Source organism: Furipterus horrens, unplaced genomic scaffold, assembly GCF_987537825.1.
Source record: "Furipterus horrens unplaced genomic scaffold, mFurHor1.1.pri manual_scaffold_1, whole genome shotgun sequence".
In the NCBI taxonomy this organism is placed as follows: domain Eukaryota; kingdom Metazoa; phylum Chordata; class Mammalia; order Chiroptera; family Furipteridae; genus Furipterus; species Furipterus horrens.
In genome coordinates this window covers 60366024-60428902 of record NW_028327171.1, presented here as the reverse complement: position 1 = coordinate 60428902, position 62879 = coordinate 60366024, and the positions used below count along the sequence as shown (strand labels likewise).

At 36.8% G+C, this 62879-nt stretch overlaps 1 protein-coding gene across 1 annotated transcript; it reads right to left on the bottom strand.

Moving 5' to 3' along the window:
- Nucleotides 1-8451: 8451 nt before the first annotated feature.
- CPB1 (carboxypeptidase B1) lies at nt 8452-45952 on the bottom strand. The gene is made up of 11 exons (XM_090275673.1): nt 45855-45952; nt 45669-45744; nt 33135-33259; nt 27075-27174; nt 26887-26988; nt 25946-26047; nt 22738-22848; nt 22560-22650; nt 21698-21900; nt 10394-10478; nt 8452-8820 (listed from the first exon to the last, which is right to left on the bottom strand). The coding sequence occupies exons 1-11, from the start codon at nt 45923-45925 to the stop codon at nt 8633-8635; spliced, it is 1254 nt and encodes a 417-aa protein (XP_090131799.1). The 5' UTR covers nt 45926-45952; the 3' UTR covers nt 8452-8632.
- Between the last annotated feature and the right edge of the window lie 16927 nt (nt 45953-62879).

The window sequence follows — 62879 nt, the reverse complement described above, 5'->3', positions numbered from 1 at the left end:
CTCCCAGACACTGGCTATGTTACCTTGAGCAAGCTGCCTCGTCATTCTGGGCCTTGGTTTTCTCATCTGTAAAATGTGGGTGCAAATGCGACTCTAAAAAGTGGCTGTGAGGACTAAATGAGATAGCAGATGTAAGGAACTTGGTGGATGGCAGGTACTAAAAAACATGCTGTGACCTCTAGGTAGTTGATAAAATTGTCAGATTCTGTAAACCGACTTACAGTTGGCCACTGGCAGATTGCAGAACTGATGAGTGTCAGCATGTGTCACATGGTAACTAAAGTGGCTGCTGTGACCTTTAAGGGTGAAACATCTCTTTATATTTGTTTCACTGTGGACTACTTCAATAATTTTTTTATGTAATACGTTTGCTTTTTGAAATTTTATTTTCTGATTCTGAAAGTAATAAATGTCCATTGAAAATAATTTAGCAAAATGTAGAAAAGTTGGAAGAAGACAATAGAAAAATCCATTAATTCTAACATTCTGATATATTTCTTGAAGCCTTTTGTGTGCGTGTGTGTGTGTGTGTGTGACTAGTTTTAAAACTGTAGAAAAGGCTTCTATATCGTTTTTTTAGGTCAAGTAGGAAGGACACTTTTATTTTATTTTGGGATCTAGGTAAATGTTTTAAGGATTCTGATATCTCTCAGGATAAGACTCTGATGATCACTAAATCTTTGACTTCTTAATATCTGTTGCATATTGACAAGTTTCCTGTTTTTGGAATAGGACATAAATATATGATGCTTTTAAGACTTCTCACTTCTCCCAATATATTTAGCCTCTGAAGAATTGTACAATACATGGAGTTTGAGAATATACTGAAGCTTTTTTTTTTTTCAGAACAGGTATACATTTTCAGAAGTATAGTTCAGTATAACTTTATATTACTGTAGCAAGATTTATGGAAGGTCTTGGCATATGTATGGAGTAGGAAAGTTGTTGGACGCCATATTATTTCAGGATGGACTGTGTAAGATAATTTGTTTCATAAATTCAATTAATCTCTTTAAAAAGAGATTTAAAGTTGAAATTTCACATGGCAACAATTTTCCATCATTCTGGATCTTGTACTCCTAGGATTTTTCAGTAGTATATGTCTAACCGTGATTTATAATATCACTTTATATATATATATTTTAATGTATTTTATTGATTATATTGTTACAATAGTTTCAATTATCTCCCCTTTACTCCCCTCCACCAAGCATCTCCCTCCCCCAGCAATCCCCCCCCAAGTCCATACCCATGGTTTGTAAAAAATAACTATCCTTCCCTCTCAGATATTAAGACCTTTTGTAATCTTGTAAAGGACAATGGGCAAAGGTCTCTGGCTCCTCTAGCTGCTTCAAGCTGGACATGGTCGTCATCCTACCTATGCTTGGGCCCAGAAATCCCTAATAATAGTGGGGGTATGGAGGGGAGGGTGGCCTTCCCACATGGGGAAGGATCGTGCAGACTCCAGGTCAGTTGGCTGTCCCCAGACAATGGCGTGCTTGGTTTAACAGGCTGGCATCCTTGTTGTGTTCTGGGGGCAACAGATTTGGCGAAAAGGGTTAAAAGACATAATTCAATCCATAACTACTAGATGACAAAAGGAAGGGATTAATTTTTCAATGTTCCACATTAGGAGAAAAAGAAAAAAAGAAAAGAAAAAAAGGGCTTCTTTGGAGGAAGGTGTGCTAGGCACACCTCACCTGTCCAAAACCCTTTTGCCCATTATACTTAGTTTGGGCTGAGGGAAATAGTTTAGGTTTCCCCCCTCTCAGACCTCTGGTCCCTTTCTGTCCAAGCCATTAGGATAGAAAAGAGAAACCAGTTTTAAAGTGAAGCCCACAGACCACCCCATTCTTCACCAACCCAGCCGTTTAGTTCAGCCAAACCATTGAGTCTCAGGAGGCAGCGCTGCAGAGAGGATTAAGTGAGGCTTATGCGTACAGACAATCACTCAGGTAATGCGGTCATAGGCTTATGCCCTTTGAAAACAGAAAACACATGTTAATTTATGTAACATAACCCACAAACAAGTCTCTAAATCTGTAAGACTGTCTTATTGGGAAGACATCCAGTTGCAAGGCACTTGACATTCTACTTGCCCGCAACTTGAATATCTTTGATGATATCACAGACATGATTTAATTTTCAAGTGAAACCATATATTAAATGAGAAGAAATTTTTAAGATGGTTAGTTGCCCTACTTTACAGTCTACTATTGATCATTGTGATTTTCCTTGAATAATGATTTTTCTCCCTAAGATTACCCTCCTTGTCTTTAAAGGAACTACATTAAGTCATTTTTAATTTATCTTGTTCATTTGCATAAACATAACAAGAGCAGCAAATGATCACTTATGGTCTTTCGTTCTGCTTTGCTGGAACTTACCCAAGGAACATTTAGGGTGGCCCTCAGTCTGCTCTTCAGGGCACAGAAGCTGAGCCACATACCTGGCATTCATCTTTGCCTGTACACACCTGTCCTTTCCAAGTCTTTCTGGTTTTTCATTGTGCCTTAAGGTCCCTTCTAGCCATCTTCCAGGAAAACAACCTTCGTTCCTTCCCTGGAAAATTGCTGTGGACCGCACAACCAACCATGGTACCAGGCCTTTTATCTCGCGGGCTTTTATTACCTTTGAAAGTCATCCTCAGTTCCTCAGGGCTTATTGGTAACAACCTGAGCCCAAGTATGTCTCCTTTAGGCTTGACATTCCAGTCAAAGACTTGGTCAAAAAAAAAAAAAAAAAAAAAAAGGAATCTCTATTAACAACTGGTCTTATTAGTTCTATTCAAAGAAACTTATGTCATTACTTACTTGTTTAGAATGCCAAACTCTGGAGGGATCAAATAGGGAGAAAAATATACAACGTGAAGGAAAATGTTTGTCCTAATATTCACTGAATTGTCATTTCCATTCTTCATATTTTCATTTTTCCCCCACTAAAAAAAATTTTTTGTTTGTTTTTCCATTACAGTTGTCTCACTTTTTTCCCCCTCTTGCTCCCCTGCACTCTGTCCCTCCCTTCCCCCACATTCAGTCCCCACTCAGTTGTTCATGTCCGTGGGTCATCTGTACATGTTTTTTCACTTGACCCTTCCCCTTCTTACCCCCTTCTCTCTCCCCCCCCTCCCCCCTTGTTACTGTTAGTCTACTTCTTGTTTACATAGCTCTGGTTCAATTTTGCTCATTTGTTTGTGTTGTTCATTAGTTTCCTGTAATAGGTGACAGCATAAGGTATTTTTCTTTCATTGCCTGGCTTATTTCGCTAAGCATAATTCTCTCTAGTTCCATCCATGTTGTTGCAAATGGTAGAAGTTCCTTCTTTCTTTCTGCTACATAGTATTCCATTGTGTAAATGTACCACAGTTTTTTCATCCACTCATCTACAGATGGGCATTCAGGTTGTTTCCAGCACTTGGCTATTGTAAATAGTGCTGCTATGAACATTGTAGTGCACAGGTTCTTTTAACTTGGTGTTTCAGGAATTTTTGGATATAATCCTAGCAATGGAATTGCTGGTTCAAAAGGCAGTTCCATTTTTAGTTTTTTGAGGTAATTCCATACTGTTTTCCACAGTGGCTGCAGCAGTCTGCATTGCCATCAGCAGTGCACCAGGGTTCCCCTTTCTCCGCATCCTCTCCAGCACAAGTTGTTTGTTGATCTGTTGATGATGGCCGTTCTGACTGGTGTGAGGTGGTATCTCATTGTGGTTTTTATTTGCATCTCTCTGATGGCTAGTGATGTTGAGCATTCTTTCACATGTCTATGGATGCTCTGTATGGCCTCTTTGGAGAAGCGTTTGTTGAGGTCCTTTGCCCATTTTTTAATTGGGTTGTGTATCTTCTTGGTGTTGAGTCGTATGAGTTCTTTATATATATTGGAGATCAATCCCTTGTCTGAGATGTCATTGGCGAATATATTTTCCCTTATGGTTGGTTTCCTTTTCATCTTGCTGATGTTTTCTTTAGCTCAGCAGAAACTCTTTAGCTTGATGTAGTCCCATTTGTTTATTCTTTCCTTTATTTCCCTTGCCTTAGGAGATATATCAGTGAAAATGTTGCTACATGGGATATCTGAAATTTTCCTGCCTATTTTTTCCTCTAGGACTTTTATGGTATCACGGCTTACATTTAAGTCTTTGATCCATTTTGAGTTTATTCTGGTGTATGGTGTAAGTTGGTGGTCTAGTGTCATTTTTTTTCATGTCCCTGTCCAGTTCTCCCAACACCATTTGTTGAAGAGGCTCTTTTCACTCCATTTGATGTTCTTTCCCCCTTTGTCAAATGTTAGTTGACCATATGAACCTGCGTTTATTTCTGGGCTCTCTATTCTGTTCCATTGATCTATATGTCTGTTTTTATGCCAGTACCAGACTGTTTTGATTACTGTGGCCTTGTAGTATGGTTTGATATCAGGTATTGTGATTCCTCCTACTGTGTTCTTCCTCAAAATTGCTGTGGCTATTTGGGCTCTTTTTTGGTTCCATATAAATTTTTGAAGTAAGCAAAATACCATATGATATCACCCAATACAGGAAACTAAAGAGCAACAGAAACAAACGAACTAAATAGGCAAAGACTAGAATAGTTGTCAGTAGGGGGGAGGGGGGAGGGAGAGAAGGGGGATAAGTAAGGGAAGGGTCTAGTCAAGGAACATATATGAATGACTCATGGACATGGACAAAGGGGAGGCATATAATTGTGGGAGAAGGGATGGGCTGGGAGGGGGGAGCAATGGGGGAAAAATGGGACAACTGTAATTGAATAACCAAAAAATAAAAATTAAAAAAAAATAATAATAAAAAAAATTTTTTTGAAGTATTTGTTTTAGGTCTTTGAAATATGTTGCTGGTATTTTAATAGAGATTGCATTGAATCTATAAATTGCTTTGGGCAGTATGGACATTTTAATGATGTTGATTCTTCCCATCCATGAGCATGGTATATGCTTCCATTTATTTGTATCTTCTTTAATTTCTTTCTTCAGTGTTATGTAGTTTTCTGAGTACAGGTCTTTTACCTCCTTGGTTAAGTTTATTCCTAGGTATTTTATTTTTCTTGTTGCTATGGTAAATTGAATTTTTCTTTCAGTTTCTATCTCTGAGTGTTTATTGTTGGTGTATAAAAATGCCTTCGATTTCTTAATATTTGACTTTGTATCCTGCTATTTTGCCGAATTCACTTAATAGGTTGAGTAGTTTTTTTGTGGAGTCTATAGGGTTTTCTATGTACACTATCATGTCATCTGCAAATAATGACAGTTTTACTTCCTCTTTTCCAATTTGGATGCCTTTTATTCACTTTATATTTTTTAAACTATGCTTTTCTGCATATTTTCAGACCTTATTACTATAAGACAAATGTTCTAGAAAATAGAAGTCAAAATTCTTTTGTAATTTATTAAAATCTTTCAAATAATTCTGTCGTCAGGTCAAATCCAATAAATTTCTGAAATACTTTTAGATATTTCATAAAGGATATGGTGAAAGAAAAATGTGTTACATTTAATTGTGGATGTTGGAATCTTAACATCAAAGCAAAGCAGCGCTGCAAAATGTTGTGGAGTCTTCTCCTCATTTGCTGTAGCCAGGGTAACATCTCAGGACAAAGGCCTGGGTGTGTGATTCAGGCAGTGTCAGACCTGGCCAGGGGACAGTGGCTGCCTGCTCAAATAAGATGACCCAAGAGGATCATCAAGACCCCTTTTGGCCCAAAATAACCTCATTAACTGTCATGATTACTCCTTTTCTTCCTTCTAGGCCTGAAATTCTCTCTGACCAGTTTATATAGTTAGCTAGAAAAAGCAGATAGACACATGGAACATGATTCTAGGTGTTCAGAACTTCCATAATTTAGTCTGAAAAACCAGTCTTGCTATTTTGTAGCCAAACCATTGGAGAAAAGAGAGATTCAGAGGGTCATTCCTGTGTTGTTGGTTAATTGCTGCTCTGAGGCAGATGAGAACATAGAATTGAAGGAAGGGCTTAGAGCCTGTCCTGGGCTCTTGGGCTGGGAGTAAATTAAAGAAGGGAGGAGAAGAGGTGCCCTAACAGCCAGGGGTTCCAGGGTGGGCAAGCCTGAGCTGGTGCACTGGGCAGTCTGGTCAGATGGGTAGGAGGACATATGGCACTATTGCATTGGGAAGGATTGAAGCAGACTCTTCTGTTTTTTGTTTGTTTGTTTGTTTTTCAGTTTAGCTCAGGCATGTGACACTTTTAGCCATTTACCTGACATTCTTAACCATTTGGCAAGAGATATAGCAAAAATGTCTCCAGTAAATCTCAGATACATGGGATTGTAAGTGAGAGTATTTGTGTATTTGCTCTCCTAATCCTAATTTTTCTTCTTAAAAATTCCTTGTAATTTTAGAAAAGCTCATCTAAAATTTCTAACTTCTATTTCAAAACATTCAATTTAGGGACTTTGGAGAGTTCTTTATGATTTAGTCACATAACTTCTGAGCTTGGGGTCACAGCATCCCTTAGTTAGGGGCCAATGTTATCTGCTAAGGGCAGGTAAGGGAATGTGCTGTGGAACTATCTATGAATTGAATGATACATCTCCAGCAAGAAAACGTCACTCAGGTAACTACAGTTGAGTTAGCCTTCTAATTCACAGCATGGATATAACTTAAATTGGAATGGGGGGAAAGATAATTTAGCTAAGTTGCATCTATTTTTAAAATACCATCAGTAATGCTTAAGAATTTATGGGGATTTTTTTTTTCCCTTAAGATGTCTCTTTTTATCATCCTATTTAAATAACGTTACTAAATTATTTTGATGTTTGCTTGACAAATTGTAGCAGCTTCACTGCTACCATCTAGTGGAGAGTTAATGCAATTAATCATTCTTCAGCTTGACAACTAAACAAACCATTGTGATTTCAAAGGATTCTTTTTGTTTTGTTTTGTTTTCTGTCACATACTAACACTTTGTATTATGTTTTTTATTGAGGGGACATTGGTTAATAACATTATATAAATTTCAGGTGTACAACATTGTAAGTAGATATCTGTATATTCTGTTGCTTACTCTTTTTTTTTTTCTTTTAAAAAAAAATTCAGCCGAGGACATGCTTATTGTTTTAGAGAAAGGGAAAGAGAGAGAGAGGGAGAGATACATCAAAGCAAGAGAGAAACATCAATCGGTTGCTTCTAGCACACACCCTGACTGGAGATCGAAACCACAACCTAGGTATGTATGTGTCCTGAGCAGGAATAGAACCTGTGGCCTTTCAGTTTACAGGAAGATGCTCCAACCAACTGAGCCACACTGGCTGGGCTATTGTGTGCTCTTTAGATGATGAACACAAAGTAGAATTATTTTTTAAACTAGAATACTGTCATAGATATTTCAACATATTATGTTAGATGTGGAATTTTATTTTCCTTGAGTCTCCATAGGAAATAATGAGCTAATATTTTGTTGTATAAATTTGAAGTAAGAGATGTCCTCTAATTATAACTAAATGCATATTATTTTAAAATTTGAACTTTGCACAATACACTCCAACATTAGTATGCTCAGTTCTGATTCTGAAAAACTTCAAGTAATGGAATGATTTTTGGTGCAGCCAGGATTCCTGACACCTATTGTTTAACCTTCAATCTGCTTTCCACACCTTAGCCTGGTGGGTGTTTTAAAGACCGATCATGTCATTTACAACTTAATGTCTTTAAATGCTTTCCATTGTCTCTAGACCAATGTTTCAAATTATTAAGATGACCTGCTGACATGGTACCTATCTCCTTTCTCAGTCCACACACATGGTCTTCTTTCCTCAACTCTCTAAGCTTCACCCTCTTTGGCTTTCTTTTCTCAATTCTGAATAGCCACAGGGCCTGAAAGGGGTGCTCTCTTTGTCCAGCTAGTTGTGACTTATTCTTCAGGATTCAGCACTTTCTGAGAGAGCCTCCTCCTCGACATCAGGTAAGTAGATCTTGTAATGTTCTTTTTATTTATTTATTTGTTTATTTATTTATAGTTTGTCCAACACTTACTTGCTTAATGTAAATCAATGAATTATTATATATTAAGTTAAATATTTGTTTCAGGTGTGTCTTTCCCAATGGCCTATACATCCAACTTAGGGCAGAAATGCTATCTTTCTTTTTCATTCATTGCTCTGTCCTCAAGTGCTTAGCAAAGTGCTTGGCATGTGGTAGGCAGCTCATAAAATAGCTTGAATGAGCTGTGTGAGATGAAAGCCAAACCAAGATGGGATCCTTTCACCTATACTATGGTTTACAATTCTAAATTTCTCCTTCTATTTATTCTTCTGTGCAAGTCCCCATCATAACCTGTGCATCCCTGTACTCTGCCAGTGTTGGCCGACACCCCGAGGACTTGAACTCCTATGTGTGCTGACCCATGTCATTACTGGTGCACGACTTGCTTAGTCATTTGTCCTCATCATTTTTTTTCCTCCTAAAAAGCAGGCAATCTGTCAGGTTTTCCCAGTTATAATGATTCACTTTTATTATGGCAAATAATAAGAGATCCAAGTAATTTAATAGACCCAGACACTTAAAAGAAGGATTGGGAATCTGGAAACATTTAGGCAAACAGAAATTAGAATTCAAGACAGAAAAGAAAGGGTGAGCTTTTGAACTAAGGCGCTCAGCGTGTTCAACTAGTATAGATGCTCCAGGACGTAGCTGGCAATGTGCTTGATGGCGAGCATTGTCTCCTCACAGGTTGGCCGGATCTGGGATTCAGGAAGGATAAAGCCGTATCTGCCTTTATCCCGGAGTTCAAAGGTGAAGGAATATTTGATTCCTTGGTTATAAGCCCAGTCGTCAGAGCCTCCAGCAGCAGGGTCTAAAATGTGCAAACAGCAGAAAAGAAAATCTTTACATGTAGGAAGGGTATTTTAAAAAATGCCAGCTTCCTTTTATAATTATAAATGTTTCACTGTGCAGAATAAAATAGGTAGTCTAGTTGTCTAGTAGACTGGATCATAAAGGATATGGGGACTATTTTTTAAAAATTAGTTCAATGTTACCTCTTAAGTCTGCTTTGTAAGAATGATGTGTTTAATACCTTAGGAAGTATATAATAGTAATATATGAACTTCTCAGTATGCCCATAGGCTATGGTAACCTATGCTACATTGTCTGTAATTTGTTTACGAAACATAAAATTTCTGGGAAAAGAATGTGTATCTCCTAGGAAAATAAGAATGGCTGCATGATGATTGGTGAGAGGGGAGGACTCCAAACCCCATGGAAACTGTGCTGTGTGATGAAATCAGAGCCGCTAGAGGGCAGGGCTGTACCTTCATTTTTCTTTCCTCAGGGTCTAGCACATGTCCTGGCATAGATGAAGTACTCATTCAATAACAATTATGATGTCACTGCCACATAGGTTGTGTATTCATTCATTCATTCATTCATTCGTTCATCTATTTAATTCAGTCAATCATATACAGCCAGCACTGAGCAGCAAGCAGACCATTGGCTCAAGTCTGGAGATGTCAGTACAAAGGAAAGACCTCTGCCCTCCGGTCTTACAGCATAAAATATACAGGAAGTTCTCAATGTATGAATAGATGGGTTATTTCTGCTAAAACCCCTTAAGAAAATAGTATACCCCATTGGATTCAGAGCAGTTTGAAAAAGGACAAGTATACAGAAAACTGTTTTACATAAAGCTTAAAAAAAAGCCTTACGATTGGAGCCTCTCCAAGTGCATTGGAGACCCCTAGATGACAGGACTGGGTCTTTCCTTGTGTTTCTAGTCCTTTCAGATGTGGGGAAGAAAGAAATCATGCGAGGGCAAAGAAAAATATCGCTGGAAATTGCAAACAAAGCCTGCAGAATGTGCCTTCCCTGTGAAGTCCAAGGTTCTGGGGTCTAGCCCCGACCTCGTTCTCTTGCTGTATGTCTCTTGTTCACTTGTTTGCACAGCCCAGGTGACTGGTTAGCCAGGGAAATACTTTCCTTGGGCTATTGGCCTTCGAGATAAAGCTTTTGAGGCATGATCCAGGGTAGTCATCGCTGGCACCACGGGTTGGGATGGTTAGTCCTTGGGGTACTTTTTCCTTTCTGTCCCAGCACTTAGCTCACCTATGTTCACATTTCCTGCTTCCCTGCTGTGGGTTCTTTGAAGACTGTGCTCGTCCATTCCTTCCCTTTCTCCTTCCCTCTTCCCTTCTCTCCACCCTTCCTTTCTTCCCTAGCACCTAGTAAGAGGCTGGCACACAGTAGATGCTCACTAGGTATTTACAGAAAGCAAATGTTTCCTGAACAGAAAACTGATGACATATTTTATAAAAATGCCACTGTCCGGCAGGAGCCACATGCTTTAAATGATCAGAAAGAAAAGGCTCTGGGAACCATTTGTCGCCTTTTTAAGCATGGGGTCTCTATACAGTTCTAAAGCCAACACTCACAGATTGTGGTAGCTCCTGGGCCATATGTGTACTTGGTGCCATACAATGTGGCCAGTTCTTTCACGGTAGCTTTAGCCAGGGCATTCTGCAAAAAGACCAGCAGTTAGTAAGTAAATAAAATCACACATTGACAAACAAGCAAGCAAGCAAACAAATATCTACCCACACATTATTTTTAAGACATTGAAGAGGTGTAAGTCACAGTTCCAGGTAACATTTTATACTTATTTAGCACCCATTCCAATTTTTCCATATGACTTAGTCATGTGATCCTAGGGATTGCCCCTAAAGGATGCCTTTCCCTAACCCCCCAAGCAATCACTCTGAGCTTCCCTCTGTCACACACACAATGTGTCCTCTTGCATCAACACTACTTGCTGGCCTCTGAGTATTCAATGACTTTTCCTGTCTTTTATCTCAGTGTCCCCAGGATCTAGTTCAGGACTTGCCACTTAGTGGTTTTCAATAACTATTTGTTGGAACTCTGAGGATTATTAACACTCTTTTAACCCCATTATTTGAGAATTAGTTTATTTATTTTTAAATCATTGTTACAGTAAAGTATGAGTTCTGGGAATAAGTTCTGTTTTAGTCAGAGGACAATCTTTTGCTTTTTTTTCTTTTTTCTTTACACAGAACTTAGTTGGTTTTTTTTTTTTTTTTTTTTTTTTTTTTTTTGTTTTTGTTTTTTTTTGGTGGAATTCTTATTTAGGATTGTTAAACAATTTTTTAAACCTTAGTTCAGGCTAGAGAAATGAAGCCCTAGCAATCTATAACTGTCTGAGATATCACATTTATCAGCATAATAAAATGTCACTTTTTGTTAAAAGTTAGATCATGTCACAGGATTAGTTTGGCAAATTTATCTTGTCTCTGGAGCTAAGAGAAAAGCAAGAGGCAAGGAGATCTTTATGGTTGTGCAAAGAGGTTGTGTGCCTATTACAGGCAAACAAACAAAAATCAAATACACACAAAAAAACCCCAAACAAAAACACAAACCACCCGGAAATGTGACAAGTTATAAATCCATGATAAAGTCATGATAGGTAATGAGAGTTGGAGCAGGGGCATTAGAAACTACACGTATGAATGACTGATTAGTCAATGCAATGCTCAGTCCAGCAGAGAAATGCTTAGGAATTGGTGGTTGCAAAGATGTGGGGTAGTTCCAGCTTGGAGAAAAATTAGAGAACATTCATTCTATTTCAAAATGCAAAACATGTGAATTCTAGAATAAATAGCAAATATTAACTTATTTTTTTTCTTAGAAGAAGCATCACCCTCTCAAAAGACCCATTGCCTGCCTGCCCCCTGCACTGAGTTCCTCAAAGAGAAGGAGGGCTCTGTACCCAGCTCCTCCATCCACTGACACATTGCCTATTGAAATGAATCATTAGAAAAACAAGGCCTGCATAGGCTGTCTGGGGAATACAGATTTGAAAATCTGATTTTTCACTGTAAGAGAATAAGCCACAATTCATTCTGGGTAAGAAAAACTGGCTATATTTCATACTTTGGCATCATAATTATGTCTTGTACATATGCCTGGAAAACTGTGAGGCTGGCGATGAAAGCAGAATAATTCTATTTACAATGTAGCAACTGCCCTTAGTTCTTTCTCTAATATTAAAACCAGTTTGGTAGAGTCTTCTGTAAAATTGATGAGGGCATGTGCTAAGACTGCAAGGATCCCAGCTCCCAAAGAGTTAACATTTCATCAACCAAGTGGTAAATAAGGAAACTTAAAAAGAATGATAAAATTTAAATCATGATTTTCTGGGTTGATCAATTCAAATGACACAATCATTTTTTTATAACTAACTTATTATTCTTAGAATAATGGACAGTAAATTGAAAATTTTAGGGTTTCACTTTCCTTTTTTCCACACTGGTAAACTAACACTTGGTTTCTCTCACTCTGCATGGAATCTTTACTGATGTGATCTAAGCGTCTAGTTCCTGTTCAATCTTATTCTGACCCATGCACAGGAGTTAGGTCTTCTTACCACTCATTACGGTCTGTTGCCAAATAGAATAGGAATAATCTACAAACATTGTATAATACTCAGAATAGATTTACAACCATCTTTTAGTGATGTGAAACATGGTGAGGTACTAATTCTTTTGGTAGGTAAACAGCGTGATTTTACTGTTCTATAATTTATTTGACTTGCCATTTACCCAAGGACACTTCTAGTTAGCTATTTTTCTGTAAGGCAGAATCTGATAATAAAAAATTGTTTTCCTCCCCTAATTACCTTCTTCAGGCTTTTTATCTGTTCATGATCCCCCCCTTAAGCCTTGAATTACTACTTTTATTTAGTAGAAATATGATTCAAATAAGTCCCCGTGGCCTCAGGTACAGCGCTGTGACCATAGTTGACAATACTGTATTAAACACTTGAAGGTTGCTATGAGTGTAGAGCCTTAACGTTCTCACCATAACTACAGCAGCAAAATGATAATTATGTGAGGTAGAGGATGTGTTGACTACTATGGTAAACATTTCTTAATATATACATTAATCAAATAATCATATTATATCACAATGTTATATGTCAGTTATGTCTCAAAAGAGCTGGGAAAAAAAGATATATGATTCTTCATATGAAAAGCTAAAAAGACTAGAGAGGATTTAAGACAAGAAGATCATTGTCATAATCTACAGAACTCCTGTATGTTGGTTGACTGTCAAGTATCTCAATGTATTTATTGGTGTAACATAATATTTGAGTTATCCAACGAAACCTATGGGGCCTATTCATGACCTGTTACCTTTTTTGACTTAATCAACTTATCAATCTAGCCATAACTACTGTTAGAATCACACAGAAAAGTTTTGTTTGCCTTTTCTCAAAATGATAACCAAGTGTTTTGTAAGCCTTGTAGGTATCTTTTGGAAACAGCTGCTTTGCCTTTGATGTTGAAGCAATATCTAAGACTGACGTTATTTCAAAACCGCTGTCATCTTGCTTCTGTCACTGGTGCATGTTGCAAGAACACTTAGTTTATGCCTCAGCCTTTGCTCTCCTTGTCCTCAGGGGCTCTCTCATCTGGGTCTCAACCTCCTCACTCATCTTATGAGCATCACCTCATCACATCTTTCAGTGACTCTCACCTTCTAATGCAGGCGAGTCTCCGTTCTTTGCCTGAGAGTGTGGGCTAGTCCCTCCCTTCTCTCTCAGGCCTGTTCTGCCCAACCCCGGCCATGTTCCTTCTGAGCTAGGTTTCCCTGAACTCATTCCTGTATACCCAACCCTACCTCACCTTACCTCCGTGACCTTGGGTATCCTTCCCTCTTTGTTAGACTCCCCTTTCTCTCCTTGTTCACATGGAAAATTGCTATTCTTCAAGGTTCAGTTTGTAGTGTCACCTCTATTTGCTAAGGTCTTAGGGAGCACTGATACGGCTTACGCATCTATCAGTTCCTATCACTCTGTGGTGTAACCATTTTTTTTTTTTCATTTATTTGCCCCCTCTCTCCACCCCCACAGGTGAGTTTGTTGTGAGAAGGGATTCTTGGCTATTCATTTTGTATCCTCAGCATTTTGCATAGCACCTAGCACATGGTTGATTGATTGAGTCTTATTCTAAGACTTAGGGGCATTACAGATTCAGAGCCTGATTTGGATGCAGGTGCAGAGTACTGATCTCTGCAGAGGCTGAACTGTGACCCACCTGAGTGGAAATTGGGGTGCTTGTGGGGAGGGTGGTCATTACACGTAGTGATGGCTGATGGGTTGCCGCATTTAGACATTGACCTCTGCTATGGATTTACTTATTTCCATTAATGAAAAAAAAAAAAAAAAAGAAATCTGTGAACCCTTTCTCTCAGCCCCTCAAAGCCAAGAGTCAAAAAATTCAGAACAGACACTAAGCAACCAAAATATCATATTTTAAATTCCAACCATCTTAACAAAAATCCCTGGAATCAGTGTGGGTCTTTTCTTTTGAAGAATTCAAATACTTTCACAAATGTTAGTCATTTATCTTCTTAACATTATCTGTCCACATTTCATCAATGCAGAATTTTCCAGCAGATTGGAATGCCATGGGGGGCAGCATGCCTGGTGGGAATATTTCAGCCAAGCTGGGTGACTGACCCCTGCCAGGAATGGAAAAGAGGGAGGCAATGCCTGCATTTTCTAAAATGTTAGAGTGGTAACTCCTTCCCCTTGTATGGCTCTGTAAAAAGGGACAAAGACAGCTGACGAAAGACCCACAGAAGCAACTGCACATCAGAGTGTGATTCACATCTTGAAAAACTCCAATTAACGAAACTTTCTATGTAACCTGTTATTTGAGGGACATCTTACATCTTTGCTCAATGGGTTCAAAATAAGAACTAACATTTACATAAACTTTAGACTCTACAAAGAACTCTTGATAAGAGCTAGATATTTTTATCCCCATTTTACAGATAAAAGAATTGAAACTCAGAGAGGATAAAAGAACGAGCCCAAGGGCATGCAGCCCTGGTAAGTGGCTGACTCGAGGCTAGGTTCTTCTTGCTTTAAATCCTGTGCTCTTTTTCACTTCTCCTTGTGGCCTTCGAATACTTCAAAAGAAGTGTTGCTGGAGCTGGTTTTACCACTTGTAAAGAACAGAAGAAAGCTAAATATAAATCAGCCTCAGAGAAAACTTTGCTTTTCGTGAAGGCCAAACATAACCAGCCTTTATTAATCCTTAGATATGAGTTTCCTGCCACATCTTATGCATGCTCTCTTTTGTCACCTGTTTTCTTAGGAAGAGGCCTTGGTCATATAGCAAAAGACAGAGAGTCTAAAGTGTCACATCTAACTCAAAGCCCAAGAGACAGAGGACCAGCTAGTGTAATGGTTCTCCAGGCTCTGAGCTCCCGGGGGGCTGTGGAGATGAATAAAGGGAGGGTGTTTTTTCCCAATGACCTGTGTTCTTGGGTAATATATGATCAGGAAGCCACTGTCTCATGACTGGGCTCATGGTCCTCATTGCAGCCTCCAGGTACACAGCCACTGTCAAGACTGGGGATGCTGCCTTCTAATCTTCCACTGGTCCATTTTTATAGCGCAAGAAAATGAAGGCCCCAACCTGACTTGAGGTCTAAGCTAATTCAAAGGAAATTTTCTTCAGAACTTTGTTTCTCACTTGAAGTCTTGAGTTTAGCCATCTCTCTGGTGGATGCATGAGATAATGGAAGCATCAAAATGATCTTTAACTGTAGTTTCCTTCCTTCTCTCCTGTGATAATGGGGAACTTAAATCAAGGGACCAACGAGGAATTAAATTTTTACAATTTTGGTGCAAAAGGAAAAGCCTGCAAGGCCTACAAGCAGGCACTGAGGAGAAAGCCTTTGGGACTTTAACAAACAAATATGTTTCTGAGGAACAGGAAGAGAGTAAACAAGCCCCGGCCCCCGGCTGCAGAGCCCTGGGATTAGAGAAAGGCGAGGAGGCAGGGGCAGGCTTGGCTTAGGAGAGCTGGACCTGTTATCTCAGCAAAGCCAACGGGGAGTGTGGGAATGTTTGCACTGATGTAAACCAAATTTTTTCTTTGGCTGATATACAGACATACTTTTAAGCTCTTTAAAATTCAAGGAACATGTGAAACATGAGTCAGCTGAAAGTTTCAAAGTCCAGAGAGTTTTTTTGGGTGTGTATGGAAGTGATGCTTTTTCCAAATCAATATTAAAAAATAAGTGCTATAGAATGGGGATGGACAGGGTCTCTTACAGATTTGCAGAATGTTGTAAACTATTTGTGAGAAGGGTGTAAAGTCCTGTGAAAGCCAGGCACCTCAGCTTATCATTGTTTAAAGCAGGGTTTCTCAACTTCAGCACTCTTGACATGTGGGCTGGGTAATTCTTTGCTGTGGGGCTGTGCTCTGCATTGTAGAATGTTTATCAGCATCCCCTGGCCTCTACCCACTCCAGGCCAAGCACTACCACAGTTATGACAACCAAAAATGTCTCCCCAACACTGCCAAATGCTCTCTGAGGGTTAGGGAGTGGGCAACATTGATTTAAAGGAAAGTCAGATACAGGACATAATTATGGCAAAAGAGTGTATTTTATAGAAAAAAATTTAAAAGGCAGGTAACTGGTTTTAAAGGTGCTCTGAATGCTCATTTTCCTCTGTTGGCAATAGCATAAAGTGTCTTCTAAATACCACTGCTAGGTCAATCCTGCTAAAATATCACTTTACTAGCAGGGTTGCCTATAGATTTAGCAAAAAATATGGGATTCCCAGTTAAATTTAAATTTCAGATAAATAAACACTACTTTTTCAGTATAAGTCTGTCCCATGCAATATTTGGAACATACTTAAAGACTAAAAATTATATGTTGGTTTTTGTTTTTGTTTTTTGGAAATTCAAATATAACTGAGAGTCCTACTCGACCTGGCAATCCTATTCCCCACGTTGCTGGCTCCAGGACCCCACTCTGACACAGGATTCATTCTGACTTTCAGGTTCCTCCAGAATCTGGTACCTCACTCCCACTCTCCCAAGAATAATACACATAGGCTGACCCTCTTCTTCTCCCCTCCTCAACTCCATTTTAAGTCCCACTGTGGCTCATTGGTTAGCTCTTCCCTCTGCCTAAAATATTCTCTTCCTTACTCTACCACCTCAATTCTGCCCATCCTCTCTGTAACCTTCATTGACTAGCTTCATCATACATTGCTGTTTCCCTTCCCTGAAGTCATACTGTGGTGCCTAGTTGGAAACTCCCATTTGGTACTTTCTTGTATGGTATCACATAGCTGAATCTTCTCATTTCAGCTGGATCCTACCTTCTCTATTGCAAGAAATATGGCTTATGCTGAGCACTTAATACTTGCTCCATGACCTTGCTGGTAATTGCTTGATGAGCCATGTACCAACCAGTCCCTAGAGGAGAATTTTAATAGGCCATAAAGGTCACTTAAAATGTATAGTGGTAAACCAGAAACCAGTTTCTTGAGTCAAAGAAATTCTGTAGTTGTTATTTGAAAATGTTTTGTTTTTTAAGTGAGCCTACAAATTCTGAGAAAATTCCTGAAGTGGATAGTTTGATGCTATCTGCTGTAGCTGCTGGCAGCCTGCCTGACAGAGGAACTTTGGCTTCTCACTCCTGTTCTTAGGCAGGGACGTGGTGACAGCTGTGACTGGGTGTGCTCATGGCCCTGCTGTGGTCCACCTCCTAATCACAAATTTCTTCCCTCTGATTTTTATGTTTATCTTTAATCAGAGTCTATGCTCTATGCTCATGTGATCACGTGAAGTGCTGGATTTCTATCTTGGTGGCTCATTAACTGAAACTTTAAATCAGAGGGAGTCAGGTGCCACAAGACTAGAAGGTGTTAGACTTTAGGACAAGATTTCTACCTTTTGGTCAAGTTTAATAATTTTTCAGTAAGACTGTCATTTTTCTTCTGTTAAATGAGTATATACCCATGGAAGTAGCAGCCACAGTCATCAAGACTGAGCCCTGAGAAGTCAAGCATCTGAGCTGATGACTGTCAATCCTTAGCAAAGTCCAGGGACAGAGGTATGAAAGACTCTATTTGATGATTGACAGCTGCATGGGATACCAACATAGAACATGGCCACATCAATACGTGTGTGTGTGTCTTGGGAAATTGGGGCCGCCTAGGAAACTCTTCAAGATCCAGTTGTTAGGCCCTTGGTTGCCTCTATTACCACTGTTGACATAGCCAAGCCTTTATTGTCCTAGTTGGAAAAAGAGAAAACAACCAGAGAAATTCCAAGATTTCTAGCTGTAAAATTCAGTGCTTCTAATGCAGAAATGTGGTGTGAGACGCATGCCCCTTTGTGGATCTTTGTAGAATGAGTACACATCAGTTTTCTATTTGGTCAGTCTGGGGAATGGGTCAAGATACTCAGCTGACCTATTATTATTCTGGGTTCCTGCCTTTGAACTCAAGAGTGGTATAATAATAATTACTGTTATTAATAGTGCCATGTAGTCCTCTTTAGAGGGAAGGTGTACCAAAGATTGGGAGCTTTTCCATACACAGTAAGTGCAAAGATATGAATAGATTTGAGAAGCTTTTCAATTATGTCTCCTAGTTTTTATTTCCACTGACAATAAAGAGGTCATACAAATCAATATTTAGAATTCTGAAAATGTAAGTATGTTCTTTATTTGGGCCTTAAAACTTCCTTTGAAGATAGTACTAGCTTTATATTGAGAAAGTCAACACTGAGGAACTTGACAGTTTATTAAACCATTGGAAGCTCACAGTGCACTTTCTATTCTTCCTTTAAGTAATATAGTATGTATAAAAGTGGTTTGCAAACTGTGAAGCGTTATGCATGTAAGATGCTCTCAATTCCTCACACTTTTTAAAACTGATCTGCTGAAGATATATTTTTTGGTAGCCTTCTTTGTGGTACATGCAATTACTTCTGTTCTTTTGCCTAGTGGTCTCTTGCATTCCTATCTCTGCTTTTCTTCCGTCTGAAGTTTGTCTCATGATATGAGTAATTGTCAGGCAATCTACTGTAAGATCTTTCAGAAATAAAGCCACATAAATTTTTATCATGACTCTCATATCAAAGGATTGCTACTTATGACATATCCTAGATTTGGCCTGAGAATGCTAATATAACTACAGAATAATTTCCTTTAGCCTGGAGTCTTATTCTCCTTGACACTTTTTTTTTTTTTTTTTTGGCAATAAATATAGTCTTCTAAACTTTATAAGTATATGGAGAAATTAGAATCATATATGTATCCATACACATACCAAATTTTGTATAAGACAAAATCTGCTTTGCATTCCTTAACAAAATTCTGACTTATCTATAATGATGTGATATGCCTAGAATTTATCTTATTAATTTTTTTCTACCTTATTTTTTCTACTTTGGGGTCACATTTTTTAAACTGAGAATTAATATGGAGGCACTAAATTTGGACAGAACATTCATTTTTTTAGATCAAGACTTACTTTTTCCTTGATATTGTCAATACACATAAAAATCATGAAAAAGCTAATATTTCTCTTTTTGAGAAACTCAAATTCTCTTTTGGCAGTACATACATTTGTAATAATGTTATTACAAGTTCTAGCAAAATGTGCTTAACAAGTAACTGAATTGGATTTATACAAAATAAGAAAAAGATTGAAAGGATTTTTAGTTATTCAAAAGATTTAAAGTTGCTTTAGAGTGCCAAACTAAATTCAGATTCCCAAATGAATCAAATAATCAAATAATATTTACCTTAGATTTTATTAGTGGCATTTAAATATTTCTTTTAAGTTACTAGGCTGAAGTTTAATCATGGAAAAAATTATTGGAAATTAAAGTAACTTTTAAATCAATAAGTGTGACATAGATGCAATTACATTTTACATTTTAGTCACTTATGTTATTGTACTCTGAAAAAGATAAGAAGTAGCATGTACTTGTCTTTGAATTTATTGGTTTTATGAATATAAAACTAAATATTCACAATGAGATTATTTGTGGTTTTTGCTTTTTTTTGAAAATAGATTATGAAAATCTTACTTTGACATATTTCTGTTTATTATACTTTTTTGCTAATTAGAATTTAAAAACAATTTTGAAGGACAGGATTTCTAATATCTTTTTTTACTATTCCTTCTCTTTCCTTGATTTTAAATGAAGAAGTGACTGTTAGAGGAGTAGTGGTGGCTAACATTTGGAGGGAATGGCTTCTCACCACTGAGGACATGTCTGAGCTGGCCCATAAACCCACTAACTCTGAGTCTGGGTCTTTTCCTGAATAAAACTACCATAGGAAGTAGCAAAATTTATTCACGAGATTCCAAAAGTAGAACTTGAAGTTTTTTTAAAAGGATAATCTGTAGATGTTCAGAGTAGCACAGATACTATGTTATTATTGTATGGAGTGACAAAGTTTTCACCTAAAAGAATTTAAATTTATTTTCTCAAATTAAGAAAGAAAACCCTGAAACATTGTGAAACAGTTCTATCGCAAAGACTACTTTAAGTATTAGTCTTTCAGAATTTATGTTTAAAACCAGTTGCTATTAAGTAAACTGGATATCCTGGTCATTGTTAAACTTAATATGGTTTATAATTTTAGTTTTACTATTTTACTTAGTAACTCATTAGTGCTTAGTTATTATGGCTTGTCTTTTTCTCTTCTTATGTGGTATAATTTAAATATATTCAAATGAGTTTATCAAACAATACACCCCTACCTCTCTCCTTTGGTGGCCAGAAATCTGGGACTGAAGTGAAGAGCTTACCATCCCCTCTCTGGGATGGCAGGCCTGCGAGCACCCACTGGGAACACTCACAGACTGAGTATAATTGGAAAACTGGAATATTGAATATTTCCAGCTAATGCTGTTTTCCTTTGTGTTTTGGTTACAGAAGGGGAAAACAGGGAGCTTTGTGAAAAACAGAATTTTTTAAAAGAAGGATCTGACCAACTATTGTATTAGCTATCATTTTTCTAGGAGGCTGAGTTATTTTTTCATTTTGCTCTTCACAAAATATTTATAGCATTACACGTTTGATTTGGTCTTTGAAAGACTGAATCTGAAAGTACAAAACAATAACTCCCAGTTGTTAAAGTTACTGGGTCTTCAGAAAGTCAGATGTCTCATAAATTAAAAGAATTATTTCAATAATTCAAATCTGCTTATTTAAAAAATATGCATTGATGTGTGATACTTGTTAATTGTATAATTCAGCTTTTCATGTAATTATATCTTGATTCTCCAACAAGATTGCTTGTTTTTTGAGTCAGGAATATTACATTTCTTGCATTATTTCTTATATCTAGTAAGGACCCATTCACATAATTTTTGCATTGATTGATCAACTTTTGTGTCTCACTTAATCAAACAGTGAAATAAGCAATTTTAGGATCTCATCACTTAATCCAATGTCAACCAAATGTGCCACATTTCTCGTGACATCTGCCATGCTCTGCCTATGTCAGATCCAGCTGAAAGCAACTTGACAAAATTGACTTTCTGATTAAGATTATGTATGAGGTGAAGGAACTTTGTTGATTATCCCAGATGCCTCTGAAATCATGTGAGTCAGTATTGTGGTAAAGCAGAAGGAGGTGGAACTATCGTCATTTTGAAGATTAGTGAGTAAGCCTCATGTTGGGGACCATTCTCTGCCTCAAAATCATATTTTAGTTAATTTATCTAGCCAGTTCTAGATTCCCTATAAATCTGTTGTAAGTTTTTGCTTCTATTATCAACAATCATTAATGAAACTTGCAGAAATGGTTCTTATAATTTTTTCAGAAATAAAATTAAAAAATTTCAACAGTGAAATACCATATCTACTGTGATGACTACTCACCAACTCAACATTGTCTGCTGTGACTTGATAATCATAGGAGTAAGGATAAAGCATCATCTGGGAGTAGGAGTGGATTGTCAGATACGCTTTGATGGAAGACAAGTTGCTACGGATGAAATTCGCCAGGGCCTTGGTCTCTTTCTCAGACTCCACAGCAGGTCCACAGTAAGTTTCATCACAGGGTCTTCGAGAGGCTCCGATTGCTGAGGAAACATATGTTGTTGTTAATGGGAAGTGATAATCTATTGAAATTCTCACAGGGGATGTTTCAAATTTTCAAATTAGAGAGTTAAAAATAAGTGGTTTCCACAGAAGTACTTATAATCATCTTTATGTATGTATACATTATAAAATATGTACACATTTAGTTACAAGATTAGGGTAGTATGTTTTTTAAGCTAACAGGGGTAATAAGTTGTACATGAAATCACCAATGCCTCCCTCTGTAGTATTATACAATGAGATCAATATAGTGTAAGAAAATTAATATCCATGAGAAATGTCCACATTATTGTAATCATTTTTGTGAGTTGATCACAAAATTAGAATTATGCCACAATTGTATTTATGTAATTATCTAATGATTGTCTCATCCAGATTAGCTATTCCACAAGTAGGATTATGTCTGCTGTGTTCAGTTTTACGTTTCCAGCATCTAACACAGCTAGAAACACAATAGAGCATGCAATACATTTTTACTGACTGAATAAATAAACTTCATTGTCTGTGCTTTCAGAAGTTAAAACTCTAAACTATAACATTTTCTATTTTTTCTTGTTTTAGACACTATTTTGTTTCCTATGTTATTTTTTCTCTTATGCTTCTCAACAAATACATGCAAAATGATCAGCCAGGTACTTACAGCACCAACCAGCATCAAAATTCCTGTTGGGGTCTGTGCCAATGCAGTTACTTCCCTCATGGGTAGAGCGGGTCTTTCTCCACATTCGGTTCTGAAAGTAGATTATAGGATTAGAACAAGTATAATAGAAAGGATTGGTTTTAATCTGATCAGTGCTTCTCAGTATTGGTTCATATACCTTTGTCCAGGTGTACACATAGCCATCAATATTGAACACAGGCAAGACATAAAAGTCTAACTTGTCCAGAAAGTCTGTCATGTGGATCTCACGTCCGTACGTGCGAACAGCCTGTGTATGAAATACAAAGCAAAATTTTATGAAAAAAATGGCATGTATGGTGTTGCTAAAATTTACATAGACTGTATGAAATTAATGTTAACTTTGGTAATGAAAGCAGTGTCCTATATTAAGGTAGATATTGTTACTATTTAAAAAGCAATTAGAAAAATACTAATGAGAATTTTGTTTAAAATACTTATTTCTAATTTTTCTGTTTTCAGGATACTCTATTTTATCTCTATGTAACCCATATAATTATTATTTTTAACTTTTTACTTTAAAGCTGAATAAAGATTTAACAAAATTAAAGATTTCTAAAGAAAATACAAGGTCTGTTCAGAAGGCATTTGGCCACGTCATATGAAAAATAGAGACATTTATTGTAGATACAATATACAAGAAACATTGTACATAGGACAATGACTCTTTAGTTCTCTTCAGAGTAGGCACCTGGGACCTCACACAGTTCCCCCAATCACCATCAGCTGCCCTGTTATATTTTACTGAATCTCATGGATGGCCTGAAATCTCTTCCCTTTCAAAGGCAATTTTAGTTTTGGGAAAGGCAAGAAGTCACAGGGTGCTAAATCTAGGCTGTAAGGGGTGCTGAGTCACCTGGGTGGTTGGATGTTTCACCAAAAAACTCTGTGTGAGACGTGATGCACGAGCAGGTGCATTGTCGTGATGAAGCTGCCAATCACCAGTTGCCTTTAGCTGTGGCCTTCTGAATCACCCAAATAGTTTCCACAGAGGAATGTTCAAGCTTAATGCAAAATTTGATGCAGGTTCATTGCTCAACTTGCTTAGACATTTTGAATGTGATGGCCACACAGTACACGTGCTCACTCAATGGTGTCTACCACCCTCACTGACTAATTCAGGGGAGTTGTCATGGTTCATGCTTGCGCATTCCAGTCTACTCTCCTTTACATGGATGTCACACAAACCATTCTCGTTATATTGACAACAGCTGGGCTTTTTCAGGACATACATTTGGGTATATGCTAACTTCCTTTGCAATAATAACTGCAATAACTTTTTTTCAAGTTAGTAGAATATGAAGGTGAGACCCATTTAAGTAAGTAAGGAATGTCTATGGGTGGCTATGCATGTTTCTCATAATATCATCTAGAAATTTGTTTAATTTCTATAAAACCTCCAGTAGATGGTCTCATCAGAATGTGCATCTTGGAAGAATGAGAAACTTCCATTTTAAAGTGAGCTCACACTGATGAATATTGGGGAGCCTCTCACTGAGTCTCCAAGCTCAACAATGGTGGAAATGTCCTCCTTTCTCTTCTTTCTTGAGAAGGGAACTCTGTTAATGGACTGGACTAGTTCTCCATGCTAAGTAATGTGGACACTTATCCATGAATGAGGACCTCCTGACAATTTATTATGTTCTCTTAGTCACAGTCCCTCAACCCCAGAATTATTTTAAAGTTAAATTTAAGTCTCCCCTGGGTTTGCTTGAATAGACTTTAAGATATTTAAAACTTCTATCTCTTAGTAGTTTTTATATACTCTTTGTGACTATGTGTCATGCATGTTCATCATAACATATGGTAAAGCATGGGCTTTTTAGGTTGGAGGAGCTATAGAACCATGTTCTTTTAGTGGTCTACAATTAGAGATAACCAAAGTAATGATAAAACTTCTTCCCTTCTAGGGGACAGATGGTGAGACACCCACTGAAGTTAAGTGATACCAGATGGACACATAACATGTCTTGAAACCAAAACCATATGAATAGCAACAGAAGTGCTTCACAGAAATTACATTGTATATAATAATATTGTTATATTTTAAAGCAGTTTAATATTGTAAACCTTGAATTTGAAATAATTTTAGTCTTACAGAAGAGTCGCAAGTACATGGAGTTCCCATATACCCTTCACTCACCTTTCCCTAATGATATCATTTTACATAACCATGGTATGGTGATCAAAGTGATACATTTTGTTACAATACTATTAACTAAACTGCAGGCTTAACTCAGATTTCCCAGTTTTTCTACTTATGTCTTTTTTCTGTTCTAGGATCCCATGTTGCATTTGGTTGTCATGTCTCCATAGTCTCCTCTTATCTGTGACAGTTCCTCAGTCTTTCTTTGTCTTTTATGAATTTGACACTTATGTTGAAGAGTACTGGTGTGCTTATGTTATAGAAAGTCCCTCAATTAGACTTCTCTGGTTTTAAAAATAATTAATTAGAGAGAGGTTATGCATTTTTGGGAAGAATACCGCAAAGACAATGTGCCTTTTCAGTGTATAATATCAGAAGGTACATTGTATTGATTATGTCCTATACTGGTGGTGTTAACCTTGATCACTTGGTTAAGGTAGTTTGTGCTAGGTTTCTTCATTGTAAATTTTATCTTTAAAATTTGATATATATTTTTGAGGAGATGCTTTTGAGACTGCAAATATTCTATTTTTCTTTAAACTTTCACCCTCCCCACCCTGATTTTTGCACATATCAGTTGATTTCCCTGAATTGATTATTCCTGTTGTGGTATAGTGGTGATTTTCTATTTTGCTCATTCTTTGTACATCCATTAGTTGTAATTCTGTAAGAAAGACTTCTTCCCTCCTTCCCTTTTATTTGTTTATTTAATCATCTATTTATATCAATAGGGGCTCATGGAAATTTTAAAATTTTAGTTTTTAAAGGGCTTTCAAATATATCTTATCCTTATAATTATAAGGGATGAAAACAGTATCATTTAGAGTAGGGACCACTATGTACTGTCTTCTTTTATTCCAAAGCATGCAATGATTATTATCCAGGAGGTAATGATCAAGTTAGTGGTTTATACACAAACATTAACTTTTACCCACTATACTACCTATTAGCCTCTCCACCAAAGGTGGGTGTGAAGGTTCAGATAAGTGAAGTTCAAGTAAATGCAACTTGCTGTTTTATTTTTAAAATCTTGCCTTATAAAGTTCTTTTGGTGAAGGTTGAAGCTAATATCCAAAAATGGGACATTGAAATTATGATTTTTCTGTTATTATTCTCTTATTATAGCTAGTTTATAAGGAATTGGTTGAAGTAACATAGTACTTTCTACTTCCCTCTGCCCCAAATCACTCTACATACTGACCTCTCTCACAAACCACTGGCAAAATGCTGGGGAAATCCACTCTCTGGCGTGGAAACCGCAGTCCATGAAAATGGCAGGCTTATTTGGTCCAGGTTTGCCAACCTGTTGCAAACAAAAGGAAAACTCAGGTTTCATTACATTTAGAGCTTAACATTCACAACGTTTCTGAGCTTCGGACTCAACAGGTGAAACTTGATAGCAGCAAGAAATATATCCCGTGATTAAATCAAAATGTGATACTAGTACAGTATGTTCTTGCCTCTAGACACATACAGTGTTTGAGCTGAAGGCTTATGTGGCTGTTTATTATTTTTATTAAGCTTGACAAGCTCATATTTTCAGAAGACGCTTGATTAACTTGCTTAATTGACCTCATGTGAAGGTTATTCTCAGTTGCTATGATTAGGTGACATGAACAAGACAACTGGATGGGTAATTAGAAGTAATTGTGATTATTGCTAATCTTATAAGAATTTTTCCTTTTTTCCCACTTATTTCTTGTCTTTTTTTTTGTCCTTCATTAGAATTATATGACCTAAGTGGCATTAGAGAATGACAGAAACAAATTGTTGATATGCTTTGTAACATTGTCTTACAAACATGAAGTTTATGAACCTCTTTAGCAAATGGATTTGCAAACAACATCTGGGAAAGAAGAATTTCATCAAGGTAGATGATCATTTACATTGCTTAGAGGAGAGTGGTTAAATTTATAGGACATCTATTTTATTATATTTTTCCTTTTGAATAAGTCAACATAATGATTTAAAAACTCATATATGATAAAAGAAGCCAGGGAATCTGATTCCCTGGAGGATATAGGTGGGGAAAGAATTATAACAATGTTTAGGATAAGCATATATATGAAAGAGATGTTAATGTCTAGAATTCATTGATTTAAAGCCCTCAGATATGGCAAAGTCATGGTTGAAAGCAATTACCTTGAGGAGGTACATAGTGCGTCCTTCAAATGTGGTGCCGATTGCACTCCGAGAGATGAGGTCTGGATTTTCAAGGGCAACTTGTTGAGTCCAAGCCTCTATCTATCAAATGGGACAATGTGAATTAATGTGACATTCTTGGTTTGACTCCCAAAGTAATGTCTAACTAAATGATGTGCACATCATACCGTTTCCCAGTTGTTGTACTTCTCGTAACTGTGTCCAGTTGCACGGACCTGGCTATCAAACTGAGCCGCCAGCAGAGATTTCAGGTTGCTTATCAATACCCTGCAATAAACCAAAATGTGTGTTCCTATGAACATAAGTATATTTCCCAATGAACACATGTGAAAACCCAGAGTCGCTGCATTTGTAGATGGTACAATACATTTTCCACAGAGTCACGTGTTCTGTGATAGTTCCTAATGTCATTCAACTTGAGCTGATTTTCACAAAGGGTGAGTAAATCCCTGAGAAAGATATGGTAGAGTGTGAGCAAGGCAGGCTCTTCCTGGGTGACTTAGGATCCAACACTTGAAAAATGGTGTATTCTGGTACCAGGGGCATTCTAGGTCAGGCCATGAGATCCACACAAAGTGCGCACTTGAGCCCTAATCTATGGTCTTTCTTCCTCAGGACATTCCTAGTGTTAGCACTAAAAGTCCCATGTTCCAGGAAACTACTCAGTCCCAAATAAACTGGAACAATTGGTCATCTGAGGTCTCTCTCTATGTTTTTGAGAAAAATATCTTGAGGGGTGGAAATACAGAAATATTAACATGTTAAAGATTTATTAGACAAAACAATACTGGGTTTAAAGACTTAGTTTGTGCTTGCCTGTCTTTTGACTATTTAAAGTAACCTAATAGTGGTCTGTAGCAAAATAATATGAAAATTGGTGAGAAAAATTTTGAGGCTCGTTTATTTCTATAAATGATTGTTCAGGTGAAAGTTCCTACTGAGGGTGTGTATATGTGTGCCTTTGTTTCTTTGCTACTTTTGGGTGGAGTGTGTTCTGAAGGGACACAATTTTATGAGCATTAATGTCCTTAATCACAGCACTCTGAATACTGTGGACAGAGGCCAAGTAGCAGAAATTTCTGTTAATCACAATCAACCCTCGAAATGTTTTTATTGACACACTAAGAATTGCAACCCCACATCAAAAGTCTACCTCTCCTCTGGCTGCCCCATGGGCAATGTGATGAAGTATGGCTGAGACAGCCTCTGATCCTCCCTTTCCCTGGTCTCTCCATTTGGTTAACTTGGACATGAACTTGTTCCTGTTTATGGAAAATGCAATCAATTAATACTAAGTGATATTCACTTCCTAGCAAAAAAAATAAACACTGTCTTAAGGTAGTTTTTCCTTTTTTTTAAGAAAAGGAGCAGATTTTAACATTTATTCTGTGGAAAGAATATTTTCTGTTGAGCAGACATTAGTTAGTACCTTGTTATATTACATTAGTTTCTATGGTTGCTGTAAACTACCACAAACAACATACATTTGTTATTTTACACTTCTGTGAGGGAGAAGTCCAACACACATCTTTCTGGGCTAAAATTAAGGAATAAGCAGGGCTGAGCTCCTTTCTGGATGCTCTAGGGGAGAATCTGATCCTTTGTGCTTTCCTGCTGCTAGAAGCACAGTCCTTGGACCTTTGCTTTCCTCTCCATCTTCGAGGCCCGCAACAGTGGCTCAGTTCTTCTCACATGGCATCACTTGACCTCTGCTTATGTCTCCCTCTTCCAGTTTTAAGGACCTTTGTGTTTACTGTGGGCTTATTTGGATAATTCAGAACAATGTAGCTATTTTAAGTTCAGCTGCTTAGCAACGTTAATTCTATCCACAACAGTAACTCTTCTTTGCCAGTTAGCATAATGTGTTAAAATATTCTGGGGATTAGGATGTATACATTTTGGAGGGATTGTCATTGTGCCTTCTATTATTAGGGACAATGATTATGGTAAGTCTCATAATTATATTCAACACCTACATGGAATTACTGGGAAGAAGGTAGAAGTAGAAGAAATCCTAAATTAGAAATCAAAAGATAAGGGTCACAGTTTTGCCTAACTCAATAAATTGGATTCAGAAAATTAATTTCATTTCTCGGTCTTAGTTTCATAATTTTTAGAATGGGATCATTTGATTAGTTTTTATTTAATGTTCTTTTCAGTTCTAACACACATTGACTTGACTCAAATGCATAGGCCTTAGTAATTTATACAGACGTCTTTCCAAGGTTTATGAAAAAAAAAGAGAAAGCTATGGTCAAGTTTCTAGTTAACATTTTCATAAAATTCAGTAAAACATGGAGTAAACTAATGTCTAGAATATAGGTAGTTTAGGAAAATGATTTTCAGATATAGATAAAAACAAACAAAAACCTTGAAAACTTAAAAAAATTAGCAGGCGAAAACTTTTAAGAAAACAATTACATCCCAAGATCATGAAATTAAAAGAACAAATCTTGCCTAACAAGGATGAATTTCTCTGATCAAATGACAAAACTAAATAAACATCCAAGAGGATATAGTAAATGACATCTATTTTCACTTTAATAAGATTTTCCATGGTCAGTGAGCAGGTAATATAGCATCTTGGTCATATGGCTTCTTATTGGGTACCCAGAGAAAAGAAATCATGAGTTAATTGCTCCCAGACATTCCACAGCCTCAAGACTTTCCCTAGACATTTGTACCTAAGACCATAACCATGGCAACCATCTCTGATCTATTGGGAACCAACCCTGAGTGGCAGGGGCAGCAGATCTCTCACAGCACATTGCTGCCCTTTCTCCTGTACTCAATCCTCAAATCCAAATTATTTAGGAGAATCAGTGACTATGTGGGAATTGATGTTTTGTTTGGTACTAAGATGAGATATTCTGTTAACATTATTACTATGCTAAATATTAAACATTTTCCTCAATAACCAGGACAGTGAAGCATTAAAAAAAAAAAGGTTAAATTTAAGATGATGCTTAAGAGTAAAAGTATCTTCTTAGTAACTTGCAAAACCACATCAGAGTGAGGTTGAAATGCAGTGCTGATTTTTGCCTGAAGACAGGGAATTGACCTCAAGTGATCTTTCCAGCCCTATGATTATTTGCTTTTATTAGATTTAGGATAAAGCACTACTTTAGCTATATTACAAAATATTATTACTAAATAATGAGCTTCTATTCTAGGAGATTAAAACAATGCCTCTTAATGTAATAGAGACTGCATTACAGCTCCAAAATACAGAGACATGTACACTATTTTATACTTTTATATGTTCCTTTTATAGTGCTATGCAACTTTATTTTTTTTTAATGCAGGCAAATTATATAACAGGGACTCCCAACAAAGCAAGGAATACAATTAGTGCCTGAAAAAGAGAGACATGACACAGTTCTCGTCACTTTTCAGATTCCTGACAAAGGAGTATTTGCTCACTTCCTAGATTATGTAATCATTGCTATTGAAGAACCCTACTATGTACCCATTGTTTTGCAAGGACACTCTCTTGTGTGACCTTGAAAGATGTAGAAAAATGATGTTATAGGCAGTTAGGAAAAATCAGTCTCTCCCTGGATTGGATAGTGACATCATTGAATTCATAGTCTTTCTGTATCTGAGAGTGCTACATAAGCTTTTTAAAGTAGCCATTTTTCTGAGTACATACATTGTGAATTTTTCCCATGATAATTCAAAATCTGATTAAAGTTGCCAAATGATAGAAGTTTTGGAGAAGAGCGTTGGAATCGCTGAAATATCAGAAAAGTTATTTTGGTGGAACTTGTGCAGTAGATGGTTCCTATTGTATACAAACACAACTGCAAATTCTTGCTGGCAGGAAATCATCCAAATATAAATTAGTTACCATATGAGGTAATAATGGGATGCACAGGGACTGCTTGCAGCCCAGGCAAGGATATTGCTGGTGTGCTTCTACAGGATTTCTAGGGACTTGTTATTATTTAATATTTAGAAAATTATATGCCACAAATGTGCTCCATAGTGAACAGAGAAGCAAAAATTAACAAGAGCTTAGCCCTTAGGGTACATCCTGTGTTCTAGATGAGACAATGTCCATACACAATTCCCCAAAAGTTTACCCACTAAAAACATGCATAAATTTTCTATCCAATACAAGGAGATTGGTATGGGATTAGAAGTCTTTTTACTACTTTGTGATATGGGTAAAGTTAGGACATCATTCAGGTGGCTAGGGTTAGCTTATACTCACTGATCTTTATTCTTAAAGAATTATAAAGAAACTGTCTTTTTAAATCTTACTGAAGGCTCCTACAGGCTAGGAGTTCAGAAATCCTTCCTAGTGTAATGAGAAGAGCAAAGTGTCACAAACATGAATTTTAATCACATTTTGAAACTTACTGTGCTATATTTTCATTTTTAAGACAGTCAATTCTTAAGGTCAAATTTTGACTTTCCACAGGCAGAAGCAGATAGGTAAGCTATGTGAAGCATGATAATGGGGTTAAACATAATACTTTCTGTTGACCTTTAAAAACTGTATAATCTCCCTCTTTGTATAATACTAAACCGTAGCAGCATTCTTAGCAATAGGAATATCAGTTGCAATTTATTTACTTATTATTGTGTTTTATCTTCCAAACAGTTCTTTGAGAGAGGCATCATATCCTCATTTTATAGAGAAGGAAACTGAAGATCAGAAAGGTTAAACAAATTTCCAAGATCGCACAACCAAGAGGATGCAGAGCCAGGATCTGAATCTCGTCTGCCCCCCGCCCCCCCAAAGCATTTACTCATTGCATTACGCTGCACTTTTGATGGAGGTACAGATTTTAGAAGTGAAAATTCTAACATGTTCAGTAACATAAATACTATTCTGTATGTTTAAGATGTGAAAAACAAGAAAATTTCTGTTAAAATTATGTAGATTACATCTTCTCAAAATATAATGAAGATGAGCTTGTGGTGGGGGATTGTTGGATAAACTTTTCAATGTTTAGGACTAGAGTCTGAGACTGTCCCTTTGCTCCATGCTGATTCACTCCCTGGAGGAAAAACTCTGCTTTCAGCTTTGAAGCAAAGCCTTATTTTCTCCTTCCCTCTAGTGTAAATGCTTCTAGGTCAACGTGGTTTCTCCCAGTCCTAAGCCTTAGCATATAGTCTGTTGTCTGCCTTGAGTATGGTTGGTTCTTGTCATTGTCTGGCTAATTCCTACTCATCTTTCAGTGCTCAGCTGAAGCCTCATTTCTCAGGATGGCCATTTCTAAAAAATTATAAATTGAATTTAGTGAGGTGACATTGGTTAATAAAATTTTATAGATTTCAGGTGTACAATTCTATAATACATTATCTGTATACTGTATTGTGTATTCACCACACCAAGTCAAGTCTCCTTCCATCATAATTTATCCCCTCTTTACCCTTTTCTACCTCCCCTGACCTCTGTTTCCAACTGATAATCACCATATTGTTGTCTGTGTCTATGAGGTTTATTTTCTTTTCTTATTCTCTTCATCTTTTTTTTAATAGGCTTTATTGTTTATGCTATTACAGTTGTTCCAATTTCTTTTCCCTTTGTTCCTGTCCACCCAGTGACACCCCTTCCTCAAGTTGTCCCCCCACTTAGTCCATGTCCATTGGTTGTGCATATAGTTCTTCTCAACATCTTATCTTCCCCACTCCCTCCTACTATGCTTCTTAATTCCTGTACCATCTCCCTCCCTTTCCCCCTCCCCACTGACCTTCCCCCCAAATATTTCCCATACCTATAGTTCTTTTCCCATTCTCATTGCCTACTTAGTCTGCCTTTGTTTCAATTCCCTAGCTTCTGTTGCTGGTTGTTGTGATACAGTTTCATTTTAATGTTCATAGTTTTGATCCTCTTTCTCCTAAACAAGTCCCTTTAACATTTCATATAACAGTGGTTCGGGACTAAAACTCTATCCTCCTGATAATGGGATGCCAGATGGTTTGGCCTATAGTCTACTATATTGCTTATAAACCATTTGGAGGTCAGGTATCTGACTGAAGATTTGAGGTTCAAGAATCAAAACCATTTTTATGAGAGCAATAACTAAATATAAAATATACCATTCCCAACATCTTAAGATTTGAATTCTAGGTCCAGCTCTGCCATGACTTACCTGTGGGGCCCTGGAGAAGCCACAGTCTCGGTCTTATTTTTACCTTCCCACAGTTATTCGGAGGCTTGGATGAGAGCATACATGGGAGAGAATTTTAATACCTATAATACATAAACTTACTCATAGTATAGTTCATTCTGCTCCAGAAAGTCTTCCACAGTGGAAATATCTTCTGCTTTAACACGGAAGTCAACTGTACTCTGAGGTTTGACTTGTGTGACAGAATCTGGTTTCCAGAAGTCAATCTGAGTAAGGTATAAGATATATTGTGTTAGACATCTATAATCTAATAGGTGACTCATCATTGACAAGACACTATTGCTCTACACCATTGAGTCATTTTCAAATTCAAATTATTTATGAAATCTCTTAGAGATATATCCTTTGAGTGAATAAGAATTGGGACCAAAAAGTTAGATGTCAATAAAAACGTTTACACATATATTTATAGCTCTAATTGATTATCAACAAGCATGAAAAACATATAATTATTTCCCAGAATGCTAGTTAGTTGCAGTATTTTATAGCTACTTTTTTCTATTTATTGATTTTTGAAAGCAGTCACATATTGGGATAACAATGTTTGTGGTAATGAATAAATGTGCAGAATGAGTGATGAGGAATTAACTAGAGACACAAAATTTAATAGAGAGAAATCAAACTTTCCTTTCTGATTTTTAATGGACTTATTTTATGAGGAACTCAGTGCTGTACATATCATAGTAATGTGTGGACCCAGGAGCATTTCTTACCTTTGGAGAATACATAAGGGCAGAAAAATGTATCTCTCCATAGTGGCCATTTAGGTTCCATGGCCAGAAACAAACTACTATTGAGGATCTGGTAATATACTGACATTTTTATTTGTTCTATGATTCATCATCTATTATTGAGGACCTACCAGGTGCTAGGCTCTATGCTTGAGACTAGAAATATAATAGTGAGAAAATCAAACATGGCTTCTGTCCTCACAAGGATATTTTAGAGAAAATTATACATAAAAATAACAAGGTGATGTATTTGACAATTCTATGACTTTCTTTGTGCATGTATGGTTTCAAATCTCCCTTTTCCATGAAAAAATAATAACTAAGGACACGCTGTCTCCTGTAGGTACTATTTTCCTGTTTCTTCCTTGAGCTGAGTAAAGGTCTAGAAACCTTAGGTGAGCCTGACAGTGGGTCTTTCTCTACCTCTGTGTCTTGCACAGTCCCTGTGTAGATGTTTACAAGTTATTCTCAGGGTGGATATGTGACAGGTGGAGATACAGTATTCCCTCACTTATTGCAGGTACTATGTTCCAGACCCCCTGCGAAGTAAGAACCTTACATTTATTCTACACTCTTAGACCTACATAACATTAACAACATACATATACAGTACCGCAAAATCCCATGATGTAGTGAAAAAATTCTCGATAAATAATTAAATATAATATTCTAAAAAAATCCCATGATAAAGTGAGGCTGTGATAAGTGAACTGCTATATAGCAAGGGACTACTGTATTTAGGACCATTGCTTGGAAACTTGGAAGGGAGTTTAGGCAGATTTAGAGGTTGTTGAACAGAAACTGGTGAGAAAAAATATTAGTGACTCAATTTTAGATAAACCTATGGAGAACCCAATAGCCTATATCATGTCCTGGTATTCTTAAAATGGATGTAGATGTCTAATGGGTGCTGAATCATGAGTCAGAGTTATAGGGAATGTCAGTGCAATGGAAGGCAGGGACTGAGGATTACATAAGGAGAGATTCCAGAAGAAAAAGTGTGAGTGTGGTTGATACTTAGGTGTTGAAAGGAGAGAATATTTGTGAGTTGATGTAACCTAGTGAATCAAAGATGAGAGATGAAGATGAGATATTAAAAGTAATGGAGGAAGAGTGTTTCAAGATAGCAGCAGAGTAGATATATCTTATACTCATTTCCTCCCAGGATCAACCTGGAAACACAACTAAATTAAAGAACACTCACCTTGAATAATCAATTAAGACTAGCTGCTGAGGTGTTTAGGATTTAAGGTAGAAGCCACATTGAGACCGCATCTGCACAACAGCTTACAGGCTATGGTTGAAGTTGAGCCGCACAGTCAGCCAGCCTGAAGGTTGATCTCATGCCCAAAAGGGCCAGTTGCAATTAAGACTCAATTACAACATGAGGGCCCACATAACCAACACAAAGGATAATCCTAGAGCACTCAATTCAGGAGATCAAGGAGACTACACCACTTGATATCACAGGACACCTACTACATAAGGTCACACCATGAAGCCTGGAACTCATAACAGATCTATCTAATACATAGAAACAAACACAAGGAGGCAGCCAAAATGAGGAGACAAAGAAACAGACCCCAATGAAAGAACAAGATGAATTTTCAGAAAAAAGAGCTAAATGAAATAGAGGCAAGCAATTTATCAGATATAGAGTTCAAACTAACAGTTATAAAGATGCTCAAGGAATGTAGTGAGGACTACAGCAGCATAAAAAAGGACATAGAAACAAACCATGAAAAAGAACCAGTCAGAAATAAGAATACTATATCTGACATCAAGAATAAACTAGAAGGATGAAACTGTTGGTTGGATGAAGCAACGGATCAAATCAGCGATTTGGAAGGCAAGGGAAAAATAAAACAATACCCAAATCAGAGAAACAAAATAAAAAACACAGACTTAAGAAAAAATTAGAATAGTTTAAGAGACTTTCAGGACAACATGAATTGTAACAACATCCACATCACAAGGGTACAAGAAAGAGAAGAGAGCGAGCAAGGAATTATAAACCTAAATGACAAAATAATGGCAGAAAACTTGCCTTACCTAGTGAAGGAAAAAGAGACACAAGTCCATGAAGCACAGAGATTCCCAAACAAGACAAACCCAAAGAGTCCCACACCAAGACACATCATAATTAAAATGGCAAAGGTTAAAGACAATGAGAGACTCTTCAAAGCAGTAAGAGAAAAGCAGTTAATTATCTATAAGGAATCTCCCATAAGACCATCAGCTTATTTCTCAACAGAAACATTTCAGGTCAGAAGGGAGTGGCATGAAATATTCAACAGATGAAGAAAAGCAAGGGTGTAAAACCAAGACTAATTTACCCACTTTATCCAGCAAGGCTGTCATTTAAAACTGAAAGAGAAATAAAGAGCTTCTAAGACAAGAAAAAGCTAAAGGAAGTTTTTTTGCCCCCACCAAACCAGTATTTCAAGAAATATTAAAGGGCCTGATTTAAGAAGTAGAAGAAAGAGAAAAAAATAAACAGAAGAACAGAGTTCAAAGAATAAAATGGGAATAAACACATACCTATTAATAATCACTTTATTTATTTACTTATTTTATGGGGAATTTTTAAATTATTTTATTTTATTTTTTAAAGTATACTTTATTGATTATATTGTTACAATTGTTCCATTTTTTCCCCCTTTGATCTCCTCTGCCCAGCACCACCCCTCCCCAGCAATCTCATCTAACTCCCCCCAGTCCATGCCCATTGGTCATACATACAAGTTCTCTGGCTTTACCCTTTTAATAATCACTTTAAATGTCAATAGCTTAAATACTCCAACCAACAACATAGGATCAGAAAACAAGAACCATATATATGCTGTCTACAAGACACCCACCACAGAATGAAGATATATATAGACTGAAAGTAAAAGGATGGAAAGGATATTTCATGCAAATGAAAATAAAAAAATTCAGGTAGCAATACTTATATCTGACAAAATAGACTTGAAAACAAAGGCTACAGTAAGAGATAAAGATATACACTACATAATCATAAAATGAGCAATCCTACAAGAGGATATAACTGTGGTAAACATTTGTGCACCCAACATAAGAGTTCCCAATATGTAAAGCAAATATTGATGGACATAAAGGGAGATATTTATAGTATTACAGTCATAATAGGGAATTTTAACACCCTTTGACACTCATGGATAGATTTTCTAGACAAAAAAATCAACAAGGAAACATTGGCCTTAAATGACATACATAATCATGGATTTAACTATTATCTTCTGAGCATTTCTCCCCAAAGCAGCAGAATATACATTCTTTTCAAGTGCACATGAAATATTTTCTAGGATAGACCACATGATAGGACACAAGGTAAGTCTCAATAAATTTAACATTTTCTCTGACCATAATGATATAAAACTAGAAATCAATTCCCCCATCCCAAAACAAACAAGCAAACAAAAAAACCCTGAAAAATACACGAAGTCATGGAGCCTAAAAAACATGTTAATAAACAATGACTCCATTAACAATGAGATCAAAGAAAAGATTAAAAGTTCTTTGAAAGAAATGAAAATGAGAACACAACAACCCCAAATTTATGGAACACAGCAAAAGCAGTCCTAAGAGAGAAATTCATAGCATTACAGGCCTACCTCATGGAACAAGGAAATTCTCAAATAAACAACCTAACTTTACACTTAAAGGAACATTTGAAGTAGAACTAACACCTATCCTCCTCAAACTACAGTGTTCCCTCACTTATCACAGGTATTATGTTCCAGACTCCCCCCCACCTTGCGCGAAGTAGGAATCTTACATTTATTCTACACTCTTAAATCTATGTAACTTTAACAACATACATATAAAGTACTGCAAAATCCCACAATATGGCAAAAAATCCATGATAAATAATTAAATATAATATTTTTAAAAATCCCACAATACAGTGAGGCCATGATAAGTGAACTGCGATATAGCGAGGGATTACTGTATTCCCAAAAATTCAAATGAAAAGAAAACTATGAAGCTCATTTTTCATGTCCAGTATTACCCTAATTCCAAAACTAAATAAAAACACTACAAAGAAAGAATATTATAGGCCAATATCCTTTGTGAACAATAGATGGTGAAATCCTCAAGAAAATTTTAGCAAATCGGATCCAGCAGTACATTAAAAAGATCATATACCATGATCACTGGGATTTGTTCTGGGAATGTAAGGTTGGTGCAGTATTTGGAAATCAATAAACATGATGCAGTACATAAACAAAATGAAGGATAACAACCACATGATCATATCAATAGAAGCAGAAAAAACCCTTGACAAAATGCAGCACCCAAATATGATAAAAACTCTCAGCAAGTGGGAATAGAGGAAACATACAACAATATAATAATGGCCATATATGACAAACCCACAACCAACATCATACTCAATGGTAACAAACATAAAAGCATTTCCCTTAAGATCAGGAACAAGACAGGGATGTTTGCTTTTAACACTCTTATTTGATATAGTACTGGAAGTCCTAGTCACAGCAATCAATAAGAAGAAGACATAAAAGGCATCCAAATTAGAAAGGAGGAAGTAAAACTGTCATTCACAGATAACATTATATTGTACATAGAAAGTCCTAAAGATTCCATAAAAAATACACTAGGTCTAATAAATGAATTCAGCATTATACAGGACACAAAATTAATATTTATAAGTTGGTAGCACTTTATACATTAATAATAAATTATAAGAAAAGAAACTAAGAAAATAATTCCATTTACTATTGCAACAACAACAAAAAGTAAGGTACCTAGGAAGAAATTTAACCAAGGATCTTAAAGACCTCAGAAAACTATAGGACACTGAAGAAAGAAACTGAGTTAAATACAAATAAGTAGAAGCATGTACTATGTTCACAGGTTGGAAGAATTAACATTATTAAAATGTCCATATTACCCGAAGCAACCTATGTATTCAACACAATTCCTATTAAAATAACAATGGCATATTTCACAGATCTAGAAGAAATATTACAAAAATTTATGTGGAACCAAAAAAATCCCAAATAGCCTCAGAAATCTTGAGAAAGAACAAAGTTGGAGGTTTCACAATACTTGCTATCAAACTATACTACAAGTCCATTGTAATCAGAACAGTCTGGCACTGGCATAAGAACAGACATATAGATCAATGGAATGAAACTGAAGGCACAGAAATCAATCCACACCTATATGATCAATTAATATTTGACAAAGAAGGCAAGAGCTCACAACAGAATAAAGCGAGTCTCTTCAAGAAATGATGTTGGAAAAATTGGACAGGAACATGCAAAAAAAAAAAAAATAAAGAAAGAAACTAGATCACCAACTTATGTATACATAAGAATAAACTCAAAATGAATAAAAGACTTGAATATAAGTTCTAAAACCTTAAAAATCCTAGAAGGAAACATAAATAGTAAAATGTTAGATATCTCTCATAGCAATGTTTTTTGCCCATATGTTTCCTAGGGCAAGGGAAATAAAGGAGAAAATAAACAAATGGGACTATATCAAACTAAAAAACTTCTGCACAGCAAAAGAAGTCATCAACAAAATGAAAAGGAAACTTACTCTATGGGAGAAGATATATACCAATGAGACATATGATAAGGGATTATCTTCCAAAATTTATAAGGAAATTATATAACTCAACATCAGGAAGACAAACAGTCCAATTAAAAATGGGCAAAGGCCTGAACAGACACTTCAAAGAGAACATACAGATGACCAACAGACATATGAAAAAATGCTCAATATTACTAAACATCAGAGATCACAATGAGATATCACCTCACACCTGTCAGAATGGGCATCATTAATACAACAGCAAACAACAAATGCTGGTGAGGATGCGGAGAGAAAGGAACTTTAGTGTGTTGGTGGTGGGAATGCAGATTGGTGCAGCCACTGTGGAAAACAGGATGGGGTTTTCTCAAAAAATGAAAAAAGAAATTGTCTTTTGACCCAGCAATCCCACTGCTGGGAATATATCCTAAGAATCCAGAAATACCAATTCAAAAGAATATATGTACCCCTATGTTCCTTGCAACATTATTTACAATAGCCAAGATCTGGAAAGAGCCCTAATACTCATCAGTAGATGAGTGAACAAAATAGCTATAGTATATTTACACAATGGAATACTAGGCAACCATAAAGACAAAGGAAATCCTACCTTTTGCAACAGCATGGATGGACCTAGAGAGCATCATGCTAAGTGAAGTAAGCCAATTAGAGAAAAACAGTTGCCATATGATCTCCCTTATATGTGGAACCTAATGAACAAAATAAATTGATGAACAAAATAGAAACAGAGGCATAGATACATGGAGCAGACTGATAGCTATCAGAGGGGTGGGGATGGGGGGTAACCGGATGAAAGAAGGTGAAGGGATTAACCAAAAAACATATATGCATGACCTATAGACACAGACACAAAGGTGGCAATGGCCAGATAGAAAGGGGATGGGATCTGGGTGGAGGTGGGCAAAGGGGGTGGAGAAATGGATATTTGTAATAGTGTTAGCAATAAAAAGGAAGTCAAAAAATTAAAAAATGTAATAGAGGAAGTATAAAGGCATGTTGTAATAAAAACAGAGGAAACAATGGACTGGTAATAAAATCTAGTTAGCTAACATTGTAAAGAGAAGCACAATGAAGACAAGAACATTATATTAGAAAGAATGTTTTTAAAAATTAACTCCTAATTTGTGTTTCTAATAAACACTTGTCATTCTAAGGTGAAATGGGAGAGGGAGTTGTATCTTTACAGACACAGAAGTTTAGAATTGGTAAAGCACAGAAAGTCCTCCAAGTATTTGTATCAAGTTGGCTGTGCCCCACCTATACATAATGCTAGGACCTATAAGTGTGCTCAAGGGACTCCCCAAGGCCGAGATCTGTTTTTTCATGCTTGAAAGCTCTTTCCCTGAGAATTTGAAAAAGCTAGGCTAACAGTTTGAGGTACGCAGGAGGTGGCAAGAAGTAACTCTTTTCAGAGAAGTGCTCAACCATGACCCTGGAAGTGGATGTCTAAGTATTCCAATTCTCTCAGTTCTCAGGTGGGATAATTCTGAAGCATGTGATTTGCACCCTTTCCTAGAGTTTGTCTGTAGAATTAAGCTCTAGTCATTCTCTGTGGTAAGTGACTTCATAGGGCCCCCCTTCGTTGACCTTTCTGTATCACTCTCCACTTCTCTAACAGTGCTCCTACATTTCCACAATGAAATCTTTGCCCACAAATCTTTGTCTAAAGGTCTGCTTTGGAAGAACATATATTAAAATGTAGCTTTTCACTCAGAGCAGTGGTTCTCGACCTGTGGGTTGTGACCCCTTTGGGGGTCGAATGACTCTTTCACAGGGGTCGCCTAAGACCATCGGAAAACACATATATAATTACATATTGTTTTTGTGATTAATCACTATGCTTTAATTATGTTCAATCTGTAACAATGAAAATACATCCTGCATATCAGATATTTACATTATGATTTATAACAGTAGCAAAATTACAGTTATGAAGTAGCAACTAAAATAATTTTATGGTTGGGGGTCACCACAACATGAGGAACTGTATTAAAGGGTCGTGGCATTAGGAAGGTTGAGAACCACTGACTCAGAGTGGAAAAATGCTTGCATAATATCCTTGGTGATGGTTCCAATATGATTTTGATTTAGTCTAGTACCACTTCAGAACAGTCTAATTATATTACAGAGAGTTTAATTTTTGTTAGTACGTTGAAAGTTGCCTTTCCTGATCTCCTAACCTCTTGCTCATCCATCTTAGTTCTACTAAATATTGCAGGGAAGTGGCTGGGGGATATATATATATGATTCTGCAGTAAGAATAATTTTTTTAATGAGCTGAAGAAATATCTTAGATATATTAGAGAGAAGACTGGCAGACCTAACTTGAGGTCTCTTAAAAATTTCAGCTTGACATGGAGAAATTGTTCAGCAAACATACCAACACCCAGTGCTATGGAGTCCTGCAAGTACAGTGCAGACTTATTACGCTAAAGTTAAAGCCTAGTGCTTCCTAGGAGAAATGGAGCCAAAAATCAGAGTAACACTGTAGCCACATGATGTTTACCAATGCATCAAGTATAGATTAAAATAATAAACTCAAATTATTAGCACAAGGAGATAAATATAAATTTCAGTAATTACCAAGACCTTGAGAATGAAAGGGCATAAAATATATGACATGAGATGTGGAGAATTGAATTATATGTTAATAAGTTATACAACTGAGGTTATAAAATTATAATCCATGAAACTGAGTGATAAGGAACCATAAAGAACATTTGTTGGAAGATAAAATAATATCTTTAAGTGACAGCACTGTGGAAATGTCAACTTAATCAGCCAGCTGGCTTATAACTAAAGAGTCCTTTCTAAAACATATCACAAAACTAGTGCAATAGCAAGATAAAGATTAAGATTTTATCTTAACTTAAATTCTTTTGGAAATAAGAAGGGCATAGTATAAAAGAATATTGGTGTTGGGAATCTTTGGCTCTTCACAAATTTACACAAGTTTGTTTCTTCACATTGCATTTGACTAGAAGTTTAGCATCTTACTGATGTTTCATTTATCTTGACGAAATTTTCTTTCTTATTGGAAGTGGAAGTGACTTTTCTTCTAGGCTCGATTCCTCCTGATCCATGGAGGAACTTACTAGTATAGCGGGAATAATAAGAACATTGGAAGACTTTAACCAGGCTACTCTAGGCATAGATAAACATGTAACTTAGAGAAACAGAGTTTTAAAAAGTACAGAGAAAAGAAGTAGGTTTTATGGTAAATGCCACCAATAAAGGAAGAAGTGCAATCCTGATTGCAAGGAGATAAAATAAAATCCTTACTGTACAATTACAGATGAAAAGGGGGAGGCAGCTAGAGCCGAGTGTAGTCACAGATCTCTCCAACACACTTAACTTTTAAAACGACATGTTCAAAAGCAGGGAGGAAGGACGCATGGCCAAGGATGAATACAAAGCCTAGTTGCCCTTGTAATGATCTTATCAGTAAGGCTACAGTCTAGAATATGCTGTACTTGTGAGATTGCTAAGGAGAAAAAAAATTCTGTTTCAATCACGTTGGAAATAAAATGAGTGAAAAAGAAACATGCAGCTCCACTGCTTGGAGCTAAAGCATGGTGTTTGTAGCTGGAAGAGACAAAGCAGACCTATTTAACTTCTGTTTTGCTTCTTTTCCCCCCAAGGATTTAATGCTATTTCTTGTTTCTTCTTCTTCTGAGAGATGATATTAACATAAGTAAAGAATTTTTCACACGTTACAATTTTAGCAGAAATAACCTTCTTTGGAAAGAAAACTTTGAGGCCCACAGTAGATGAGGAGAGAGGGGATATATATTGCCTTCCAAATCTCAGATGTAACAAACATTTACATAGTTCTTATTATATACATTCTTTGTAAGTGCTTTACTTACATTAATTTTTTTAAATCTCACAATAATCCTATAAATTCAATACTATTTTTCTCCTCGTTTGATTAACTAAAAAGTTGAGATCCAGAGAGGCATCCAAGATCCAGCTAGCAAGAGCTACAGCCAGGAGTTGAACCCAAGCAATCCGAGTCCTGATTCTCTTCTCTCAACCACCATAAAAAGCTAAATATTGAATTACTAAAAAAGTACTGCAGGCATGATTGCAGAATTTTATCAGCAATCTGGGATGAATTAGAACTTGAGGGGATCACAGAGGAGTGGAACAGGCAAGCCTTAGATTTCATAAAGAGAAAAACAGGTGAATCCCAGAAGCAGGAGCTCCTGAGGCCTGGCTTGGATTCTGGCAAAGCTGCAGAGTAAACTGGAAGCAGATGGATTGTGGATGCTCAGAAATGGAAGCTGTGATTTCTGAGAGCCAGCACAGTTTAAAGAATGAATAAGTCAGGCCCGATTAACTTCACTGTATTATTGGAAGAGACTATTAGACTGAATGCTGAATCTGGATTTCAGCAAAGCATTTGACCAAGTGTCTTCATTTATATTCTTCTTTACAAGTTGAAAAGCAATATATTATTTATAGGTAACAGCAAGAAACATGGGTAATTGAGCAAAATTATTCAAGAAAAATTGGTTAATGAATCACTTTCAGTGCTTACCACTATGTCTGACACATTGGAGAGTCAAGATAAATATGTATTAAGTGAATAAACAGTGAAGGAGTCCTCTAATTCTGTGCTGACCCTTTACTTACTTAATGTTTTTATTTATAAGTGGCAAAGATATAAGTCAAGAAGGCACACTTATCAAACTTGCTGGTGATGCAAAGTTCAGGGGAAGAAGTATTACTTTGGATGACCGAATTCATTTTAAAAATGATCTCAACATGCTGAAGTTATCAAGATAAACTTTAGCAGGGTAAATCTAAAATCTTGCATTTGGGTTAAAAAAATTAGGTGGGCAATTACATATGGAAGAATATCTTACTTGAGGTTGGTTAATGTGTGAAAATAATTATCTAACAATTTTGACTTACCATAGGTTTACTGTGAGCTAAGAGTATTCAATAACTATTCAAGATATTAAAAAGAATCTTGAGCCCCCTTAGTTAAGGTAGGCAATGGTCTTGTGGTATGCATCAATCAGAGCATACCTGGAGGTCCATTGTCAATTCTAATAGCTACATTTGAAAAAAGAAATATAGACAGAAAATCTTGAGCAAGATCCAGAGGTGACTAGAATGATCAAGTGTCTATAAACCAGTGCTAAGAGAAATGATGGAAGGCCTAGAAAAGATAAATGTTAGAGATAAGACAATATCTGGTCAGCTAGGTCCAATGCGTTAAAGTTAGGGAAGGAAGCTTTCAGCTTCATATAACAATTAAATGATTTTTAAGGCACCTGGGATACTCTGAAAAGTAGTGTTGTTACTATCCCTAGAAGTACTCAAACAGGTTTTATTAGCATTAGCAACCAGCGATGCTGTTTCTATGGAGGAAATTCCAGATTTGAATGGAAAACTGGAATAGATGACTTTATATTATATTATCTTTTAATTCTAAACTTCTGAATGTTTCACATTATGACACTGTATACCTTCTTTTTACCCCCTCCACACCTTAAAAAGTAAAAAAAAGTCTATAGAAAGAAAACATAGCTGAGTAGACAGACATTTAGAAGTTAGTAGATTATTTTGGTTTATGTATTCATGAAGAAACAGCATTGGTCTAAGCGAGCTATTTGGGATCAACAATAGCTTCCTGCCACACTACAAACGTAATTAAAAATGTGAATTTTTATCCCACACCAGTGTATTTTTAAAAGTAGCATAGAGATTTTGGTTTCTTGAAAGTAAAAAGAAAGAATGTAAATCACTCATGTCTTTTTACTTTCTTTCTCCCCCTCATGCCATATCACTAAGAGGGCCTGAATCAAGGTCATGAAAACTCAAGCTGTTTGATTTGGATTGAAAGAAAATCAAAGAGAACAAATGATACATGGGATGTGGAAATGAATTTCAAGTTGGACAAAAGCCCAGTTTTTCAGTAATATCAAAGTCAATCATTTTTCTTTTTTGCCTTAGAAGGGAAGTGACTGTACATTAGGTGTTTCATGACCATTGTGACTGTTCCAACTCATTCAGTTGTCAAGCTCTGTCCACTCTTAAAAAAGTTATCTTGGTTTATTTATGATACTATCTGGTTTATGGTAACCTAATTTAAGCAGGAAAAAAAATGGGTATGTGGTACTAAATATTTTTCAAGTTTTTATTTCTTGCTACAAAAATGCTATAGTTACTATTTCATGTCATTCTTCCTTTAATGGAATCACAGTGCAATCTAAGATTTTAAAGTAAGTGTTAAGGAAACCTATGGTACAGAATTGTTATTTACCTGGTTGGCGCTGGCCAACTCATGCAGCAAGCTGACATGATTTTCATCTTCAACAGTGACACGGAACACCTTCTCACTGAGTGGTGAAATAGCAGAAGAAAAGAAAATTTTAAATTGGGTATTGCATTCATACTTTGGGGTTAGCAAGGAAGAAGGACTAGCTCATTTAAGAAATTGTTTACTTACCCTTCAAAGTGCTCACCAGAATGGTGAGCAGATGTTAGGGCCACTGCCGCGAGAACCAAGAGTGCCAACATTGTGCCTGACTAGGCCTTTCGGGGGTGTTTCACCTCCTTTTATACTTCAGGGTGTTCTTTGTTTTCTTCTGATTGCAAATAGGCATTATCATATTTTGATTAATGGTTTTTCTGGCATTGTCGCCTTGGTAGCTGTGTGAAGTCTGAGAGGATATCTCTCTCCACACCTGTGGAAACAGAACAAATAATCTCAACTTCACCCTGTCTAATTTGTATGTCAGACCTTGAATAATCTAGAGATAAATGAGTTTTTTTAAAACTATTTTTAGTCTGTTTTTTTTCATTTTGAATTGAGAATTACATGCAATAAATTCTATAGATTTAAGTGCAAAAACTTGATGAGTTTTGACAAATATATATGCCCATGTAATAAACTTCTTCATCAAGTATAGAACATCATTATCACCCTGGGAAGTTCTTTTTAGTTTGCTTCTCCCTCAGGCAACCACTATTCAGATTTCTAGCTTCATACATTAATTTTGCCTCTACTAAAACTTCATGTAATTGAGATCATAGCACATGTATTTCTTTGTGTCTGGCTTCTTTCATTCAATATATTGTTTTTGAGATTTATTAGTATTTTTGTTTGCATTATTGGTTTGCTCTTTATATATATTTTAAGTATATTTTATTGATTGTGTTTTTAGGGTAGTTCCAATTTTTTCCCTTTGCTCCTCTCTGCCCAGTACCCTGTTCCTTCCAGAAACCCCACACCCCTTAGTTCATGTCCATGGGTCATGCATATAAGTTCTTTCACTTCACCCTTTCCTATATTATTCTTAACTTTCCCCTATGTATTTTGTTCCTACCAATTATGCTTCTTAATTCCTGCACCACTTCCCCATTTCTTCCCCTTCCCCCTCCCAACTGATAACCCTCCAAATGATCCCCATACCTATGATTCTGTTCCTATTCTGGTTTGCTTAGTTGAATTTTGTTTTTATTTTTTAGATTCAGTTGTTGATAGTTGTGAGTTTGTTGTCATCTTAATGTTCATAGTTTCTTATCTTCTTTTTCTAAGTAAGTCCCTTTGACATTTCATACAATAATGGCTTGGTGATGCTGAACTCCTTTAGCTTTACCTTGTCTGGGAAGCACTTCATCTGCCCTTCCATTCTAAATGATAACTTTGCTGCGTAGAGTAATCTTGGTTGTAAGCCCTTGCTGTTCATCACCTTGAATACTTCTTGCCAGCCCTTCTTGCCTGCAAAGTTTTTTTTGAGAAATCAGCTGAGAGTCTTATAGGGACCCCTTTGTAGGTAACTCTCTGCTTTTCTCTTGCTGCTTTTAAGATTCTCTCTTTATCTTGAACCTTTGACATTTTAATTATGATGTGTCTTGGTGTGGGCCTCTGTGGGTCTAGTTTGTTTGGGACTCTCTGTGCTTCCTGGACTTGTATGTCTATTTCCTTCACCAAATTTGGGAAGATTTCCTTCATTATTTTTTCACATAAGCTTTCAATTTCTTGCTCTTCCTCTTTTCTTTCTGGCATCCCTATGATTCAGTTGTTGGTATGTTTAAAGTTGTCCCAGAGGTTTCTAAGCCTCTCCTCATTTTTTTCAATTCTTGTTTCCTCATTCTGTACTGGTTGACTGTTTATTTATTTCTTACGTTCCAAAACATTGATTTGAACCCCAGTTTCCTCCCCTTCACCACTGGTTTTTTTGTGGATTTTCCTTCATTTCATTTAGCATAGCCTTCCCTTATTCTTTTATGCGTTTGCCACACTTAAGCATGTCTGTCAAGTCTGTGAGCATCTTTATCACCAGTGTTTTGAACTCTGCATCTGTTAGGTTGGCAATCTCCTTACCTGTTAGGTTGGCTGTCTCCTTGTCGCTTAGTTCTGCCACTCGAACTTTGATCCGTTCCCTCTTTTGGGCAATATTTCTGTGTTTCCTCATCTTAACAGGTTCTTGTGTTTGTTTGCCTCTCTGTCTTAGGTAGAGCTGTTGCTCCTGTTACATTGTAAGGGGCAGAGCCTTAGGTATTCATCAGTACAGGGTGACCCGTTTCAGCACATTGTGATGCTGTATGTGGGGGAGGGGCCTGAGAGGGGACAATGCCATTTGCTCAGCACTTGCCTCTTTTCCAGGCACTTCTTCCACTTCCTCATGGGACTAGAGCCTCTCTAGCTGTTGCCCCAGCTGTCATTCCCAGAGTGGGTAGGTCTGTGAATGTTCTAGGACCACGGGGGCCCTTTAAACAAGCGGACTCTGCTGAGAGACTGGCAGTTTCTTCTTCTGCCCCAATCACTACTGGTTTCCACAGTCAGAGACAATAAGGCTTGATTTTCCCTGGCGCTGGGACCCTGAGCTATGTGGTCTGGTCAGGAGCTGGGAACACTTCCCAGGTGTCCCTCGCTACTTTTTAAAATGTGTGACTGTGCTTTCTACCAGCCTGCCACTGCTGGCGCTGCTGCCTCCACCACACTGTGTCCTCTCCACCCCACCTCTGCCCCTCCTACCTGTCTGGATGAGTATTTCTTCTTTATATATTTGTTCATTGGACTTCCATGCAGCTTGATTTTCTGGAACTTCTGGTTGTCTCTATTTTATTTTATTTTTAAAAATAATTTTATTTATTTGTTTGTTTATTTATTTAATTTTTAGAGAGAGGGGAAAGGAGAAAGAGAGGGAGAAAAACATCACTGTGTGGTTGCCTCTCACTTGCACCCCCAACTGGAGACCTGACATGCAATCTATTCATGTGCCCTGACTGGGAATCGAACCACCAACACTTGACTCACAGGCCGATGCTCAATCCACTGAGCCATAGCAGCCAGGGCTTTGTCTCTAGTTTTGAGGTAGTTGTATGCCTTCTTAGTTGTGGGGGTGATGCAGTGTATGTATATGTCTAGGCCTTCATCTTGGCTGGAAGTCTGGTTTGCTTTTTATATTAACAAGTAATCCATTTCATGAATACACCACAATTGGTTAACCTACTTTCTTATTTGTAGATATTTATGGTTTTGCAATTTTGTGTTATTATGAATAAAGCTACCATAAGAATTATTATACAAATCTTTTTATTGACAAGCTTTCGTTTTGGGAGGAGGTAAATAAGAGTGGAATTACTTAATAATGTAGATGCATTCTAACATTATAAAATTTTGTCATTTTTCCACAGTGGTTGTACCATTTTAACCTTTCACCAGTATCCAGTTGCTCTTCATTTTCTCCAACAGTTTGGTATTATTAGTCTTTAATTTTGCTAATTCAGTAGTATCTAATTGCGGTTTTAATTTTTATTTTCCTGATGCTGAATATCTCTTCATGTATTTATTGACCATTATAAATCCTCTGTATGTCTATTGAAGTATTTTGCCTTGTTATAGAAATTTATTGTTTGCCTTTTAAAATTGTTTTATAGCAGTTCTGTATACATTCTGGATACATTCTGTATCCATAATGGCTATCACCAATAAATCAACAAACAAGTGCTGGCAAGGATGTGGAGAAAGGGGAACACTTTTGCGCTGTTGGTGGGAATGCAGATTAGTGCCACTGTGGAAAGCAGTATAGAGATATTCCCAGTGGTCCCACTTCTGGGAATATATCTGAAGGAACCTAAAACACTAATTCAAAAAAATGTAAGCAACCCTATGTTCATCGCAGCGTTATTTACGAATGCCAAGATATGGAAGCAACCCAAGTGTCTATCCGTAGATGAATAGATAAAACAACTATAGGCCATTTACACAACGGAATATTTTTTGACAGTGTGGATGGACCTGGAGAATAATACGCTAAGTGAAATAAGCCATCTGAGATAGACAAATACTGTATGATTTCACTCATATGTGGAATCTAAGGAACAAACTGAACTAACAAGCAAAATAGAAACAGACTCTAGATAGAGGGCAGAATGTCAGCAAAGGGTGGGGGAGGGGAGGGGGCAGAGGTATTGAGCCAAAAAGAAAAAGGACTCATGGACATGGACAACAGTGTTGTGATTGCAGGATAGAGGGGACTCTATAGTAATGAATAAAATACAATAACAATTGAAAAACAAAACAAAAAATATATCTTGCAAATACTTTTCCAGTATGTGGCTTGCATTTTCATTTTCTCAATATTATCATTTGATAAGCTTTCAAATTTTGATGATGTTTCAGTTTATCAATGTTTTTCTTTTATAATTCATGACTTTTACATTATTTTCAAAAAATCTTTTACTATTCCAAGGTCCCAAACATATTACCTATGTTTTCTTATAGGAGCTTTGTACTTTAGGTCTTTTCATATGGTGTGAGGTATGGGTCAACAAATTTTTAATATGGGTATCCAATAGGTTCAGTACTGTTTTTTGAGAACGCTTTTCTTTTCCTATTTGGCCATATATGTGTGGGGTAATTTCTGGACTTTCTATCATGTTTCATTGGTCTACTTGTCTTAATTTTATACAATTATCACAATATCTTGTTTATTATACTATATAGTAAGACTTAAGGTAATATAGTGTGTAAGTTCTTCAACTTTGTTCTTTTCCAAGATTGTTTTGGATACTCTAAGAACTTTATGTTTTAATTATATATTTTAGCATCAATTTTCCAATTTCCATAAAATATTTTGCTGGAATTTTGATTAGGATTGCACTGGGTCTATAGAGGAATTTGGAAAGAATTGATATAATTATGATATTGAGCCTTTCAACTCATATACATGTTATCTTTGTATGTTAATCTGGGTCTTTGTCAAAAAATGTAAAGAGTTTGAGATTTTATATTATTTAATACCTTCAAGATAAAAAGTTATCTTGCCAGAGTTTTATAGATGCTAACAGAAGAGAAGAAGCTCTTGGGTCAGAATCAAAAGACTGTTATCTGTGGCACAGTGGGCAGCATAAGCTTTTTATTTGTATCAGTCCTTTTACTCCCTAGTCTCATGGGATGATGTGAAGGTGAGATGATGTTTGGTACACAAGTTTTGTTTAGGAAACTCAATTTTATAAGGGGGCTGCTAGCAAATCTGACCAACTTTTGCTCCTTTATTATCCTGGATTGCAAATAGAATTTTCTTTTGCCTTCCAGGGAGACACTATTTCTAGCTCCCAAGCTTTTTGTACAAATATCTTTGAAAGGACAGTTCAGAATAAAAGCTGTCCTAAGACATGCAGAAACAGAGGACTCCATGGAGAATTATCTTTCAACAATACTTACCCCTTTCTATATACTCTTGACTTCTGGTGAATTTTCTTATGAGTTTGTTACTCTCTTGGTCATTTTGATTAATCTGGCTGACAGAGGCTGGGACCAAATCCATTAAATTTGTCTAATATGGCATTTAATTGATATTCATATTGATAAGACTCTAAGAAGCATGATGAAACCAATCTGTAACACTGACTTCAGCCATGTCTTCCCAAGGTACTACACATAATCAGCTGAACAAATTCCACAAACCACCAGTGTCTGCTTTAGAAAGTCAGGTAGCTTCCTTCTTAAATTTCAGTATTAACTATTCTATTTCATCTCAGGTAGTAATACAGATACAACAAAATCTATTAGCTATTGCACAATCTTCACCATGTCCTGCAAGGAGGGAATCTAGGGCAATTCTATCATGGATACCAACCCTGGTCTCAGTTAGCTAAGTGAAATAGAGAGAAGTCATTATTTATGTAACAGTAAGTTCAGCAATAGTGCTGGCTTCACAAACACAGTTGATGATGTTTGTTAAGCCTGGGACTCTCTTTTTGATCAGTTAAGCCATGAAATAACAAGATAGCCATTACTGGTCCATGTTGACATCTGCTGGATTGGCAATCTGATTTGAAAGATATTTTCTTCTCCCCCCAAATTCTCTCCAAATTTTTCAGATTGAAACTCGATGGACTGAGTCAGCACGTGCTTTCCTGTCTTTGAAGCAATTCTGTGGTGAGGATAATGAGCTGTACTGATGGCCAGGCCCAGGTCATTTGACCAATCCTAGGCCCTTGGCATAAGCCTTACACAAAATATTTAACAAAGCTATCACTTCTGCTCTTCCCATCTTTCATGTGATGGATCATGAATAGTCCTCACTTGTGTTTGTGATCAGCTCCCTAGTCAAAGTCATGGTCATAAGTCAGTGCCTTAGCTACAAGAGAGGCTGGGAAAGTGGTAGTCTGACCTTTAACATTGGTGGTGGGAAGAGTCTCTGACTCCTATGACTCCTTAGCTAGAACATTTGGAAGAAGGGGTTCATATCTGGATGACTAAAAAAAATGATAGATATACACTAAAGGAGAACATAGTCATTTGTGGTTTACTTGTGGTGTTGTACTTGGAACTATAAGTATACTAGATGGTTTATTTCAATTGATGCTTTGTGAATTCAAGTGGAAGGCAATTAGGATTTTTAGTTAGTAATTAAAATTTGCTTTTGTTGGTTGCAATAATTTTATAGATATTGAAATTTTTGCTTCCCATCTTATATTTATATATTTAAATTCTTTTTTAATACACAGCTTTGATGATTAATAAGCCAAGAGGTACCTTTGTGTCTGTGTTTAATAAAACAGTGTGAGGTTTTAGAGTCTGTAAGCTGCCTCATTGTGTTATAATTCATCCTATGTGTTGTCTCAGTTTCTGGTAAAACATTTCCCTAAGCATATTCCATGGTGTTAAATGAAAAAGGGTTCTGAGGTCAAATGTTTGCTTTAAATTAAAACAAAGAAGCTCTTTTAGTGTAGGGCTTTTTAGAGTCTTTAATGTATATTGTAAATCATCAAAAAGGCACTCTGATACAGCATTTCCCAAACATATCTCACAGCGAGCGCCAGGTTAGTTACATCCAGCTACTAGGACCATTGCTACATTCCAGTGTGTTTGGCTGTGGAACATTTTTTTCAAAAGCATCACTTAGGCCCAGTGATTTTGGGAACACATTTTGGAAAACTACACTGAGTTCACAAATGGAATCACATTAAATTAAAAGTTTGGCCCTTTGGATTCTTGGCATGTTTTATTCAAGGCCAAAGAGTTTATTTTGACTTCAATTTAAGTGCTATGTAGCATTCAGAAATAAAAAAGGGCTTGAATCCTACTCTTCAGGCCCTGCTGTGCCTGGCATGCAATGGTTTGACACAAATATTAAGGGAGCAATTTTCTTGACATCTTCTTTTTTTCTTTTAGAGCATGGGTTTAACAATTGGGTCAATTGATGATGCTGGGCAAATCATTTTCTCAACTTAAATGCTACTTCAGACTGATAAGTGAAGAGTAAATAGAGGGCTCTTCTTCACTATGAACTCATATGATACAAGAGAAGAGAGATAAATCAGGGGATGTATAATTTCTGTTAAGTCAAAGAAAACAGTTCTAATGACTTGGAACAGTTTAAGTGCTTTGTACACATATTTGTGATTATTGGATGTTGAATAGGAAAAATTTTATATAAAAATTATTCTTTCAGAAATTCTATGTCATCATTACCATCATTATCATATCTTATCATCAATTGCTGCTAGACCATTTACTGTGAAAGAACACTATTGCTTCAATTCTGATGTCAAAAAACACAAAAAATATATTTTAAATGATAGCAAAGGGAAGCTGCTAAATGGTTTTTTTTTTTTTCTGCCAAGAGTTAGCTTTTCGTTTTGTTTGCATCCAATAAAAATAACTAATTGGTTCAGTCAATACAGTGACAATTCTGCTCATGCCCTTATATTAACTGAACTGCCCAGTTGTTTTGAGGCAGCCAGTTTCCCTGTAATGTGATAGGTATAACTGATTGATGATCCAATCTATTGGTATTGTTTCAAGGGGGACAAAAACAACCTGAAAATGCTATTCAGGTGCATCAATGGCTTGCTAGCTTTGTGTAATTATATTTAATATTCTAATACATTGCCTTTTTATGGATATGAAGAAGGAGGCTAGTAAACATTTTCTTCATTGGCTTTTGTCTCTGGTGTTTACTGATGCTGGGATATATATTAACATGATCATCATCATTAATGGGCATAGTCTGCATATGGGACTGTTGTTTGTTAGAAACTGCAGGCCAATGTTTTTGAAAGCTGGGAGATAAACAGGACAACTTCATTCCATAAATCTTACCACCTGACTCATCACTTTGAAGTTTCTTATTGAAACAAGGAAAACATCTTTAATCATGCAAATATTTGGGAAGTGCAAGCATATTTCTATTTGGAGTTTGGGAGATAATTAAAATGGACAAGTTATGATTGATTAACTCATGAAGAATGGGTTCGTTAAAAGACAACTGGTTCTCTTCATAGTCCTGTATCAACACTCCATCAACAGGAATTAAGAAAATAGCATAACTAGGCTCCACTCCTTGCTAAGGGCAATTAATCAGGACAGAGGCAAGGGGAGGTGAACTGGAATGGTGCCAAATAAATCAACCTGTTTTTGTATCTACGTTTATCTTTGTTAATGCTTATAGACCGTCTTAACATTTTGATCTTTGATTTATGTATGAGATGATGGATATTAGGAAAACACTCCCAGGTATTTTGAATTATTATGTGAAAAAATTATACATTTTATTTTCATATTAGCACCTTTACTTCATATGTAAGAAATATTTATTTTATTCTAGTTTGTAAGGTAATGGGGAACTATTTTTATTCTTAAAATGTTGTAATAGAACATTAAAGCTCCTTAAGGCCTTTTGAGGAAAGGGCAGGGTTTTCATAAATAAATGTTAATAATATAAAATGTCATGTGGGTAGAGGAATAAAGGCATAAAATCAATTTAAAAAAGAAATTGCCGATATATTCTGACAACCTATTTACTGTTTACCTGATAAGAATCTTAAAAAGGTCTGTGTTCTCCTTTATGGCTCCAGTTCAATTTCAATTTAGTAAAATTAGTTTGAAAGGGCAGCCTCCAGGTAAAGCAGCTGATGCTGTCATTTGGCAATCTGGTGCTAACTACCAGGTTGTCATTTTTCTGTTGCCTGATTCTAAGTCATTGAGATGCTTGTGTTTCTCTCTATGAGGAATTTTATGGGCTGACCCTATGACTAACTCTCTGGTTCACACTTGTAACAGGTAGAGATCCTGGGGTCATTTGAAAAAGTTGACATTTGAGTGCTGAGAAAGATGATTGGTACGATGCATGTTAGCACTATGATCTTTACCCATTAAAAGTGATATATTTTAATGTTGCAATGCTGTAAAGTTCCTTTGGAGGACTAGGTATAATATCATATTTTTAAATAATAAAATTCTTTCAAAGACCTCTGAGAATAAAATAGCTAAATTGATTGAGATTTGAAAGAAGATTCGAGAATCTTTGTTTAATTTTCATTTAGTTAAGAGTTTTGGTCTCCAAATGCAAGGGGGGCTGAGCTTGCTTCACAATCAATGAGCTAATTTTGCAACACTGCATGCTGTTCCCCAACATTGATCTGACTTGGAGGCAAGTCTGTTAAACATGATGTCAGCAGAAATTATTTTGACAGCTGCCAGAAGCAGTAACATAAGACTCAAGAAGTTTTCATTTTAGAATGTGGTAGTCTAGAATATTGGTCCGATGTCTACATGCTAAAGGACGCTCAAAGACAGTAGCACAATGTTCAAGAGAAGAACCCACAAGGAAAACTGATCACATTATCAATCAGACAAAATAACATTTTTCTCAGGGAACATTAGGAGGTAAGGCTGAAACACATAAAATCTCCTCTCATTTCAAATTAGACCAGCAGAAGCAAAAGCACATTCTTCCTCTTGATGGTCTCTGGTACTGTTTTACTGCCACGAGTAGTGATTTCAAACCACATGAAATGCCATCCCTGATACACAGTGTTGGCTGTTGACAGGTCCCTCTTAATCTGAGGAAAATGTCTCTCTATGGGCTACAGTTTTCATTCTCAGAATTAATGAACCAGCATCAGATTACATGATAAACTTGCTCAAAGCATGGTCTTGTGTTTTCTAACAGTGTTAGATTAACATTCAGTATCTGCATTTCAGAGTGATAACACAAAGATAAATCAAACAGCAAATAAAAGTTAGGTATGCCATCTGCTGCCTTGATTTTTATAAATTCCAGCCCATAGGACACTGACTGGGCATGAGTATATAAGCCATTGTCTTTTACTGTTGGACTTACAACAAACATTGGACAAATGTTCATTCATGCTGCTGGTCTTCTTGGATAGAGTAAAATTTAGCAAAAGTGATTTTTTTGGTTGTTATAAGTTTTTGTTTTAATAAAAACAAACCACAACAGAAGAAAAACCAGCATGTACTCATCGCTCCAAGTGCAACATCTCAGCAGGCTTTAGGAACCCATCCACAAGGGGTAAATTGTTTAATGAGTAATTGTGAGCAGAACTGTAAAAAGCCATATTAGGCTTCCATGATTTCATTCTCTTCTTCTGGTAAAAGATCATTACTTCTCCCTGAGCCCCTAACAGTTAAGTCTTTTACAACTTTTCCATTTCCAAAAAAGTTCTTGATTTCTTCTGATTGTGTGTCTTTACTTAACAGCAGTTTTAAAAATATTTTTCCAATGTTTTTGAGTAAATGCTCTTACTCGTCTTTCAAAACTTGAATTTTAGAATGTTTCTGTTTTCAGAGAGACAGTAGGTCTATTTTCTTAGAGCAATTTAATGTAAAGTGTGAAATTACGTTTTGGTGCTAGCATTTGGAGGCATTTTTATGTTTCAATATCTGCTGCCAATCTGGTTCTTTAGTAGCATCTGCTCAGAAGCAGTGGTTACCCGTTCTGGTAAGAGCTGCACTTCAAGGACTTTCTGTAGATTTTTAGCGAACCCCATAAAACGAGGTCTCTATTTCGGAGGCTAATAAAAGTCTTAATGATATGTGCATCCAACAGATGGGACAGAGGGCTATTTTGGCAGTGGGCAGTTGAAATCTGCCCTCAGTTGTTTGTATAAGGCTCTCACTAAAGTCAATAAAAGGTAATTTTCACACACAATTTAGTTCAGAGTATAAAATGTGGGGAAGAGTAGCTGGTTTAAGTCCAATGGGCATAAGGGTAGCAGTTGGTAAAAGTTTTGTTTGATGGCAAATTGTAACTGGCAGACTGACAAGCTGATCAAGAGAAATACAGTACCAAGTCTCAAATTGTGGACAATGGCAGGGCCTCAGAGGCAGAGCAAAGGACACAGCTGAAGTAATTATCTCCAATATCTCCGGCATAAGCCCTGATGATTAAAAAAAGAGAAAGAAAGAAAAGTCTCTTTTTGTTCCCAGTCTTCTTTGTTTATCACTATCTCATTGATGGCCATTTTTTAAACCATTCATTTGCTCATGTTTCTACCTAGCATTTTGTCCAGTAAACAGAATGTTCACATAAATTAGTACTGCATTTTAGCAACATCATCTTAGGCATCAGTTACATGCAGAATCTACACTCTGGCCATGCGGGGTTAGGTATACAGCTCAGATCTGACATGAAAGAGGACTCCATACATTCTTCCTGGTTATGGTGCGGGAATGTCATGTTAAATGCATATAAGGCTTTCTTGGGGCTGAGAAACAATGTGGATGGCAAGTTCGTAAATGACAATTTTGTATAGAAACTACTAGTGACTTTGCTCTTTCGTGCACTTATTAAATTATTTGTTAATAATTTATACAGGTTAATAGCCCACATGTATTTTGAGAATTAAAAAGCATCAGCAATGTTTCTGACATGCAATATTTTATTTGATGCTGGTGATTTCTGAATATGGAAGTGTACGTATGGCAACTATGCACAACAGCTTCGTGTTCTGGCTCTTATTGTTAAATCTTTGAAGGCAGGTACTATAACTCTATATGCTAAGAGGACATGACAAATGAGAAGTGAGTTTAAAGTCATGGAATTAGTGACATTTTGTTAGACTACTGCAGGTCTTCTCAATCTTAACACTATTAACATTTTGGGCTGGACAATCCTTTGTTGTGTGGGTCATTCTGTGCATTGTGGTGTGTTTAGCAGCATCCCTGGACTCTGCCAATAAAACACCAGTAGTAACCCCCCTTGCCGCGACTGAGTTGCAATAACCAAAAATGTCTTTAGACATTGCCAACTGTCCCTTGGGGACTCCAAATCAAACTTCGGCCTCCATGAAATTAAGTAAGACTGTGGACACAGGTGGCAAGGCAAATCGGAAAAAGGTATACATGTAGTGTGCTTAGACTAGACATTGGCCATGGTTTTTGATGGCTCCATCAGCATCCCTAAGAACCTATTAAAGCATTAAACCAAAAAACAATAGAAGCCACAATGAGGTACTTCTTACACGCAAGCATGAAGCAAATGCTCACTCCAATAGATGATTCTCTGGACTGGGCAGAGCACAGAGGTTGGTGGCTGGGTAGGCAGCTGTGGTTTTGTGAGGTGAGGTGGAGCAACACTACCCAAGGCAGAAGTAACCCTGAAGCTGGGTCTTAGGAGTGGAAGCTGAGATGTGACAAGCTGGACAACAATGACAATTACTTACGAAGGGGGTGGCAATTACAGAGTGGGAGGCTTTTCTTGAGTAGAGATAACTTGATTTCTTCAAAGTTCCTTGTTATTTTTTCCTCTGAACAAGTGCTCCCAGTCTCCCAGGGAAACTGGGTTCCTGCACAGTGCAGCTGGGCCTAAAGGTTGTGACCACAGTAAGTGGATCTGGATGTGCTTCTGCTCTTCCTTATCCTTCTAGGTGAAGACAGGGTGGGGCAACTAGTAGCTGTAAATTCATTTCTATATTTTGTTTTAGTGTTTGATACTATCTCTCCGAAGTGAAGTGAAGAAGAGGGACCCATTTCTTGCTAATTTTTGTGTCTTTGTACTCCAATCAGTTTGGATTCAGAAGCCCAAAATTATTTTTGTTATCTTTAACATCTTTCAATAGGTTGTAGCATATTCTTGACTTTAGCCTGCCTAATATTGTTAGTAAAAATCTGTGCAAGTGCTAGATATTCTTTATTTGTGTTTTTTCCTTTCACCTTTAACACATTTTTAAAAGAAAACTAACTTTTATAGAACTCTAAGAAGCCAATGGAATTTGCTAATTTTTCCAAGTTACAGAATTCTTAAAAATTAGGTAACTGCTCACTAGATGATTTAAAAGAGGGTGTTTCAAGACTAAAGTGAATGATGTATTTTCATTTGAAGTGAGACTGTGCTTCAATGAGCGTTTTGCTGAAGTATATTTCAGAGCTAGGGGATTATTGTTGAAAGCCTGATTAATTGCTCAGATCTTTTTAATAACAGACTGTTTCTAGTCAGTTTTGGTTTTCCCAGATGCCATAGCTGCCCAAACAGACCAGGTATTTTCAAACATCTTGCTTTTGCTCATGCTCTGCCAGCTGCTTGAAATACCTTCCTTTCTGAAGTTTCACTGAGGAAACCCTTCATCTTCACTGAACCCAAGGCACAGTGTCCCCACACCCCCAATGAATAATATATCATAATCACATTGGTGACATTTTAAATTAATTAATGGTATGCAAAGTAATGGTTTACTGTATAACTGATATCAATTTAGATTTGATGAAATGCAGGTATGAAACTGCACTGTCAATGTTATTCAATGGAAATGTACAATAGGCAGTTGGAAGTGATGGTCTAGGTCTTTAGAGAGGTGGGGTGTGAAATGCATTCACCCCTCCCAACATTCCCCAGAGTCTCAACTCATTGCAGCATCAACTCTAATGCCCCAAATAAGAATTGATAAGGAACCAATGAGGAAGTAAATTTACAGAGCTGTGGAACTATCACCAAAGTCTAATTTTAAAACCTTTCTATTGCCCCAGATAGATCTGTCAGACCCCTTCCAGTCAATCCCTGCTCCTATCTCCAGTTCTAGGTAATCACTGATCTGCTTTCTATTTCTATACATTTTTATTTTCTGGGCATTTCATATATGTGGAATTTTATGTTATATTACCAACAGAGATTTTTGTATAATAATTTTTATATTATAATTAATATGAAATGGAATTGTATACTATTATATTATATTAATGGAATATTATATTATATTATTCTAGCTCTTTTGTACCTGGCTTACTTCATTTAGCATAATATTTTTGAGGTCCATCCATGTTGTAGCATTTATCAGTAGTTCATTCCTTTTTTAGTGACAGACAATATTTCATTGTCTGGATGGACCACATTTTGTTTATCCATTCACCACTTTATAAGCATTTTGTGTTGTTTTTACTCATGAACATTCACCTATAAGTCTTTGCGTGGATGTTTGTTTTCATTCTCTTGGGTAGATACTAAATTATTTCTTTATCAAAGTATGAGTACTTGTCTCAAGAACAGGATTTTGTTTTGAAGACATCTTTGAGATTATATTGAAACTTTGTATCAAGTTATATACCTAAAAATTAAAATACTAATGAATATGTGAATATGAGAAGTGCAGCTAAAAGCCTGTTCAAATTACTAGAAAGATTTACTGTCATTCACTAATAATTACCTCCAGTCTTCCTGTCTGAAATAAAAATGACATACATTATATTTATTACTCTGCTAATATGAATAAACAGCCTACCAATTGTCATTTCCATACTGTCTGCTGTGAAGCAATACAGCAATCTAATTCTTTAAAACTGTGTCCTTGAATGTATTATTTTATCCTCTCTTTTTTTGTTCTTTTATGGTAAAAGGGCATTTTACATTTGAAAATGAGGATTTAGATTGATTCTTAAAAGGGGTTAAGCTAAAAAAATTAACTTGTTTTAAAATCTTTTCAAATTCTGAACAACATGCAGGATAGTTTATTAATTTATCAGAGAAGTTAAAGAGATGGGAAATTTTCCCCCACCAGGGTTTGCTCTGTTCCCTGGTTTCTTATACAATCTAGAGGCTAATTCTACATTTGCACATTTTTGATAGTATGAAAGTAGAAAATGTGATGATGATGAATGTTAATATAATATTAATAACAAAACTTATTAGGACATTTCTGTGAAAGTGATAGTGATGGATTAAGACCGAATATAGTCCAGCTGAACAGAAGTCCTGCAACTAAGAATAAAAAGAAGACACATCAAGACTGGTGGGAGGGATGGAAATGTGGACTAGACTGGTCCCACAACTGACATGTGGCAGATAAAAGTCAAGAGGGATATCTATACAGTGAAGGTACCCTCTGAGGAATGAGGGGTAGTAACCCCACACCAGGCCCTCCAATCCAGGGTTCCAGTGCCAGAAAGAGAAATCCTCATAAATTTGGCTTTAAAAACCAAGAGACTGTGGTTTCTAGAGTCTTAGGTGTCCATTTCTCTTAAAGGGCCCATGGAGGGTCTTGGATTCACTTATTGAAATAGCTGCTGGGGCGTAGCAGCTGGAAAAACACCAAGAACATAAGAGGAGAAACTGAATTGTCTGGCTTCAGAGAAAGAGCTGGAGACACCGCTTTCTTTCAGATGAAAAGGCAGGCAGAGGCCATTGTTACTTTTCTGAGCCTTCCGCCCTAGAGAGCCAGCAGCTGGACACCATATATGAGTCTCCATCCACCTGGCTAACACTGTTCACCCGGCCCCACCCAAATTCCAGGCCCACACAAGCTGCTTCCACACAAATGGCCTGACTTGGCCCATGCTTTGGACATTTCTAAAATCTCACGAACAAGCAGCATCTGGGCTTCAAGTGCCCTGTCCCTCCCACTAAGTGCCCCCAGGCCAGCATTAGTGGCAACCAGCTTTGTTTCATAGCTTTGCCTCTTTTGGGCACCTCCAAGTCCAGCACAACTAGCAGCCATCTGCAGATTGCATCGTGGCTCATGTTCGGTGGCCCTGGGCAGGACACAGGCAGTGGCTGACCTTGACCTGCATCTCCCAGGACTGTCCCAGAGCCAGTACACCTGGTAGACAGTCTCAGTTCACCCTGAAGCAGCACCCAACCACCTCCACAAACAACAAGCAGAAGGGGTAAAGTAAGCATGCACCAGAGGCCTGCAAAAGTAAGTCCTGCTCCATGTGGTTGGCCCTTGCACAGTTGGTCTATCACGGTGGTTGGTGATCGCAGCCAGTCTTCCCAGCAATAGGCCTGGATGTATATCCCTTTCATTAGGTGCCTGTAGTAGGAAGGTGTACACAGCCCATATGAGGGTACACCTGGGGTGCCCAGCTCTGGATGTTGTGCCTCTGGGCCCTACAGGACACCTACTACATAAGGTCACCCTAGCAAGCCCAGGAAATGTAGCAACCCTACCTAATATATAGAACAAACACAGGGAGGCTGCCAAAATGAGGAGACAAAGAAACATGTCCCAAATGAAAAGACAGAATAAAATTCCAGAAAAAGAAATATACAAACTCAAGACAAGCAATCTACCAGATTCAGAGTTCAAAACACTGGTTATACAGATACTCAATGAATTTAGGGGAAGACTAGATGAACTTATTGAGAACTTCAGCAAAGATATAGGAAACATAAAATCAGAGATAAAAAACATAAAGAACAACCAGTCAGAAATGAAGAATATACTAACTGAAATGAAGAATACATTATAGGGAATCAACAGTGGAGCAGATGAAATAGAAGATCAAATCAGAGTTTTGGAAGATAAGAAAGCAGAAAACACCCAATCATAACAGCAAGAAGAAAAAAAAAATGACAACACTATAGAGTCCCTGGGACAACTTCAAGCTTACCAACATTCACATCATGGAACTGAAAACCTATGTGAAAAAATAATGATGAAAAACTTCCTTAACATGGTGAAGGAAAGAGACATACAAGTCCAGAAAGCCCAGAGAGTCCAATACCCAAATCAAGACACATGATAATTAAAATGCCAAAAGTTAAAGACAAAGAGAAAATATTAAAAAGCAGCAAGAGAAAAGCAGTTATCTATAAGGGAGCTCCTATAAGACTATGAACTGGTTTATCACCAGAAACTTTGAAGGCCAGAAGAGATTGGTGTGAAATATTCAAAGGGATGAAAAAAGCAAGGACCTAAAACAGAGATTACTCTACCCAGAAAAGTTGTTATTTAGACTTGAAGGACAGATAAAGAGCTTCTCAGACAAGAAGAAGCT

Excerpts from the sequence above, each read along its gene's own strand:
- CPB1 (XM_090275673.1), bottom strand. The coding sequence starts at position 45,925 with ATGTTGGCACTCTTGGTTCTCGCGGCAGTGGCCCTAACATCTGCTCAC. Across the intron at positions 33,260-45,668 it reads AGTTGGCCAGCGCCAACCAG|ATTGACTTCTGGAAACCAGA; the intron begins GTAAATAACAAT and ends TACCTTACTCAG. Across the intron at positions 22,849-25,945 it reads GCCAGTGGTTTGTGAGAGAG|GCTGTTCGCACGTACGGACG; the intron begins GTCAGTATGTAG and ends TTTCATACACAG.